Source organism: Rattus rattus, chromosome 11 (assembly GCF_011064425.1).
Source record: "Rattus rattus isolate New Zealand chromosome 11, Rrattus_CSIRO_v1, whole genome shotgun sequence".
Lineage (NCBI taxonomy): Eukaryota > Metazoa > Chordata > Mammalia > Rodentia > Muridae > Rattus > Rattus rattus.
This window is the reverse complement of record NC_046164.1, coordinates 61,449,787-61,521,875: the sequence shown is the minus strand read 5'-3', so window position 1 is coordinate 61,521,875 and position 72,089 is coordinate 61,449,787.

Genomic DNA, 72,089 nt, shown 5'->3' with positions numbered 1-72,089 from the left:
TTCCCCTCTAGCTAAAACCTTGGTTTTACGTATGGAAATAATGGGATAGATCTGTAATCCCAGCACTCAGGAAATGAAGACAGGAGGATCAGGAACTCAAGGTCATCCTTAGCTATAGAAAGAATTCAAGAGATGGCTCAGTGGTTAGGGGAAGGGGCATGGGGGCTTATGGACAGGAAACCGGGAAAGGGAGTAACATTTGAAATGTAAGTGAAGAAACATATTTAAAAACAAACAAACAAACAAACAAAACAAAACAAAACAAAACAAAACAACAAAAAAAGCATCGTCTCTACTTCCAGAGGACCTGGGTTCAATTCCCAGCACCCACATGGTAGATCACAGCCATATGCAACTCCAGTTCCAGGGGATCTGACACCTTCACACAGACAGACAGACATGCAGGCAAAACACCAATGCATAGAAATACAAATAAATACATTTTTAAAAAGGAATTCAAGGCCAACTGTGATACTCATGAGAGTTTATCTCAGACCCCCCCCCCCCACAACACGGACAAGACTAATTTTCTTTTTAAGTGAAAGCAAAGAAAGGCTGAATCTCCTTTGATTGTGTCAGCACCTCCGACAGGTTGCCATTGTTGTTGGAGCTTTGGACTGCCGAGATGGCCAGTGTCCTTATACGCTGTCGCATGCTGCCATCTAGTGATAGTCATGGGCTTGGTGGGAAGGAGAGCTATGCTGCCTTGGGAGTCTGTGTCTGAATTATGCTAAAATCTGAGTCCTTCAAATAAAGTGTAAAAACACAGACATATGTAAGAGTTTCTGGGCAATAGAAGACATAAGACATATAGTATATGTATTCTTAGTGTTATCAGCACATAGAAAGCTCTGTTTTTAGGTTTTTGGAAAATTCTAATGCACGTTAGGTTTTAAAGGTATTGCCTCCCTATAACTTGCTCCATTTTCAAGCTTGTTACCATTCTTTTCTCTGAAGAGGTGGACATTCAGAAAAACAGGGGACTTTTTCTGGAAAAATAGTCATCATTTATTCTTTTCCCCCAGGTCCTCAGTGAGGATTTACTGCTACCCATGTCATCTCTGGCTACCCACATTCTCCCTATCTCGGTGTGTCTAATTCTGGAGGTTTATTTAATTTCTCAGCAATGTCTGTAGGGTTTGAAATTCCCACTCATGAAAAATAGAGTCACAAGCAGGACAGGTCATGGATTCCTGGCATTCCTCAGCTAGGCATGACTCCAGAATTAAAAAAAGATATACTTCCTTCACATCATAGAAGCAACACGCACACACACACACACACACACACACACACACACACAAACACATACACACACAAACCACACCACACACACACACACATACACACACTCACACACACAAACAACACACACACACATAGATACACACAAAACCACACACCACACACACACACACACACACAAACATCACACACACACACACACACACTCACACACACAAACACACATAGATACACACAAAACCACACACCACACACACTCACACACACACATACATAGATACACACAAAACCATACCACACACGCACGCACGCACACACGCACACAAATACACACAGACACACATAGTTACACACAAAACCACACAACACACACACACACACACACATCTAACCAGGCCTTGTGGTGGTCTCTATTTGAGAGTTGAGATTAAGCTCAAGTGTCTCTGTGGTTGTAGAGGCCCCAGGCACTAGACTATGTCCTTATCCTGGTTAGGAGAGCTTGAGAAGGATGAACTGAGGGTGGACAGGAGCTGCAATTCATTAGGAGAGAAATGCAGTGAACGAGATCTCTCAGGAGCACCTAGAGTGGTCCATAGCCAATGAAGACATGTCCATCAACAAAGCCTTGTCAGGGAGTGAAGGTGATGTATTTGGCCAGAGTGTGTAGTCAAGGATTAAAATTATAGGTCAGAATCTACTTCTGAAGGGAGCTTCACATAAATTGAGATGCCCAACTCATGGGCCCCCACAGCCTAGCCACCCACCTGGATTCTAGAAACAAGGGATTTTCCTTGCAAGCCTTCATTAGTAACTTTTATACTATGGCAACAAAACATGACTAAAGAAAGTTGAGGAAGAAAGGTCTTGTTTTGGCTTACTGTTTTGGGGATCATTTTTTTGTGTCTGGGAAGGCATGGTGATGTGAGCTAGAGGCTGGTTGGTCACATTGCATTTGCACTCTATGAACTGGAGTTAGGATTGTACTATAAGACCTTAAGGCCTCCCTCCTAGTGACCCATTACTTCTAGAAAGGATCCATCTTCCAAAGGTTCCAGAACTTTCTCAGTGTCCTCAGCTGGAGGACAAGTGTCCAAACACGAGACCCTATAGAGGATATTCAACATTCAAATCAGAACTAAGCCCTGTGAGCCAGAACCATGATAGCAATTTTCCTGTCAGCTTAATTATTACTGTTAGTAATGAATTATTAGTATCAGTTAAACATTAGCTTTTTATAGCAGTACAAGCAATGTTGGGTGTGAAAGGAGTTACTATGTAAAATTAATAAGAAACTAAAATAGCTCTGGGTTTGTACTGGTATCTAGTATTTGTGTAAACAAACACTTAAAGAATTTCAAGGAGACATTGAAACATTCTTTTCAAAAATGGTAAATTTTGATGAAGTGAATATTTTAAAGAAATTAGAAAATGTGTTTTTTTACCACAATATTTTTATTATTGAGAACTTTATATAATGTATTTGGTCATATTTATTTGGTCATTATCCCTTACCTCACTCTTCTCTTTATCCCCTCTGGACACACCCCCTTCTCCATTTTAATAATTTACAGTAGGCATAATGGAACCCTGATTTACTCTTTAGAGAAAAATCAATGTCTTAGAGAAAAGACAATGAGCACAGAACAGGTGGGAGCAATAGTCTGAAAACAAACACGCTGTTGACCAAGTTGTCTGACAAACTAAATTGAGATGCTAAAAAGAATCTCTCCAGTTTCACAACTTAAGAAATTAACAGCTTTAATTACCAATGTATGTCCCAAGAGGATATTGAAATGAAATTTAAGAAGTATCACGCTGAGTAACACCACAAATAATTGCTAATAGAATTCAGCTATCACAGTACTTTTTAAATTCATGATCTTAATACAAAAACATCTAAGATTCCAAAACCAAAACAACAACCCCTGCATTGTCTACGAGGTTAAGGAAAGACTGGTGGAGTAAGCTTAAAATAAAAGAAGGCAGTGAGAAAAAGCAGAAATGAACTAAAGAGGAAACAAAAAAGAAACAAACGTTAAAACAAGCCTTTGTGAAGACCAATAAAAGCTTCTAGCAGTGGTTATTAGTATTACTAATAATGGCAAGTGAGAATTAATAGTAGTAGGATAAAAGGAATCCCAGCAGCAGAGACAAAGGATACTATTTAGAGATATCATGAAATATTCTGTGTCCCTAAATTTGGAAGCAGTTTGTTAAGTTTCCGTAAATATGTAGAGAACAAAATGATTTATGAGAACATAGGAAAAAATCTAAAAAGTCCTATGAGCATGAAAGAAGTGGAATCCCAGCATGCTAGTTACCATATAGCATTTTCTCCTAATCAAAACCTTCTATCCTAGAAGGAGATTCTTAAAACTCAAAAAAGGGAGGCTTATCAGAAACAGTCCCCATTCACCAGATACCCAGGGTGCTTTCCACATAAAGCTAGAGCTAGCTTTCATTCCTTAGGGGAAATGCCTGGGTTTGGGTTATTCTTTGGATAGCCAATAAAGTGAGTTGTTTTGAAGTCAGAGAAAGGGGAATTTGTTGGAGGGACGCTGAGTGGATGGATGATTGAATGGAGAAGCTGATGAAAACTTGGCTTAAAAAAGGATGGGGAAAATCAGTACAGAAATGGTCCAGGCTGTGCTCCTGCTGTGGTCAACTCCAGTCCGGGGTTGAATCCGAATGGCCTGTTTGCCCTGAGGCTGCACAGAAGGCTGAGGAGGAGGCAGGTTCTGGTGGAGGAGCTCTTGGGAATTCTACCTAGAGGGGAGAAGGAGAGGAAAGTTGGCAGTGTATGGGAAGAGCCACCAGTCTACTTCTGGTGTGGCAGAATGGGGAGGGGTGGGTATGAACAGGGAAAAGGAAGGAAAAAGAAGGACACTGACTTGCTCGATGCTAAAGCAGATCAAGTAGGTGGTGATGGAGATTCAAGCTGGGGTAAGGGAGGAGAATGAGGAGGGAAGTGGGACCAAAGAGGAAACGCATCAGCAATTTCCTTTCTCTTGGCTCCCCTGTATCTCTTAGGTTTTTAGCATTATTTCATGCTCAGGGTCATTTGGGCTGCTCTGGGAATCAAAGCTGTCTATTTCCAATCTGTCTTCAACCACTGACTCTGCTCTCAAGACCTAAATTGTATCTTTATATCATATAGTTTCCATCATTTTCTTTTTTTTTTAGGAATTTTTTTTATTCATGTATTTTATGTAAATGAATGCTCTGTCTTCATGCACACCAGAAAAGATCATCAGATCCCATTACGAATGGTTGCAAGTCATCATATGGTTGCTAAGAATTGAACTCAGGGGCCCAGCACACAGGAAGCAGAGGCAGGTGGATCTTTGTGAGTTCAAGGCCAGTCTGGTCTACAAAAAGAGTTCCAGGACAACCAGGGACCTCTGAAAAAGCAGTCAAGTGCTCTTAACCACTGAGCTATCTCTCCAACTCCCTTGTTCTCAGTATTTTTAATCTAAATCATTTTATTTCTGATAGAGATTGAGGCAAGTATGATTTGTAATTTATAATGGGAGCGTAATTTCAGAAGCAGACCATTCTTTTTGACTCTAAGCAAAACCAAATCTCATATTAACTTGAATTCATTATCATGTTCATATGATTTACTCTTTGAAAATGGACTAATCATAATTAAAATTGTGATTTCTTTCTGCTCTAGAATGACCAGATATTGCATCCATTACATTATTAAAATCATTTGCATGGTAATTATGGCTTAGCTGTACTGGTAATTGGCATTGTTTGCTTTCTGGTAATGTTGTACAGTGGTTGTTCATTAACCACCGGAAAACTCTGCCAGATGACAGCGTTGAGAAGGTAGGGTATGCACTCTATTAAATGTATTTTCATTGTAGTTCTGAGTGGGTGTATGGATAGTTTTATGTCAAGTTGGCACAAGCAAGCATCATCAAGAGGAGGGAGCCTCAATTGAGAAAATACTTGTATCAGATCAAGCTGTAGGCAAGACTCTAGGGCATTTTCTTAATTAGTGATTAATGCAGGAGGATCCACCCTATTGTGGGTGGTAGCCCTGGGCTGTTGGTTCTGGGTTGCATAAGAAAGCTGACTGAACAAGTGTCTTAGGGTTTCTGTTGTTGAAATGAAAAAAAAAAAAATCATGATCAAAAAGCAAGCGAGGAACCAAAAGGTTTATTCAATTTACACTTCCACACATCACTGTTCATCACCAAAGGAAGTCAGGACAGGAACTCAAGCAGGGCAAAAATCTGGAGGCAGGAGCTGATGCAGAGGCCATGGAGAAGTGCTGCTTACTGAGTTGCCTTATGTGACATGTTCAGCCTGCTTTCTTATAGAACCCAAGACCACCAGGCCAGGGATGACACCATTTACAATGGGGCTGGGTCCTCCCCATTAATCACTAATCAAGAAAATGCCTTATATCTAGATCTTATGGAGGCATTTCTTCAATTGAGGCTCCTTCTTGTCTGATGACTCTAGCTTGTGTCACGTTGACATAAAGCCAACCAGTACAACTGACCCCTTGTCAACTTGACACACAGACACACAGCTATTAAGCCATAACCTTTATTTTCTTATTCATCCCCCAGATCTCATATTAAAACAGCTTTAAACATCTTAGCCTTTACAAGTTCAAACACATTAAAATTTCAGTTCCTTACCAACCCACCCACAGAACTTTTGACTCAAAATGTATCCTGTCTACAAGAAATGCAGGGACAGGTGATAGAGCAGAGACTAAGGAATGGCCACCAATAACTGGCCCATCTTGAGACCCATCCCATGGGCAAGTACCAATTCCTGACATTATTAATGATACTGTTATATTTGCAGACCGGAGTGTAATGTGGCTGTCCCCAAGGGAGTCTACCCATCAGCTGACTCAGACAGAAGCAGACCCACAGTCAAACAGTGGATGGAGCTTGGAGACTCTTATGGAAGAATAGGAGGAAGGATTGCAGCCCCTAAGGGGGTAAAAACTCCACAAGAAGACCAACAGAATCAACTTACCTGGACCCTTGGGGTTCCCATCAACCAAAGAACATATATTGGCTGGACATAGCCTCCCTGCACATATGTAGCAGATGTGCAGCTTGGTCTTCAAGTTGGTCCCAAACAACTGAAGCGGGGGTTATCCCAAAAACTGTTGCTTGTATGTGATAGATGTTTTTCTAGCTGGGCTGCCTTGTCTGGCCTCAGTGGGGAGGATTCGCCTAGCTTCACAGAGACTTGATGTGCCATGGTTGGGGGATACCCAGGGGAGCACTCACTCCCTCAGAGGAGAAGGGGAGGTGGGATGGGCACAGGATTGTGGGAGCGGGGTGACCAGGAGTAGGGCAATGAGCAGAATGTAAAGTAAATAAGTAAAATAATGATTAATAATAATAATTTCAGCCCCTTTAATATAGCCAATCTCTCTCTCTTTTTAAGATTATTTTTATATATGTGAGTAATCTGTTGCTGTCTTCAGACACACCAGAAGAGGGCATCAGATACCATTTCAGATGACTGTGCTCTGCCATTCGATTGCTGGGAATTGAACTTAGGACCTCTGGAAAAGCATTCAGTGCTTTGAATGACTGAGTCATCTCTCCAGCCCTGCCAATCTCTTTAAAAATTCAAAGTCTCTCAACTGTGGGCATGAGTAAATTAATAATAATAAAAAACAAATCAAATACTTTCTTATTTTAAGAGGGAAAATCAGGCACAGTCAAAGCAAAACCAAACTCCAACTGTCCAATGTTGGGGATCTACTCACAATCTAGACTCCTCCAAAGGGCTTGGGTCCCTTCTCCATCTCCACCCTGTGCTCTACACACAGCTCATCCTCTAGGCTCCACCTGCAGGCTGCACTGCGCTGTTGCTGCTCTTGGTGGTCGTCCTGTGGTACTGGCATCTCCTCATGCTGCCAAGACTCAAGTCCTCTGCACGACCCTTCAATCCTGGGTGTTCCACTGCCACTGAGGCTGCACCTTTACCAGTTTCCTCCCCTGACCTCTCCCAGAGTCAAGCCTTAGCTACTCTCCATGACGCCTTTATAGCTTCAGAACTGGTATCACTTGGGTGACTCTTAAACTACTAAGTTCGACTTCTAGGACAGCTTGTGTGTGCTGACCCTGAGGAAACATTTCTCAAATTTTACCTCAGAGATGCTAGTCTCTTCTTGATCATTGCCGATTTCTAAGCTCTAGCTAACCAGCATCAGTTGTCCCAGTAACGCAACAAAGGTTTCACTTGAATGTTGCCCATCTCTAATTAATTATGGCTGACTCTCCTGACCCAGCTGACTAGACCAACAGAATCTCAATTCAAAACAGCAAATGGCCCAGATAAGGGTCTTTAAACATCCCTCTGAAACATCACAATCCTCCACCCACTGAGTTCTCAACACTCAATGGCTTTTCTAGCCCAAAGCTCCTAAGGCCTCCCCCGGACATGGTAGGTCTGCTATAGTAATACTCTACTATGATGACCACCTTGTCTGAGCTAGAGTTTCTACTGATGGAATAAAACACCACGACTGAAAAGCAAGCAGGGAACAGGAGGATTTATTTAGCTTATACTTCCCTATCTTGCTGTTCATCAAAGGAAGTCAGGACAAGAACGCAAGCGGGGCAGGAATCTGGAGGCAAGACCTGATGCAGAGGCCATGGAGGAGCACTTCACATCGCTTGCTCAGCCTGCTTTCTTCTAGAACCCAGGATGGCCCCACCATCCATGGGCTGGGCCCTCTGGCATTCATTGATCACTAATTAAGAAGATTCTGTACAGCTGGATCTTATGGTGGTATTTCCTCAACTGAAGCTCCATCCTGTCTGATGACTCTGGCTGTGTCAAAGTTGACATAAAACCGGCCAACAAGCCAGTGCATTCCCTGTTTGAGTTCCTGTCCTGACTTTCTTTGACGATAACCAGTGATATTGAAGCATGCACCAAGTAAACTCTGGCCCCTGGGAGTTGTTTTGGTTACAGGGTTTCATCACAGCAATCGTAGCCTTAGCTAAGACAACGGGCATGAGGCCCCGTCTGTAATTCTACCTAGAAAGCCAGAGACAGCAAGAGGGTTATTTAGACTTTGTCATCAAACTCTGGGTTCAATTGAGAGGCACTGCCTCAGTGAATAAGGTGAAAAGCAACTAAGGAAAGAGCCCATTAATGTCGATGTCTGGTCTCCACATACATGCACACATAGTTGAAATCACAGCCATGCATACCTGTATGTGAATAAAAAACTTAAACAGAATAAATTACTCCCTTTGTTCTTCTCATTACTTCCATTTCTTTTCCTCCTCCAAGGTGACAAACCTGAAAGCAATCCCAGGCTTTCAGAGAAATTGAGACACAAGTGTTTGCATGTGTAGTCTGTTGTTACATACAACGCATACAGTATAGGGAAGTCTGTTGAGAAGAAAACCGAAGGAAATAGTTGCATACCTTTATTTTACAAGATATTTTTTTATCTTTGACATGCTCCAGTGCAATAAAAATATTTAGTGTTTACGATATCCATCAGCAAGGCCGATTCAGCAAAATCAACAAATTAAAATAGGATAGTCCTGGGGTTGGAGGGTCGCCTCAGCAGTTATGCACACGTGTCACTCTTGCAGAGGACCTGGGTCTAATTCTCAACACTCATGTGGTGGCTTATCTGTAACTCCAGTCCCACTGGATAGGATTTCCTATTCTGACTCTGTGGGCACCAGTCATGCTTGTAGTGCACATACAGACGTGCTGGCAAAGCTCTCATACTCGTAAGAAGTACGATAGCCTTGTTCTCTGGTGTCTTGAGTTGGTGCTTTTCATAACAAGGCACGTAGAAATGATTTCTGTAGATGCAGTGGAAGGACATCTGAAAGGTGATTGTCTCTCAGATCCCCAAATGTAAATGACACAGTTATTTTTCTACCTGAGACTCCCTGGTTTTCAACATACATCTTTCCCCATCCCAGCCAAAGCCTGATTGTCTGCCTCACTTCTCCCTGGGTTGTATGGGTACTGTAATAAGAATGATTTCTTATTCTTCCTCTTTCCTCTCTCCCAGAACTCCCAGTGACATGACCCATTTAGAAGACGCAGGTAGTGGACCTCTGAATCACATTTTCTTTCCCCTTTAATTCAGACTCACATCTAAGACCCAGTGATGAGAAGAATAGATTCTGGGTTATTCATGCATACAGATTTTCAGGTATTAACTTGAACACATATTACTTTAAACTGTAATGCTTAGAGTATTACAGTGAAGACAAGCATTGGAAAGAATAAAATAATTTTCTCTGGTTATCTGAATCTAGCAGCAAGCCAATCTATTCACTAGTGCTTTTATAGTATATTTATTTTAGTTATTTTAGACAGTGTATTTGAAGAACAAATATTGGAACAACCAAAATATAGAATTATAGTTATATTACTGGAACATTCTAATTTGCCCATGTGTGTAAAGTTGAGAATTATAGGACTTTCCTCCAGAGAAGTTGGGTATTTGATAAAGCAAGACACATAAGATCACATTTTTGAAAAAGATACTTTTTCTTTGGCACTATAACGACCGTAAACATCTTGATTCTTGAGATGTCTTTCAATACAGCATAAATAAAAGATTTTCCCGCTGACATAATGGTGTGGATGTTTTGGGGGAAATTGTTTTCAATAGAATTGAAGATGGACAGGAGGAGAGATATGACTGGGATGGCAAATATGGCCCAACAGTGTGTGGTGGAGAAGCTTACAGGTCCTGGGGGTGAACCTACTACTATTATTCTACTAAATGGATGCAGAATCAAATTGCACCCAAATGAACATCTCTCTACCTATAGATTTATATAACTCTCAGATCTCACCATAGAAGAAGTTTCTTTGTGCAGTGGATACTGGCTGATGAAGAAAGTCACACTTGTTGAGGTGTCACAGAGAAGTGCTCAGCCCCAGGGAGACGTCTGTATCATAGCCCCTCTTAAGGTGCAGGCTCAGCCATAATGAGACATCTGTATCAAAGACCCTCCCAAAGGTGTAGGGACTATCACTGAAGACGTGTGTGTGTGTGTGTGTGTGTGTGTGTGTGTGTGTGTGTGTGTGTGTGTGTGTCTAGTGAACTGGAACAAACTAAAATACTGCTTTCTGGACATGCCAGGGCTGCTGCACTCACACTGTGTACGGCCACCTTCACTGAATCAAGGCGGTCAGCATTCTAGCATGCAAGTGGGAAGTAGGAAAGGGTTCATGAGCCCTCAGCCCTAACTGAGGAGCTACAGGCTTCTGGGGAAGGAAGAGCCAGTTTTCTCGAAGGGTGTAACTCCTTGTAGGTCCACTGTGCTCCAGTGGATGTCCCCACACTCAGAATTATGTGGAAAGCACAAATTGGTGTGAACAGATTATTTAAAACAAACCAAAACTCCCCAACCCCAAACAAGAGGCCATAAAATTTGGGGGGTAGGGAGGTGGAGGTAGATCTGTGAAGAGTTAAAGGGAGGATTTGGGAGTGAATTGCAATCAAAATATATTTTATGAAATTCTCAAATAATTAATAAACACATTTTAAAATATAAATATTTGCAATAAGTTTTTAAATATAAAATATATCCAGAGAAATTCATCATTTTTGTGAATACTTAAATGACTGATGTTAAACCTTTTATATAAAAAATCTTCTGATTGACTATCCAATGACATTTTAGAGCTCCTGTAATTCGATAGGGAAGAATATTTGATATTATCCTCGAGTGTACAGAGCACAATGTCAATATGTTTCTGCACGGATGCTGTTGCTAGAATCCTGTTTAAATATCAAACTGCCTTTCCTTCCTATGAAATTCTGTGACATTCACCATAAATCGATGTAAACATTTATTCTTTGCATCTCTAAACTATACATCCCACCATAAAGTAACTTAGAACATTTCTGAAATTTCTTATTGCACAATTGATATTGCAGTGTTGAATATCTAGGCATTTATAGTTCAAGTCTTTCTTCCCAGTACCATATTCTTATTCTTTTAATAGAACTATCAACTGGCATTCTTCCCCCACAAATGAACACATTTTGACATTGAACAAGGCATTTGAAACAGAACAAATGCAATTTAAAAAGTAAAAGTTTAAATAACCAAGGAGTCATAATTATAAAAGCTTTACATCATAAGACCTTTGAAGGCCATCAAAACACAAACCACATTACACAAAATGTCATTATCTGCATGGATTTCATCTACATCACAAGGCCACCTTCTCAAATGTGATTATTTCTATATGAATTGTAGGTGAGAATCAACAAAACCCAATAACATTTTCAAACCCACTAGAAAAGTAAAATATAAATCATTGTTCCTAATTAAATTCTTTAGGGAGCGTACAAAAGAACAATATAGCAACTCTACTAGGTTGTAGTTTGAAAACACAATGTTCCCTTAATGCTTTAGTGTTTGAACCCTTGCTTCGCAGCTGGAGATGGGCCTGGAAGTGGGGTCTAGCTGCAGGAGGCGGGACACTGGGCATAGCTGCACCATCATGTTTCTTGGCTTAGCCCGGTTTCATGTTTTCTCTCTTTCTGACTACAGACATAATGTATCCATCTTCCCATGGTCCCATTGGCACACCTTCTCCACCTTGATGAGCTGTAGCCCTTTGAACCATGACCTGAAATTTAACCTTTTCCCTTAAGTTGTTTCTTGTTCATATTAGGTATTTGAACACAGCAGTGAGAACGTAATGCCCACACACCTCAACTCTCAATAATGCCATTCAGGCTACAGTGTACTTCTGGACCAAGTATTTTGTCAGGAGAGTGATTTCTGTGAGGAAGATTGGCAGTGTCAAGCCAGCACAACATACACATACATACACATGCTCATGCACACACAGGAGGGGGGCATAGGAGAAACTTAGCTAGAATGTGAAGAATGGAAATATTCCTTGATTTCTGATCCCTGATAGCACAGAGCCTCAGAAGTTTGCCTGAACACAGGCTTCCATGGAAATTTTCTTCTTATCTTAATTAACTGAAGTTCGAAGCCTCACTTTGTGATAGGACCTAAACAGACTAAGTGATACAACTTCTACAAGATACAACTACTGCAATTGCAGACTACCTGTGTAATTCAAGACACCACCTTCTTCTGATGTCCTGCCTTTCTCCTTCCACTCCCTCTTTCTTGGTTCCCTTTACCTTTTGCTTTCCTGTTGAGAGTCCTCACCTCATCTTACTCAGAACCTAGGCTGATGACATCTTCTCTCCCTCGGCATTAATGACTGCTATATTTCTAAGCTACACCATTCTTCTGATCCACGTACCCAGCTGTGCTATGGTCCTCTTTATTCAGGCAAGTTCCCAACCTTAAAGAGTACTGTCTTCTTCTAAACCGGTTCCCCTTTCGATGTTCCTTACTTCTGTAACTGACTCAGTTCCCAAGGCCAAAAATATGCAATCATCTTTCCTTCTTTATCCTTCTCCAAACTTGAAAACATCAAACTGAATACGGGTTTAAAAAGTAAAGGGGGTCATTCTCATTCAAACCACCATACATATGGACATACTGACTCAAGTCTAGGACCTATGTCTCTGTCATTTACTGATGTTGGAACTGTTAATGAGAAATAACAAAAAGAGTAGACAATTAGCAAGGCTGAGGCTATTGTTGGGTAAGATACAGTTCAACAAATTCAAATGGTTCACAGAATTGAATAGAAAGATCAATTTATCTTTCTCGTGGGTCTAAAATTTATTAGATAGTTTTTAGCTTTAAAGGTTTTAAGTTTTAAGGTTTGAATAAAAATGTCCCCCGTAGGTTCATAAGGAGAGGTACTATTAGGAGGGATGACCTTGTTAAAGTGGGTGTGGCCTTGTTGGAGGAAGTATGTCACTGAGGGTGGGCTTTGAGGTCACAGAAGCTCACTCTCTCTTCCTACTGCTTGCAGATCCAGATGTAGAACTCTCAGCTCCTCAGCTCCATGTCTGCCATCACGCCACCATGCTTCCTGTCACGGTGACAATGAACTAAACCTCTGAACTGTAAGCTAGACCCAATTAAATGTTTCCTTTATAAAAGTTGCTATGGACATGTTGTCTTTCATAGGAATAAAGCCAAATTAAGGCATACTGTATCTTATTAAAGGTTCTTTCTTTCAATACCCCTATGAATTGTACTCTAATTTTGCAAATAGGCAATTGGTTATTTCACTTATTTGTTCTCATATCTACCAAACCTTGAAAAACCGTGGATAAACTAGTAGAGATTAGAATTTTATCACACGACTGGGTATTTGTTGACCGAGATCTTCCACAGCATCAGAGCTGACATCTGTGAAGTTATTTTTGGAGTTTTCTTCATAGTAGAAGAAGAGCTACTGCAGCTGCTTCTGCACCATGTCTGAATCAGGAAGAAAGAGGGCATGAGTGGAAAACTGTTTGTCTTTTTAAAGAGATTGTCCCTGAGGGAAGAAAAGCATTGGCCAGAACCCCCTTTCAAGTCTAGAAGACTCCAGCCCACATGCCTGAACATTGTCACGTGACTGGACCACACTGCAACAGACATTAGAAACATGTTTGTTGTCCCTCAGTTGCAATGGGTGTGAAGTGAGATAGATGAAAATAGAATGGCGGCAGGAGAGACAGCCTGCGAGCTCGCTCCTTGCTGGGGTATCACGGAACCTACAGGTGTCTGATACCGCACTAGGGTAGAGAGCACAGAGGTTGGAAGAACATTCTATGTCTCTGGAGGTACACATCCGAGACCACATAAACTCCCAGTGTCTTGGTCTCTACCTTTCTGGAGGCGAGAGGTCCCCTGGAGCCTTTCGTGCCAGCAGGAAAAGTCTGTTCTGCAGTTCTCTACATCTTTGAGGAGACGATGAAGGAACCTATCTTTCTAAGATTCAGAAAAGGGCTCTGTAGCCCATGAGGAAGCAGAAGGGAGAGGAGGCGGCGGCAGTGGAAGGGCTTCACTAAGTGTCTGCTGAAGTCAGAGACAGCCTTCTCCGAAAGTGGGGTGATGAGAAGTCCACTGACAGGGCCCAAAGGAACTATGGGTGCTCACTAATGATTCCCTCCTTGGTGGAGAATGTCAAGATGGAATCCTTAGAAAAATCAGCCCCGTACAAGCAGGATATCCCCATCTTGCCACACGGTGAAAGGAAAGCATCCCTCATGGGCCACCTTCCCCAGAAAGTTTCCCTATTCCCACTTCGGCAGCCCCAGGAGACTCAAGGGACCACAGAGATCAAAAGTGGTCATTTCTGGAAGACTACACCTCTCCTGCCAAACGGAAAGGTCAGAGGGAAGTGGCTCAGGAGGAACTCACGTGCTGAACCTCCACCCCAATCCTTAATGTAACCAGTTGGGCAGGGTCAAAGAGGTGTGGCCCGTAGATGAGTATTTGTATTTTACATTCAGGTTTTGAATGGATCAGGACTTTTGCTAAAATGTTTGGAAAGTCATGAGACCTGCCCGAGATGACGATCAAAGGCTTCCTAAAGAGCCCAAGCTAAGGCAGTGGTTACTGAAAAGCAAATGCATCAGATTGTTACGTTAACATACACCATCAGCATCGCACTGCCTGCTTAGCTGTAGGTGGTACTGAGCTGTTGCAAAACCGAGAGCCGCGTCTAGGTGGCACCAGAACCCTTTCTAGAAGTGGATTTTCTGCGTTGTGAGGGATGTTGGTACAACTGCAGTCAAAATTGGGTACTTCTTAGTTCAAGAGCTGAGGCTCTTAAAATATGGATTTGGAGGCAACAGGATCTTAGAGTTGCCAACTCAGGAGATCTTCAGCGGGTCCTGGTGTCAGAGATGCAGGTATATGCTGTTTTGGAAAATCACAACATCAGAACGCTTTATATTTACTCTGAAGCCCCGCCCACCCCTTCACAGCCACACATCAATCTGCCAGGTGAACTTGCAGAAGATCCTCTTCCTGGAGAAGCTGCATCTGTTACTAGTTTCTGCTCATGACACCAGCCACTGCTCTTAAAAGCCCGATGGGTCAGTTTTAAGGTTCTAGTAATCAGAGCTCTTTTGGTAGAACCACAATGTTGGTGTTTCCAATGACGACGATGATGACGATGACAACGACGACAAGGATAATGCCGCCGCTGCCAACAACAACAACAACAACAACAACAACAACAACAACAAACTGCAGAGACTAGTAGAGCCAAATATATTTCTTAATTAATTCTTGTTGAGTCAATCTTTAGGTTATTAATTTGACCCATTCTTACCTTCACCTAGAGGGAAGTGTGTTAGCATTCTAAGTTCCGCCCCCACAGTTACCTGGCAACAGCCAGGTATGCCCTGCCCTACAATTATCTGGCAACAGCCACTATAAAAGGGGCTGCTTGCCCCCTCCTCACTCTCTAGTTTTCTCTTGCCCTCTTGTTCCTCTCTTACTTTTGCCTTCCTGCCCCCACTCTCTCCCCATTTCCTTCCTCCCTGCCTCTCCAGGTGCTCATGGCTGGTCTCTACTCATCTACTCTTCTCTCTCTTTGCCTTTCTCTGCTCCTACTACCCTCTCACTCCCCTCCCCATGCCGTAAAAAAACCTCTATTATATACTATACCATCGTGTAGCTGGTTCCTCAGGGGGAAGGGATGCTTCAACTTGGGCCAGCAGAAGCATCCCTTTCCCCCCATACCTCACCACACCTCCATAGAATATAACCCCCCTCTCTTTATCTTTTTATAAACACATCAGAGTGTGAGTCAAGAAATACAACAGTTTTATATTTCTGCATGGTTAAGGCTTTCGGAGCAAAGATCAGCTCCCACTACTGGACAAGTGTGGAAGCTAAAGGGAGGTTTAAAGCTGGGAGACCTCACTGGGTTGCTGCAGCTATGTTACAAAGGCAGGGATAGAACCCTAGGTTATCAGCTCCAGTTTATCTTGAGAAAGGAGATATTCATCTGCACTCCAAAGGAGAAGAATCTAGAACCCTTTCTGTTTCTTCCCAAATTCAGGCATCCATAGCAGGTTATATTTCCCTCCCTGACTTGAAGAAGAGGAGTGGAAGAAGCAACATGGACTTAAGGCCCCAGATTCATATTTTGGGGATCCTCTAGTGGCACCAGAAATCTCTGTATGCGCAGGTGTGGCTCTTATACCACCCACAGAGAGGGAGCATTGGGACATAGCAGTGAGGTGCATTCATTTCAATAACAAGGGATAACCATTTCTTTGAACTCAAAACCTAATGCAACTGTTGCGGTCACATGAAGTACGGACACTGAAGATGTCTCAGCTGAGAGTTTAAAGAGTTAGGGTAATAGATGTAGTATGTTTGATTCATTGGTGGAGGCAAAAACTACCCAGGCTGTCTAGACTCAGTGTAATCTGACAAAGATGTGACTCAAAACCAGGGAATACAGTTGCTGGAAGAGTTCCAGAGATCTGGAAGACTTAAGGGCCCAGAGTCCCAACACCCAAGGATCAGGAGCTGTAATACTGCTCACTGTTGAAAAGGGTAAGGATTCTATTACTCAGGACTTGGAAGCCATGATGTTAGCTAGCACTGACTGAAGCAGTCACTAATTCCATGTAAGAGCAGAGGGATGCAGATCTGTAATTCCAGCACCCTGGAGGCAGATGCAGAGAGGAAGAGGCAAAGGCAAAGGGAAAGGCAAAGAAAGGCAGAGGCAGAGGCAGGCAGGGAACAGGCAGAGCAGAACTGGCAGGAGGAGACCAGGATGGTCTAGGGGAGGCAAGGCAGGACAGGAGGCCAGGGATGCAGGGAGGCAACCCTGTCTTGGGGGGGCAGTTGGGAATTGGGACCAGCATGAACTGAGAATTCCAGGACAGCAATGCAGTTCAGGTGCTGGGCCTCTGGCAACCAAGGCCCAGACAATAAACTACCACATCGTACACCTAGGGGTGCATGTCCATGGCTTCTAGAGCCTCTTGTTCTCAGGAATTGGAGCTATAAGCCTCTGTCTGTCATTCTAAGCCCCTAAGCCTTTGGTGTCTGAGGCTCCAGGATTGCTAAGACTGGAAGAGATACTTTCCACCTTCTCTCAAAGATCCCAGTCTCCTACTTGGTAACACATGCTTTACTTGTTGGGTATGCTGTACTCATGAGAGCACAAGAGCTGCCTGGATCCACAGCTGAGCACAGATACATGTCTGATTTAGCGGTGAGACAGTGGAGCAGGGAAAGAGATCTTATTTTCATTCTAATAAAAAAAAGAAATAGAGGCCATGCTAACAATCTCATCACTACATTCCTTTGCCTTTTTGTAACACTTTGTGTTTATCTAATATGTAGACGATATAGGGTGTTTGTTTGACAAGGAGGTCTCTGGTATGTGCGTATTCGTGTGTGTGTGTGTGTGTGTGTGTGTGTGTGTGTGTGTGTGTGTGTGTGTGTGTTTACAGGTGGTGGAATGAAGTGTGAGAGAGCTTTGAAGGTGTATTGGTCACCAGTGTTCATTGAAGTATTATTTCAATAGGAAACCCAAACTTTTACTGACCCAAAGAAAATGGTTTCTGTATTTCTGCATCATGAAATCCTAAATACATTCTGCTGATCAGGCATTCTCCCTCCCCTGGAGGGAAAGCAGTCACGGGAATGAGAACAGTTTCCCGGGGATCCAGTATTTCCTCCTCCTTCTATTCTGGGGCAGTGACTTAATTCCACTATACCAATCTGAATCTTGGCAACCTCTGTTAGTGATCATTCTTTAAAGGGATGGCCATATGCCTGGGGCAGGTCAGGCTTGAAGCCCCAAGGTCCCTTGGCATGGCTGGTTCTGTGTTTCATCCCTGGATACCCCAGAAGCTGACATTTTCATTGGAAACCTCATCATTTTTATAGTGCAAGAGCATGGCCAAGGTGCTGTCTCCATCTCAGAAGGCATTGATTTCTCTTAATCCAATTAAAACCTTAGGCAACAGGGTGAAATCTCATATCATCATCATCATCTTTTCCTTAGATCCAGTCCAGATATATCATCCTTTCCAACTATAATCGAAATAGACACAGAAATAAATACAATGAAAGTTCAAGGATACTTAGCTCTTTTTAAACAAAGACAAAAGCAAGATGCACTCATCTTTAGTCTGTAACACGCAAATGCAATTTTGTGGCATATTAGATTTGACACGGATTTGGACCGCATGTGGGGGGGTTTGTCTCTTTCGACAGAGCAAAAGTTAAGCACAGTGGCCTATTCAAGGTCATCCTGCTGAATGGTCAAGGCAACACAAGCTCTTAGAGTCCTTGACTGTCACCTAGGAGAGGTCTGCCATGCTGTGCACATATTAAAAATACCTGTTATACAAGAAAGAGCCGTCACAGAGAAGTCATTGAAATCACTGACATGAAAAAATGAACGGATTCATGGCCTTTTAACCAGCATCCTTTTGTTTTGAGCAATAATCCACATCTAGAAACCATCATTTATCAATGTCCTCACTTTTTCTACAGATGCTTAGTTTTCTTGAGCAAAAATCTTTAACTTTAAAACATATCGTAAAACTTTGCTTTTAGCTTTCATTGCCTATGTTGGTACCTTCATCGTGGGGGCTGTGAGCCTCCTTTGTTTTCTTTCTAAATGAGAAATGGCTGATGAACTCCAGGTTGGCTGAAGACCAATGTGTTTAGAAAATAACTCTGAGGCAAAGGATAAGTCCAACCAGATACTGAATTAACAAAGACTAGGTCAGTGCAAGCTACTTTTGAAATGCCACAGAAGCAAGAAGGAAAGTAGCTGGTCTGAGAATGTGAATAGAAAACAAACAAACAAAGAAACAAAAACAAAACAAAAAAAACCAAAAAAACTGAACAAACTTTTCTAAGGCGAAGACACGTCAGGTAGCGATGTGGAGGAGAAACTGAGGAAGGCTGATGCATGGTACAGCAGACAGGAGGCTACCCTTCTCTTTCTCCCCACTCTCCCTTTTCCTCCTCCTCCTTGTTTTCCTCTACCTCATGTCTTCTAAAAACACACACTAGAAAAGAATATCAGAATCTCAGGCTGCTGACCTCAGAGACATCCTGATCATGTGTGGGAGGTTGAGATGGGAAACTAAAAGAAGTCATCCCTCCATTCCTCCCTGTGGGGAAAGAGCTGCTTGGGTTATAAAGTGGTAGGAGGTACAAGAAGATATTCAGAAGGCTGTTATAACTTCAATTATGTCTTTGAAAGTTTTTGTCTTTTTTCCACCATTTTATTAAAAATAGATTTATTTTTTTTTAAGCTAGGTATGGTAGTGCTGGCAGGTAACCTTAATCCCAGTATTTGGGAGTCAAAGGCAGGAGACTTTCTGGATACGAGACCATCTTGGTCTACAGAGTGAGTCCCAGGACACCCAGGGCTACACAGAGAAACCCTGTCTCAAAAACCCAAAAAGAAAACAACAGCAAAACAAAATTGATTTCTTTTTCTCACATAAAGTATCCTGATTACAGTTTCCTCTCCCCCTACTCCTCCCAGTTCCTCCCCACCTCCTCTCCTATGCAAATCCACCCCTTTCTGTCTCCCATTAGAAAACAAACAGGCAAATCAGGCTGCAGACGTTCTGGGAGAGCATGCCTACGTGTCCTATATATCTTATTGCGAAAATTATGAAACAAACAAAAAAGAAAGCAAACAGGCTTCTATGAGATAACAAAAGATAAAGTATAATATGGTAAAATAAAAACTAACCCATCAGAACAGAGCAAAACCAACAAGCAGAAGGAAAGCCCAAGAGAAGATTCAAGAAACAGAGACCAACTTATTTGCAAGCTCAGGAATCCCACAAGAACACTAAATTAGAAACCATAATACACAAGCAGAGAATCAGTAGGGTAAAAAAGAGAGAACGAGATACAAATAAAGTAAAAAACAATTAGATAACATTTTTTAAGAAGGAAAAATGCCAGATAGAAATTGTGACAATGAACTTCCAAAGATGCTGTTGAGGTCATTTTCTGTTGACCATCTACAGCTGGACAAGCAGTCTACGTCTGAGTGAGATAACCCAATCACAAGACCAAAAAACCAAAGACCAAAAAGAAACATGCACGTGGTATGCACTCTAATAAGCGGATATTAGACCAAAAGTTCGGATTACCCAATGATACCATCCACAGACCACATGAAGCTCAAGAAGGACGACCAAAGTGCTGATGCTTCAGTCCTTCTTAGAAGGGGGAACAAAAATATTCATAGGAGGAAATACAGAGACATCATGTAGAGCAGAGGCTGAAAGAAAGGCCATGAACAGCCTGCCCCACCTGGGGGTCCAGCCCACATACATACAGTCGCCAAACCCAGACAATGTGGCTGACGCCAAGAAGTGCATGCTGACAGGAGCTTGATATGGCCGTCACCTAAGAGGCTATACCAGAACATGACAAATACAGAAGTGAACTCTTGTAGCCAACTATTGAATGGAGAATGGGGTCCCCACTGGAGGAGTTAGAGAAAGGATTGAGGGAACTGAAGGGGTTTGCAACCCTGCAAGGACAACAATACCAACCAACCAGAGCTCCCAGGGACTACACAACCATCCGAAGAATACACGTGGACAGACCAATAGCTCCAAGTGCATATGTAGCAGAGAATGGCCTTGCTGGGCACCAATGGAAGGAAAAATCCTTGGCCCTGCGAAGGCTCGACCACCCAGTGTAAGGGGATGTCAGGGCGGGGAGGCGGGAAGGGGTGGGTGGATGGGTGGTGGAACACCCTCATAGAAGAAGGGGGAGGAAGTATGTGATAGGGGGTTTATGGATGGGAAACTGGGAAAGGGTATAACATTTGAAATATAAATAAAAAAATCCAATAAAAAAAGGAAACACACCACCACCACCACCACCACCACCAACAACAACAACAATAACAAAAGTAGTTTGTTTCCCCAATGAGGCCCCTTCGAGGAAACTACATTTTCATTTTCAAGTGTTTTTGTTTTTTTCATTTTTATTTTTTCACTTTACATCCTATGCTCACTGCCATTCCTCCTGGTCATCCCTCCCACATCCTTCTCCCCACCCCTTCTCTGAGAGTGGAGCTCCTCCTCCTGGAAATCCCCCCATCCTGGCACATTAAGTCTCTTTGGGACTAGATCCATCCTCTCCCACTGAGGCCAGACAAGGCAGCTCAGCTAGAAGAACATATCCCACAGACAGGTAACAGCTTTGGAACAGCCCCCACTCTAGTTGTTCAGGACCCACATGAAGACCGAGCTGCACATCTGCTACATATGTGTGGGGATGAGGTCTAGGTCCAACCCATGTCCTTTGGTTGGTGGTTCAATCTCTGAGATCCCCAAAGGTCCAGGTTAGTTGACTCTGTTGGTCTTCTTGTGGAGTTCTTATTTCCTTCAGGGCTGAAATCCTTTCTCAACTCTTCCAGAAGAGTCTCCAAGTTCCATCCACTGTTTGGCTCTGGTTCTCTGCATCCCTCTGAGTCAGCTGCTGGGTAGGGCCTTTCAGAGGCAGCCACGATAGACTCCTGTCTACCAGCATAACAGAGTGTTATGAATAGTGTCAGGGATTGGTGTTTGACTACGGGATGGGTCTCAAGTTAGACTGGTTATTGGTTGACCATTACCCCAGTCTCCGCATTTCTCGTAGACAGGATAAATTTGGGGTTGAAAGTTTTGTAGGTGGGTTGATGTCCTTAATTCTCCACTGCGGTTCCTGCCTGGCTATAGGAGGTGGCTTCTTTAGGTTCCATATCCTCAATGCTGTGAGTAGCAGCTAAGTTATCCCCATTGATTCTTGGGAGACTCCACTATCTCAAGTCTCTGTAATGTTCTCAAGATACCCCTACCTTCTCACCCCTTAAGCTGCAAATTTCCATTCATTCTCCTGACCATCTGGTCATCTCCCTTGTACCTTTTTATCCTGAACACCCCCTCCCCATTCCTTTTCCCATACCCTTTCCCACCAGGTTCCCTCCATCCATCTGCCTCTATGACTATTTTATTTCCCCTTCTAAATGCTTTTCAAGCATCCTCACTTGGGTCTTCCTTATTGTTTAGCTTCTTTGGGTCTGTGTAGTCTTGCATGGGAATCCTGTATTTTATGGCTAATATCCACTTAAAAAGTAAGTACATACCATGCATGTCTTTTTCGGTCTGAGTTACCTTATTCAGGATGATATTCTCAAGTTCCATCCATTTGCCTGCAAATTTCATTATGTCTTTGTTTTTAACAGTCAAATAGATTTCCATTGTGTAGATGTACCACATTTTCTTCATCCATTCTTCAGTTGAGGGACATCTAGGCTGTCTCTAGTTTCTAGCTATTATGAATAAAGTTGCTGTGAACATAGTGTCCTTGTGGGATAAAGGATCACCTTTTGAGTATATGCCCAGGAGTGGTATAGCTGGATCTTGAGGTAGAACTATTTCTTGTTTTCTGAGAAACCAGTGAATTGATTTCCAGAGGGGTTGTATAAGTTTGCAATCCCACCAGCAACAGAGGAGTGTTCCTCTTGCTCCACATCCTTTCCACCATCTGCTATCTCTTGAGTTTTTGATCTTAGCCACTACGACAGCTGTGAGATGAAATCTCAGAGTTGTCTTATTTACATTTCCCAGATGATTAAGGATTTTGAACGTATCTTTAAGTGCTTCTTGGCCATTCCAGATTCCTCTCTTGAGAACTCTATCTTTAACTCTGTACTCCATTTTTAATTGGATTATTTGGGTTGGTGCCTAAGTTCTTGAGTTCATTATAAATTTTGGATATTAGTCCTTTGTCAGACATAGGATTGCTGAAGATCCTTTCCCAATCTGTAGGCTGCCATTATATTCTATTGACAGTGTCTTTTGCTTTACGGAAGCTTTTCAGTTTCATAAGGTCCCATTTATCAATTGTTGATCTTGGAGCCTGAGGAAGTTGTCTCTTGTACCAAGAAGTTCCAGGCTATTCCCCACTTTCTCTTCTATTAGATTTAGTGTACTTGGTTTTATGTTGAGGTCTTTGTTCCTCTTGGACATGAGCTTTGGGCAGGCTGAGAGATATGGATCTATTTGCATTTTTCTACATGCAGACATTTAGTTAGACCAGCATCATTTGTTGAAGATGTTTTCTTTTTTTTCCATTGTATGGTCTTGCCTTCTTTGTCAAAAACCAAGTATTCATAGGTGTGTAGGTTTATTTCTGGGTCTTTGATTCCATTCCATTTACCAATCTATCTGTTCCTATACCAATACCATGCAGTTTTAGTTGCTATTTAGAAGTATAGCTTGAGCTCAGGGATGGTGTACTGGCTAGTTTTGTGTGTGAACTTGACACAAACTGGTGTTATCACAGAAAAGGAGCCTCAGTTGTGGAAATGCCTTCACGAGACCCAGTTGTAAGGCATTTTCTCAACTAGTGGTCAAGGTGGGAGGACCCAGCCCATTGTGGGTGGTGCCGTCCCTGGGCTGGTGGTCTTGGGTTCTACAAGAGAGCAAACTGAGCAAGTCAGGGGAAGCAAGCCAGTAAGAAACATCCCTCCATGGCCTCTGCATCAGCTCCTGCTTCTTGACCTGCTTGAGTTCCATTCCTGACTTCCTTTGGTGATACAACAGCAATGTGGAAGTAAGCTGAATAAACCCGTTTCTCCCCAACTTGCTTCTTAGTCATGATGTTTGTGCAGGAATAGAAACCCTGATGAAGATAGATGGTGATATTTCAAGAAGTTCTTTTACTGTTCAGGATTTCTTTAGCTATCCTGAGATTATATTTTTCTATATGAAGTTGAGAATTGCTCTTTCAAGATCTGTAAAGAATTGTGTTGGGATTTTGATGAGAACTGCATTGAATCTGTAAATTACTTTTGGTAAGATGGCCATTTTCACTATGTTAATCCTACCTATCCATGAGCATTTGAGATCTTTCCATCTTCTGATACCTTCTTCAATTTCTTTCTTCAGCAACTTGAAGTTCTTGTCATATAGGTCTTTCACTTGCTAGGCTAGAGTTAAACTAGGATATTTTATACTATTTTTGGCTATTGTAAAGGGCCCTGTTTCCCCACTTTCTTTCTCGACTCTTTCATCATTTGTATAAAGGAGGGCTACTGATTTCTTTGAGTTAATTTTGTATCCAGACACTTTGCTGAAGGTGTTTATCAATGGTAGTAGTTCTCTGATAGAAGTTCTGAGGTTGCTTTTGTATACTATCCTATTATCTGCAAATAGTGGTGCTTTGACTATTTATATGCCTGTGATCTCTTATTACTTATTACTCTTATTATTGTCTTATTACTCTGGTTAGAATTTCAAGTACTATATTGACTAGATAGTGAGAGAATGGGCAACAATGTCTTGTCCCTGATGTTAGTGGAATTGTTTTAAGTTTCTCTCATTTAGTTGAATGTTGATTATTGGCTTGCTGTCTATTGCTTTGATTATGATCAGGTATGTGTCTTGTATCCTGATCTTTCTAATACTTTTAACATGAGGGGAAGTTGGATTTTGTCAAAGACTTTTTCAGCATCTAATGAAATGTTCATGTGATTTTTAAAAAAATTGTTTATATGGTGAATTATGTTCATGGATTTTTGTATATTGAACTATCTCTACATCCCTGGAATGAAGCCTACTTGATCCTGGATTAAGTTTGCAAGTATTTTATTGAGTAATTTTGCATCAATCTTCATAAGAGAAATTGGTCTGAGTTTCTCTTTCTTCATTGAGACTTTATGGCTTAGGTATCAGGATGACTGTGGCTTTATAGAATGAGTTTGGCAGTGTCCTTTCTGTTTCTATTTTGTGGAATAGTTTGAGGAGTATTAGTTGTTAGCATTTTGTCTAAGCTCTGCTCCTCAGTTACCTAGCAACAGCCAGGTGGGCCTGATTTCACTAAAAAAGGGGCTGCTTGCCCCTTCCACCCTCTCCTGCTCTCTTGCCTTCTTACTTTTGCTCTGTTCTCTCATCCCTCTCTCTCCACATGCTCATGGCTAGCCTCTACTTCCCTCCTCCTCCTCCTCTTCCTCCTCCTCTTCCTCCTCCTCTTCCTCCTCCTCCTCCTCTTCCTCCTCCTTCTCCTCCTCCTTTCTCTCTCTCTCTCTCTCTCTTTCTCTCTCTCTCTTTCTCTCTCTCTCTGCCTTTCTCCGTGTCTACTACATTTTCAACTCCCCTCCCCAATTCCCCTCCCCATGCCCTGAATAAACTCTGTTCTATACTATTTTGTCTGGTCCTGCAGGGGGAAGCGATGCCTCAGCATGGGTCAGGGGAGGCACCCCTTTTCCCCACACCTTACCACACATCCACCCAACACATTCCTTCTCTCCTTATCTTTTTTCCACCTTTTTAAACATTTATTTTTATGTGAGTACAGTGAATGAAACTAGAAAAATATTATCCTAGGTAAGATAACCAAGACCCAGAAAGACAAATATGTATTTGTTTTCACTTCTAAGCTGTTAAGTCAGTGATAACCTAACTACAATCTATAGAAGGCACAGAGGTTAGGTATGAAGTAAGGGGGAGAGGGAGAAGATGCATCTCCCTAAGGGGGTAAATAGTGCAGTTAGGTATGCATGTATGTGGTAACGAGAATGTGAGGATCAAGTGGAGAATGGGAAGGAATATGTGGAAAGACAGCTAAAATTTAAGATCATTACTTCTAATTAAATTATTAACCAAACAACCCAGGGTGATGCCAAGATTATAGGTTGTTCTCCAAACACTGTTAGCTAGTCCCCATTGCTGAAGACAACCTTGGCACAACTCGTTGAACATGGGAAAGTCAAACTGGTACCTACCAAGAGCCTTTACTCCAACATGCTAGTATCTTTGAGACAGTAAGCTACTCTACACACTACTAACAAAGAAACTACATTACATTCTGCTATACTCACAGGCCAGTGCCTTACTCTACCCTCATCAGAGAAGCTCTGTCCTGCCGCAAATGGGAACAAATACAGAGAGAGACCCACAGCCAGACATTATGCAGAGAGTAGGAGACCTTGTACTACTCAGCCCTAAACAGGATGCCTTCAACAAATGCTTCTCAGGATTCAGGGAGCCCATGGGGAAGAGAAGGTGGAAAGAACCAGTGGGGAAGAAAACAAGGTCCTTTATATCAATATGGTGGTTGTACATATGTACTCACAGACAGAGGCAGCAAGCTCAGGACCCTCATGAGTCTGAACCAGATAGAATCCTATAGCTAAAAGGAGAAGTGTACACATGCCCCTATCCCTAGCCCAGAAACTATCTGCACTTGATAACGGATAAACCAGCCTGCCTCTGTTTTAGGAATAAAAGCCATTTTATAATAAAGACAAACTAGGCCCTTTCCTTTTCATGATTAAACTTCTGTTTCTCAAGGATTGAGCTATGCTCCACCTGCAATCTTAACTACAAATGGCCCTGTAGTGGCTATTCCAGGAGGCAATAAAGTTTCAAAAGTTTGTTTTAAAATGTTTCCAAAAGTTGCTTATACTTTCTTTCAATACTTCTTCATTTCCAGTTTGTATTCACTTGATCTCCTTCAGTTGTATTATTGCTCTCACTAGGACTTCAAGTACTATACTGAGTAGATATGGAGAGAGTGGACAACCTTGTCTTGTTCCTGGTTTTAGTGAAATTGCTTTGAGTTTCTCTCTATTTAAGTTAATGTTGACCATGGACTTACTATAAACTACCTTATTATGTTGAGGTATGTTCCTTGTACCCCTACTCTCTTTAAGACTTTTATCATGAAGGGATGTTGGATTTTGTCAAAGGCTTTTTCTGCATCTAATGAGATGATCCTGTATTCTTTTTGTCTTTCAATTTTTTTTATATTGGTGGATAACAATGTACATATGTTGAACGATCCTTGTATCTCTGGGATGAAGCTTGCTTGATCATGATGGATTATCTTTTTTGATGTGTTCTTGAATTCATTTTGCATGTATTTTATTTTATGTACATCTATGTTAATAAGGGAAATTGGTCTATGGTTGTTTTTCTTTGTTGGGTCTTTATGTGGTTTGGATATCAGGGTAACAACTGTGGCCTTGTAAAACAAATTGGGTAGCAGTGTTCCTTGTGTTTTTATTTTGTGGAATAATTCATGGTGTATTGGCATCAACTCTACTCTTCTTTGAAAATCTGGTAGAATTCTGCATTGATACCATCTGGTTCTGGGCAATTTTTTATTGGGAGACTTTCAATGACTGCTTCTATTTCACTAGGGGTTATAGTTGCATTTAAACTGTGTATCTGATTTTGATTTAACTTTGGCTAATGGTATGTATAGAGAAAGTTATTCATTTCTTTTAGATTTTTAGATTTTCAATTTGGCAGTGTTGTTATTGTTGTTTGTTTGTTTTAACTTTATTTGGTTCCTGGTCATGGGCCAGATATAGCACTAGCTCTACTTGACCCTCTTATTGGGGTGGTCACACTTCCTGCAGCAGGTGACTGCAGGGAATGCAAGTGTGCCTAGCATTTGTAACAGATCATCTTGTCACAGCTGTACTTCTGGGCAAGCTGCAAAGGGATGGTTCCACCATGCAGGTACAGCACCCGGTGCTGTTGGATGTTGTAGTCAGACAGGTTGTGGCCATCCACTAGATGCTTGCTGGGCAATATCAGCTTCTGCTGGGAAGGTGGGATGCGTTCCTTGTCTTGGATGGTAGCCTTCACATTCTTCATGGTGTCATTGGGCTTGGCCTCAGGGGTGGTGATGATCTTACCAGTTAGGGTCTTTTCAAAGATCTACCTGTTGGCATCTGCTACTTGCTGCTCTGTTAAAGAGTAGAGAATATGTTTAAAGTATGTCCTTAAGATTCTCTGAATTTGTTCAGTGTCTGTTGTTATGTCTCCTTTTTGATTTCTGATTTTGTTAATTTGGATATTTTATATAAGGGTTCATCAATCTTATTAAGTTTCCCAAATAGCCAACACTTTGTTTTATTGATTATTATATTTTTATTTGTATTTTATTGATTTCAGCCCTTGATAATTCCTTGACTTCTGCTTCCTTTGGGTGTGTATTCTTCTTTTTGTTCTAGAGCTTTCAGATATGCTGATAAGTTACTAGTATGAGATCTCTTCAATCTTTTTTATGTAGGCAGTTAGTGTTATGAACTTGTCTCTTAGAAAAGCCTTCATTGTATCCCATAAGTTTGGGAGTATGTTATATTCATTTTCATTCAATTCTTAAAAGTCTTTAATTTTTTCTTTATTTCTTCTTTGACCCTGTTTTCATTCAGTAGTGAGTTCTATGAATTTGCAAACTTTCTATTGTTGTTGATATACAGCTTTATCCTCATTTGGTCAACTAGAATTCTGTCTGCTATTTCAATTTTTTTTTTTTTTTGGTATCTGTTGAGACTTGCTTTGTGTCCAAGATTGTGGTTTACTTTGGAGACAGTTCCATGAGGTGCTTAGGTGAAAGTATATTCTTTGGGGTTTTCGTGCAGTTTTCTATAAATATCTGTTAACCCTTTTGGCTTATGATACCAGCTCTTTTCTCTTTAGTTATTGTCTTGATGGCCTTCCTATTGCTGTGAGTACAGGTGTGATGGTTTGTATATGCTTGGCCTAGGGGATGGCACTATTAGGAGGTGTGGCCTTGTTGGAGTAGGTGTGTCACTGTGGACATGGGATTTAATAGTTTAGTCCTAGCTGCTTGGAAGTCAGTCTTCTGCTAGCAGCCTCCAGATGAAGATTTAGAAGTCTCAGCTCCTCCTGCACCACGCTTCCCTGGATTCTGCCATGCTTCTGCCTTGATAATAATAAGCTGAGCCTTGAACCTGTAACCCAGCCCCAATTAAATGTTGTCCTTATGAGATTTATCTTGGTCATGGTGTCTGTTCATAGCAGTAAAACCCTAAGACAAGGGTATATCAGTGTGTAAGGGTCAATATGTATTTAACCTGAAGGAGTAGTTTAAAACAGCTTTGGTAACTTTGTGTTTGGCACATAGATGTTAAGAATTTAAATGTCATTTTGCTTTTGATGAATATATAGTGTAATTTCCTATTTTGATTAATTTTGGTTTAAAGTGTATTTTGTCAGATTTTAAAATGGTCACACTAGCTTGCTTCTTTGATCCTTCTACTTGGAATATTTTTTTCTACACTTTTACCTTGAGGTGGTGTCAATCTTTGATGTCTAGGTGTGCTTCTTGGATGCAGCAGAAAATGGATTCTGCTCTTGTATCCTCTTTCTTAGTCTCTGTCAGTGGGAGAACTGAGATACTGATACCAATAAACAGTGTTTGCTGATTCCTCTTTTTTTTTGTGGTGTGTGTGTGTGTGTGTGTGTGTGTTTCCCATCTTTAGATTTTCTAGTCTGTTATTTATTCTTTGTGTTTTCTTGGGTATGGTTAACCTCTTTAGGTTGGAATTTTCCTTCTACTGCCTTCTGCAGGACTGGGTTTGTACATAGAGAGTGCTTAAATTTGTTTTTATCATGGAGTGTCTTATTTTCTCCATTTTGGTAACTGAAAGTTTCACTTGGTATAGTAACCTGGGCAGGATCTGTGATCTCTTAGAGCCTGTAGAACTTTGTTTCAGACCCTTCTGACTTTTACAGTCTCCACTGAGAAGTCAGATGTTATTCTAATAGGTCTGCCTTTATATGTTACTTGGTCTTTTTCCCTTGAAGCTTGTAATATTCTCTCTTAGTTTTGTATATTTAGTGTTTTGATTATTTTGTGTCAAGAGAACTTTCTTTTCTGTTCCAGTCTATTTGGTGTTCCGTATACTCCTTCTACCTTGATAGGCATCTCTTAGGTTAGGGACATTTTCTTCTACAATTTTTGTTCAAAATATTTTTTGTTCCTTTGACCTCAGTTTTTTCTCATTCTTCTATTTCTATTATTCTTAGATTTGGTCTTTTCACAGTATCCTAGATATCCTGGATATTTTATTCCAGATTTTTTTTTATTTTTAGATTTAACATTTTCATTGACTAAGGTATCCATTTCTTCTTTTGTATGTTCAATCTCTAAGATTCTGTCTTTTGTCTATTGTAGTCTCTTTTTTTTTCATACTTGACTTTTTTATTAGATATATTTCTTTACTTACATTTCAAATGTTATTCCCTTTCCCGTTTCCTGTCCATAAGCCCCCATTCCCCTCCCCTTCCCTCATATGGGTATTCCCCCTATACATCCCCCTTATTGCCCCCCCATATTCCCCTGCACTGGGGTTCCAACCTTGGCAGGACCAAGGCTTTCCCTTCCACTGGTGCCCCAACAAGGCTATTCTCTGCTACATATGCAGTTGAAGCCCTAGTATAGTATATGCAGTCCGTGTATAGTCTTTCAGTAGTCCCTGGAAGCTCTGGTTGGTTGGCATTGTTGTTCTTATGGGGTTGCAAGCGCCTTCAACTCTTTCAATCCTTCCTCTAATTCCCCCCAGGGGGGTCCTGTTTTCAGTTCAGTGGTTGCTGCTAGCATTGACCTCTGTATCTGACATGCTCTGGCTGTGTCTCTCAGGAGAGATCTATATCCGATCCCTTTCAGCATGCACTCTTTAGCTTCATCAATCTTATCTAGTTTTGGTGGCTGTTTATATATGGACCACATGTGGGGCAGGCTCTGAATGGCCATTCCTTGAGTCACTGCTCTAAACTTTGCTTCCATATATCCCCTCCTATGGGTATTTTTCCCCCTTTTAAGAAGAAATGGGAGCATCCGCATTTTGGTCATCCTTCTTCTTGAGCTTCCTGTGGTCTTGGGTAATTTGAGCTTTTTGGCTAATATCCACTTATCAATGAGTGCAAACCACACTCAGGATGATATTTTCTAATTCATTCCATTTGTCTGTGAATTTCATGAAGTCATTGTTTTTGATAGCTGAGTAGCACTCCATTGTGTAGATGTACCACATTTTCTGTATCCAATCCTCTGTTGAAGGGCATCTGGGTTCTTTCCAGCTTCTGGCTATTATAAATAAGGCTGCTATGAACATAGTGGAGCACGTGTCTTTGTTATATGTTGGAGCATATTTTGGGTATATGCCCAGGAAAGGTATAGCTGCGTCCTCAGGTAGTGGCATGTCCAATTTTCTGAGGAACCTCCAGACTGCAGGGTACTGTGGGATGGTATCAGTTCCTCTTGTAGTCTCTTGATGAAGGTTGGCTCTGAAACAACAGATTTTCCTAGTTTGGAATTTCTTTATTAATTCTATTTCCACTTTTAGGTCCTGAATGGTTTTATTTACTGTCTTCCATTGTTCTTATTTTCATAAATTTCTTTTATTTTCTTCATAGATTTCTTCAAGGGATTTACCCACTTCCATTTTAAGAACCTCTATCATGCCCATAAATGCTATCTAAAAGTCTTTGTCTTGTGCTTCAGCTATGTTGCAATGCTCAGGGTTGCTGGCCTTTATTGGAGACACTGTCTTTGCTCTTATTAATTATGTTTTGACTCTAGTATTGGGGTGTCTGGACTTGGGAATATTGTAATTCTAGGAGCTGATATTTTGTCCTGTTTTGTTGTTTTGATCTTTGGTTTCTGTTGTCCTCTCTGGTTCCGAGAAGAGTGTAGATCTGTGTATTTATTGCCTGGAAGGAAATTCCAGGGTCATTGGAGGAGGTGTTGTCACTTGGTGTTCTTGGTTAAAACATGTTTCTAGGTATTGGGAGTAGATGCTTAGAGAAGGGAACAGGTTGGGTGTGGTGCCACAAGAGGGAGGAAAGCAAGACATTCTATCAGGTTCTGTTTGGTTCCATGGGAATCAGGGCGAAGAGTGAGGAGATGACACATCGGGTGGTCTGCTACAGAGCTGGGGATGAGACTGGGGGATTAGGAGTGGAGGGGAGGAGGGAGAGTGAAGAACTTAAGCTTGCCCACTTGATTTGACGACCTAATTGCTTCTCTGTCAGGCTTGGCTGGCAGGATCCCAGACAATGCCTGCTGGTGTTGGGGTCTGGAATAACAGGACCAATGGAGAAAGAAGTTAGTGGAGATGATTTTCATGATCTATCAGAGATCTGGGTAGAGAGGAGGCGGGTACTGTAGCAGGAGGTTTGCTGTAGAGATGGAGCTAGACTGAGAAATTGGATTTGAAGGGAGAGAGAGAGTGAGAGAGAGAGAGAGAGAGAGAGAGAGAGAGAGAGAGAGAGAGAGAGATCTTTAGATAGCCTACCTGCTTCCTGACCAGAGTGGCCTTCAGGTTCCCAGGGAACACCTGCTAGAGTTTGGGGGTTGGGATAAAGCATTAAGTGGCAGGCACTTTGGAGAGGAAGTTCTGTGTGATATACTGGAGGCAGGAGCGGGAGGGGCAGGGGAGAAGGGAGGCTGCAACCGAGCTATAGATGAGACAGAAGAGTTGGATTTGGAGGAGTGGAGGCAGAGGGAAGATCAGCAGTAGTTCCTTGTTTTCAAATCCTAACCCCAATCTCTCTAAACTTGACTTTTGTTGGATACTAGGATCGTGCAGATGTAATCATTAAAGATGAGGTTGTATTGGAGGAATGTGCTACTGTCACATGGAGTCCTGGTACTTCAATGAGAGAAGAAATAGGCTGCAGTACCTGGTGGTGGCATAGTCCTCTAACCTGAGCACTTACATGGCTGAGACTAGGGCCAGCCTGGGCTACCTAGTGAAGCTGTCTTTTAAAAAGAAACCACAGACAAGGGTTTAGATTTTATGAATGAAAGGGAAAGGAAAAGTGAAATTAATAAAAGATGTTTTGATAGGTACAAAATCTCAGTCACCAGTTTTTAGAATAAGATCCATCAGTAATATTACAAACTGCATATAATCTGAAGTGTTTTTTATATCAGCAATAATAAACTTGATTATGAAATGGAAGATAAAGAACACCCTAGTCATAGTAAGTCTAGAGCATTTGTAAGATCTACTTAAGAACTTCAGTACCTGGATGTGGGGATGGAACCTGGGCCCTCACACATGTTAAACTCTATCTCCGATCTATACCAGAGCTTTACAGAGAGTACCCTACAGCTTTAGGAAGGAAATAGACAAAGACTTGGAAATGTGAATATGGAGAGATAGCTCAGCAGTTAAGAGCACTGACTGCTCTTCCAGAGGTCCTGAGTTCAATTCCCAGCAACCACATGGTGGCTCACAACCATCTGTAATGGGATCTGGTGCCCTCTTCAGGTGTGTCTGAAGACAACTACAATAGCTGCAGTGTACTCACACATACATTTAATAAATAACTTAATTAAAAAAGAAGATGTGAATATGATATTGCTGTCATGAGTAGAATATGAAAACTATAATGGCTTCAATCTAATAAAATTTGTAAGTTAATTCGTATTAAAAAAAGTTCAGACTGATTTGTTTATAGTTAACACACATTTTCCAATTAGTGGCTAATGTTAAAAGTCCATGGATAGTTAAATTAACTTTTAAAAAGAAAAGCAAATAAGGGGGTATTCTTGATTAGATTTAAAGGGTCTTTATGGAGACCTGAACACTAAGCCCATGCTGTCACAGCACAGTTCATCCATAGCAACAAAAGGAGGAGGAGCTTTGAGAGAGAATCCACGTAAGCTAATGGGCTCAATATCTGATATAAGTGACAAGACTCATAAGTGGGTACAGATAGATTTTAAGAAGTGGATACTGGGAAAAGGGCTCATACAAAAAGTGGGGCAAGAATGCTACCTCCAACCACAAGCAAAGGGAGGATTGTTTACAATATCAGAAACCATACTGTGAATCATAAAAGTAGGAGGTAATGAAAAAAATTAGACTTTTAAAAATGGAATTTAAAACGCAGTATACAAATGCTAATAATGCACAATGAACTACTGTTCACCAACAATTAAAAACTAAGAAAATAGACTCAATCAAAAATGCAAGGAAGAGACCTGAAATATAAGAGCAGACCATCATTTAATATTTATTTATTTATTTATTTATTTATTTATTTATTTATTTATTATGGCATCTCAAGGTATAGCCTTGCTAGCATGGAACTTGCTATATAGACCAGGCTTGTCCCATAAGCACTAAGATCTTCCTGCTTCTGTTTCCTGAGTTCTGTGACTAAAGGTATGTGCCACTATGGCCAGTTTTTTTTTTAAATGTGTGTGTGTGTGTGTGTGTGTGTGTGTGTGTGTGTGTGTGTGTTTCTGGATATGCATCCAGATATGCAATGCCCAAAGAAGCTGGAAGAGGTGGACCACCTTTTCTCTTTGGAATATAAAAATCTGTAGGAAGGAGAAGAAACAGGAAGCATGGAATGATAGAGCGAAGAACCATCTCAGGGGTTACATAGGAAAAGCAGATTTGGTAATGGAAGCTAGAAAGAAACAGTTAAAAAGAAAGACAGAAAACACGAATCTATTTAAAGCAAAGAGAAGACGATTATTCAACAAGTGGGGTGACTGGCCAGCCATGCTTAATGAAGATGAGGACTCCATGAGCTTGTGTACTTTCCCAAGTGTGCTCACCCATCCAGGATCGGAGGGGACTTAAGTTAGAATTATCAGAATGATAATGATATCAGATGAAAACCGGGTCTGTTTAAGGACAGTGCACAAGATGGCGCTGTGAGCCAGTAATAATGCTCATCCATTCCAGGAGCCCCCCAGTGTTTACCTTTTCAAGGTTTTCTTTATTCTTTGCTAATATACTGCAGCCGGATCGCAGGCAATGTTTGTCTATTAAAAATGTTGGCATTTAGAAATAACATTCCCAATCTTCATGATTCCTGCTTACTTTTCATATAATCCTCAGGAGACGTTGGAAAAACCTTCGTTCTAATCCCCGTTCTAACACAGGAAGCTGGATCTAATTCCTAATTTACTAAAAGCACTCATAAAACTGTGCAGAGTCACTGCTGGCATTTGCTAGTCCTTGTGGACTTCGAGGTGGGGGAAGACAGGGGGAAATAAAGAGAAGGAGAGGAAAAGGGTCTAAGTTTGGTCAGGAAAGCAAAGAATACAAGCTTTAGCCATGATCCCAGAGCACGGGAACGAAGGAGTGGGGATATCCACATAGGGGCTGTGTTGCTTGCAGGGTGAAAAATACCTTCTTACCCTGAAGTCTGAGCTTTTCACAGAAACCTGCATTATGTACTGTTGTCATGCATGAAGAACATCAAATGGTTTAAAGGAGTAACCAAAAATGATGATTGAAAACACCTATTTTGATCACAGGAGGTCAGATACAGTTTAAAGGGCATTTAGTGTCTAAGATGCTTTCCTTTCTCTCTCATCCCTTTCGATTTCCTGAAGTCTCCTTTAAGCAAGCCCACAGCACACCAGGACAGAGAGACACAGACAGGTTCAGAGAAACATTGAAGGCTACAAAGCAAGTCACAAGTAGAACGGCATGTGAATAGGGTCTTATCTGTAAAACAGGGTCAAGACACCCACCACAGTAGAGGTGTGCTAAATGTTACCACACAGCCAAACTCTAGACAGAGTAAATTCTGGCAAGCCTAATTATTTGGTAAAAGTGGGTTACAATAACTTCTTCTAATAATGTATATGTTAAGTCTTTGGTTGCAACAACAGAAGTTAATTTTTAATATAACCAATAACAATCTGATAAATTACTTTCCTGATCCCAATGAATGTCCACTGTCTTTGTTGAGAAATCAATTGGAAGAGCACAGAGTAGCTGCAGTATCAGAGAAAAGCAGAATATGGCTTGGGAAATGCTGGAGAGTCTTGGTTCCATGCAGCCAGGGAAAATGGGTACCCTTGGCTGATAATCCTTGTCAGGGAAGATAAAGTTATTTTAGAATTTTATTACCAACCCTAAAAAGATTCAAATGCTCTTTCATAAGTTGTGTCTGGGGAAGAGGAAGTTCCTAGGCTGAAGGAAGCCTGGAACAGCACTTGAGGCAGAGCAGACGATTTTGGTTGGCTGTACTTTAGGATACTATATGGCAGACACTGTTACATTTCTTCATTTAGCTCTCCTTAGAGCCATAGCTTGTTAGAGTCTTTCTTTCTTTTTAAAAAATATTATCATGATCATCACGACCATTATCATCATCATATCATCATCATCACCACCACACCACCACCACCACCATCATTTATCATATTGATGTGACCAATTGGCTATGACCAGTATTTAAGAGAACAATTTAGAAGAAGCAAAGACTTTTGTCTCAAAGTTTCAGTGAGTTCATTCCATGGTGACCTGGCTCCTTTGGATTTAGGCCGTGACGGTACAGAGAATCAGAGTGAAGAGAGTGGAGAAGCAGAGCTGTTCAGGTGGTCAGAAAGGGGAGCAGATGGGGGGAATGGTACAGGGGGAGACACAGAGAGAGATAATGCAGAAAGGTGCTAGAGGGCTTCTTCTCCCCTATCCACTTTGTGTATGCTGGGGGTCAAACCCAAGATCTCATGCATGCCAGGCGGGAATTTTATCACTGAGCAATCTCCCAGCCCTTTGTTCTCTTTCATTCCATCAGGCCTTCAGCCCAGTGGATGGTGCTATCTACACTTCGGGCTGATACTCCCTCCTTGGTTAATCATCTTTGGAAATGCCCTTATCCCACTCCATGCCTCCTTCTCAACAGCAGAGATGTGTCATTGTACTTCTCAATACAATCACATTGAAGATCAAGGATAACCATCACCTCTTTGAAGCAAGGAGAACCACTGACTAAGGTAAGGAAGCAGGTGACTGAGGCATGCTGGCCCGGAGTACCAGGGACGAATAGAAATCCTTTCCTAGAACCACTAAAAATCAACAGTGCTTGGAGGATCGATATATATATGTGTATATGATATATATGATGCATATATACATGATGTATATGTATGCATATATACACACACATATATACATATATACACACATGTATATGTATATGTATATACACACAATAAATCAGTTAATCTCAGAGTGGTGGTATTTTGGGAAAAATGGTAGTTGCAGGTGACTCCACCTGATAGAATCGGGAACTTAGTCACATGTCCTAACAGTATGTGTGCTCTCATTATCTGATAACCTTCCTGCAGTGCACTTCAGGATTTGTAAACGTGAGCAGGTCATTACTACCTCTGTCATTTGACCTTGAGCTGGCTCATTCTAGGAGGGCATTTTTTTCGAGTGTTTTGTGTCAGTTTTCCAAGGAGCAATCCGGTTTCCACGAGCCTGAACCATTTCTTTCTCTTCTTTTTCCTTAGATATCAGCTCATAGCATGTTCTTTGGGACTCCAGCACCACACAAAGTCGTTGTCGAGGCACAAAGGTTGGGTCCTACTTCCCTCCTCCCTGTGCTTCCTGTCTTTCGTGCTCAGCCTCTGAAACTGCCTGGAAGAGATTGGCTACAGGCCCCAGACGTCATGTCTGAGCTATTTATCAGTGAGAAGGTGAGGGCAGCTAATCAAACCGCTACCAAAGAAGTTGGGAGATGCCCCATGCCTACAAAAGGTCCTTTAGTACCAATCAGCACCAGCTTGGGACCCCTCAGAGCCTTAGATTCAGTTCTGTAATCAAAGCCTCCTCAATTCCCTACAGGCCCCAGCACATAGCCCCCCACACCTCCCCTGAAAGGAAAAACCAGCCCTGAAGGCAGACTCAGTCTCCTCTCCCCACCCCCCACTCCAATGTCCCGCCTTGTCTCCTTCAAGGCCACACACAGCAGACACAGGTTATCTTATCTTCTGGGAGGATAAATGAAAACCCGTTTTCAGCAAGCTGCTTTCCAAGAGGGCAGAGTCTTCCTAAGCACTCACGGAGTTCTGGATGTGTCCAGGCTCTGATGATTCCAGAATATCACTAGGGCACTTCCTCCACTGCGCGCTCCTCCTTGGAATATACATTGTCTTTACAAGGCACAAATAGTTGAACTGCATAATGTAACCCGATGTTCTGACAACCTCACTTATACTCAGGCTAAATTTAAAGGTCACCACGCAGCGAAAAATGGCAAGGGAATGAAAGGGCCTTAAATATGAATCGCACAGATAGTTCCTCATTTTGAGAGTTTTATACCATAAAACAGAGGCACAATTGCGTGTGAGCTTAAAAAAATATTTATAACAGGAGAATCCATTTCTTGGGACTACAGCAGCTTTTGATAAAATGCCATAATAGGTAGTCACAGTATGAAGTGGCCGGGCTGTGCCTTAGATGATTTCCACTAGACTGGGAGTGTTCATGGTTTTTCTTCAGTGTTTAAACCGCATCTACTATGAATAAGAACAGGTTTTAAGGACTATGACCAAATGGTATAGGGGAGAGATAATTCCCACTTATCCAAGATTACAGTTTAGTAGGGAAGAAAGACATAGAAACAAACAAACCAAAAACTTGAGAGGGTGTGAGGTGACACAGGAAACAGATCTGTGAGTGTGCACATAGAGGGGGAACCTGAAAAAATCCTGAAGACCTGTGAGTGTGTTCATAGAGGGAGAGCCTGAAGTAATCCCGAAGGGTGGATGACACTTCCCTCACAGAAGATATTCTGCTGAGTGTTAATAGGTCAGCAAGAAGAAGGCATTTTCAGGGCTAAGTATGGCACAGAGAAAGAACAATGAATGCACCTAGGAGTTCTGCAAGCCAGCAGGGATATCATGGCTGCCCTTAGACACACTCTAGACCAGGGTGGAGTCACGGTTTCAAGAATTAAATTGGGGGCATTGCACTAGTGGAGGGATGCAGGGATGGGCGGTATATGGGTTAAACTGTTGAAAAGAACAAAAACCAAACCAAAACAAAAGACCCTTAAAACGGTGTGTATGGCATCTCAGCGCCAAGACCATATATATGGTAAAAAGCCTAGTGTTCCTGGAAGCGTAGCAGATGCCCCTTCCCACTGATGCTGTTTTCCAACACACCAATAAGGACCACAGTCCGACACACAGCGGCTCAGAGCGAACGAACCCAGAAGGGAGGCAGGGAGGCTTCAGTAGCTTCACCAGGCTGAGGGGCAACGAAGGCATGAGTTCATGTGCTGGAAAGGGAAAGAGGAAAGATGTACCAGAAAATGTATTTAAATAACGAGGGCCCAAACTTCCCCAAATTATTAGAGACATCAAATTAGAGCTCCAAAACTCAGAGCCTAGCTTTGAGTGGATCCCAAAGAGCATACGCCTAAGCACACCATTCTCAGACTCAGAAAAGCAAGAGGTGGAGAAGAATCCTCGGAGATACACTAGCATGGGGATACCAGATGGTAACTACCAATGAGTACTATTTCCTATCAATTAAAACCAAATATACCCAACCTAGAAGAGGAAAAGAGTGAGAATCACACCGGCCTCCTCATATTAGAGCTGTGCAAGGAGAGAGAGAACAGGAAGATGGTGTTGTGAGCAGTGACAGTGGGGTGTTTGTGAGGATTGCATTGGTCTGTACATACTTTGGGGAAGATCTGAGTCATTTTCACAATATTAATTGGGTCAACCCTTGGCTTGTGAAGTCTTTGGTTGTCAACTGTCTTCCTCAGTTTCTTCTCTTATTATCTCAAAGTTTGTATTTCACAGGTTTTTCATTTCCTTGGTGAGGTTTATTTCTAGTTATTTTGTGTTTTTTAAGCATAGGGTCATATATCATGAACAAATAGTGTTAATTTGAGTTTTTCCTTTCTTATGTGTGTCCCCCCTCCCTTTTTTCTTTTTCTTGCCTTATTGCTGTAGCTAAGAATTTGAGGACAATATTGGGTGGGAGTACAGAGACTGGGCACCCATGTCTCCTCTGAGCCATGTGCTGACTTATACTGACTGACTTTTTTTTTAATTTTTATTTTTTTTATTTTTTATTTTTTTGCTTTTTTTTTCTTTATTAACTTGAGTATTTCTTATTTACATTTCGATTGTTATTCCCTTTCCTGGTTTTCGGGCCAACATCCTCCTAATCCCTCCCCTCCCCTTCTATATGGGTGTTCCCCTCCCCATCCTGCCCCCCTACCCCCCCCCCAACAATCTAGTTCACTGGGAGTTCAGGCTTAGCAGGACCAAGGGCCTCCCCTTCCACTGGTGCTCTTACTAGGATATTCATTGCTACCTATGAGGTTGGAGCCCAGGGTCAGTCCATGTATAGTCTTTGGTAGTGGCTTAGTCCCTGGAAGCTCTGATTGGTTGGCATTGTTGTTCATATGGGGTCTCGAGCCCCTTCAAGCTCTTCTAGTCCTTTCTCTGATTCCTTCAATGGGAGTCCCAGTCTCAGTTCAGTGGTTTGCTGCTGGCATTCGCCTCTGTATTTGCTGTATTCTGGCTGTGTCTCTCAGGAGAGATCTACATCCAGTTCCTGTCGGCCTGCACTTCTTTGCTTCATCCATCTCATCTAATTGGGTGGCTGTATATGTATGGGCCACATGTGGGGCAGGCTCTGAATGGGTGTTCCTTTGCCTCTGTTTTAATCTTTGCCTCCCTATTCCCTGCCAAGGGTATTCTTGTTCCCCTTTTAAAGAAGGAGTGAAGCATTCACATTTTGATCATCCTTCTTGAGTTTCATGTGTTCTGTGCATCTAGGGCAATTCAAGCATTTGGGCTAATAGCCACTTATCAATGAGTGCATACCATGTATGTCTTTCTGTGATTGGGTTAGCTCACTCAGGATGATATTTTCCAGTTCCAACCATTTGCCTACGAATTTCATAAACTCGTTGTTTTTGATAGCTGAGTAATATTCCATTGTGTAGATGTACCACATTTTCTGTATCCATTCCTCTGTTGAAGGGCATCTGGGTTCTTTCCAGCTTCTGGCTATTATAAATAAGGCTGCTGTGAACATAGTGGAACATGTATCTTTTTTATGTGTTGGGGCATCTTTTGGGTATATGCCCAAGAGAGGTATAGCTGGGTCCTCAGGCAGTTCAATGTCCAATTTTCTGAGGAACCTCCAGACTGATTTCCAGAATGGTTGTACCAGTCTGCAATCCCACCAACAGTGGAGGAGTGTTCCTCTTTCTCCACATCCTTGCCAGCATGTGCTGTCACCTGAGTTTTTGATCTTAGCCATTCTCACTGGTGTGAGGTGAAATCTCAGGGTTGTTTTGATTTGCATTTCCCTTATGACTAAAGATGTTGAGCATTTCTTTAGGTGTTTCTCAGCCATTCGGCATTCCTCAGCTGTGAATTCTTTGTTTAGCTCTGAACCCTATTTTTTAATAGGGTTATTTGTCTCCCTGCGGTCTAACTTCTTGAGTTCTTTGTATGTTTTGGATATAAGCCCTCTATCTGTTGTAGGATTGGTAAATATCTTTTCCCAATCTGTTGGCTGTCGTTTTGTCCTAACCACTACACTGACTGACTTACATATGTTAAACCAGCCTTATATCACTCTAATGAAACCAAGCTGTTCATGGTGTAGGTGTTCAGGAGTTGGGTTGGCAAGAATTCTATTGAGATTTTTTTTTTTTTGGTCTATGTCCATTAGGGAAATTGGTCTATATTTTTATTTCTTTGTTGGGTCCTTCTCTGATTTTGTTGTCAGGAATTTGCTGGTTTTATAGATAGAAGATATTGTTAGTCCTTCTATAAGTCTTCAGTAGATCCATCCAGTTCTGTTTTTTGAGTTGGAAGATTTATTATTATTAACCCAATCATAATGATTGTTATGTTTCTATTAAGTTGTTTATATATTTCAGATTTAATTCTTTTAGGTTATACATGTCTAGGAATTTATCAATTTCTTTTAGATATCTCAGTTTTTTAAAATATAAGTTCTCAAAGTACTCCTAAATGGTTCCCTGTAACTTATTAAAACCTATAGTAACATTTTAATCCCTAATTTTGTTAATTTGGATCCTTTTTAAAAATTTAGTTTGCCTCGGTGTTTGTCAATCATATATACTGTTTCAAAGATCCAACTCTTTGATCCGTTCTTTTAGTCTCCATTTCATTAATTTATGCCTTATCTCTGTTATTTGTGATCATTTTCTGGACTTGGGTTGTTTTTGATTTCTAAGGTCTTCAGATAGATTCTAATCTTTATTTAAGGTATTCATGACTTTTGAATAAGATTTAGTTTTATTATTTTTAGGTATGTGTGGCACGTGCATACATGTTGTGTGTGTGTGTGTGTATGTGTGTGTGTGTATGTGTGTGTGTGTGTATGTGTGTGTGTGTGTGTGTGTGTGTGTGTGTGTGTGTACATATTTAGGTACTCAAAAAACCTAGAGCTATCAGAGCCCTGTAGAACTAAAGTTACAAGTGGTTGTGAGACACTTTAATTATCTAGGAAACAGGCCTCTGAGGGATTAATTAATTAGATTAGATTAGATTAATCTCTGTAACTGTGAGTGGCCCCATACCACAGGCTGAAGATCAGGATTGAGTGGAATGGGGGAGAGTTCTCTGAGCACCAGAGTGCATCTCTCTAGGCTTCCTCACTGCAGGCACAGTATGACCAGCCACTGCAAGCTCTGGCTGCTGTGACTTCCCTGTCACAATGGATTGTGTCACCCAGCTGTGAACCCAAACAAGCCTGCTCCTCCTTGTTACTTTTGTCACAGTATGGATCACAGCAACAGATGAAGAAACTAATGTAGAAGTCAACATTGAAAGACACACACATGTGAATGGCATGTGGCCTTGGAATGATGCAATTCCATTTTTTTCCTTTCCTCCATGAAGCTTCATTCCGAGAGTCAGCGAGTCTTAATTGAAGGGCATTTTCTGAATAGCTCATCAGCATTCCTCAAAAGTGTTGGGTTCATAATAAAAAAAAATCTAAAACATCTCAACCGAGGGGAATCCAGGGATAGAAGAAGACCAGATGGTATGTCAGATTCTAGCTAGGTTCATGGAACAGAAAATAGAGTATTGCTAAAGATTAAGGAAGATAGAATAAATTTATAACATTCAATTAATAGTGGCATATCAATATTGGTTTGTTAATTATGACAAAATATCATACCTTTATCTACATGAGATATTAATAACAGGGAAATTAGATGTGGGGCATATGGGTGATTTCTGAATCATCTCTATAGATTTCTGTAACTAGCACTTTAATTCCCTTACAACAACTACCAAGAAGATTAGGTTAAAAGTAACTTGGGAGGCTGGAAAGACAACTTGGTAAAGGGTTTCTTTTGAAACCTAACTTTAATCTCCAAAATCAACTGGAGAAAAGCTGGGCACACTTGTAATCCTAGTACTTGGGAGAAAGAAAGAGGGAGTTCCTTGAACTTCTGGCTAGTCAGTCAGTCTATTTGATGTGGGGAGTTCTGGGCCAGTGAAAACATAGGGTGAGTAATGCATCTGAGGAGGGACATAAGTGATGCTCTCTGGTTTTTTCATGAGTGTGTTTACAAGTAAACCCATCATAGGTGCGTTCACATATGTGGGCTTACACACTTGTGTGCGCGCACACACACACACACACACACAGAGACAGAGACAGAGACAGAGATATGCAGGAGAGAGAGGAGAGAGGCAGAGAGACATACACAGAGAGGAGAGAGAGAGAGAGGAAGAGGCAGAGAGGTAGAGATAGAGAGAGGGGAGAGGGATAGGGAGAGGGAGGCAGGGAGAGAGGGAGGAGGAGGAGGAGGAGGAGGAGGAGGAGGAGGAGGAGGAAACTAAGACAAGGTTTTAATGGAGATCATGAAGTGATGCTAAATAAGTTGTGTAGAACTCTCTGCTCTTCATTATGCTGTCTTCACCCATAAGAAGTCTCTAACACATGGCAGAAGATGGCTGGAGTTCGAGGACCTTATGAAACAGGCAAAATCCCCAGGAACAGCATCAGAATGGGGACAAGTGCCAAGAAGAAAAGACTTTCATAACTGAGACATCATAGAAGGGCACAAGAACGCTGTACAAACAAAAGGACCAGGAGGAACAAATGGATGTAGTTGGGATCCTTCCATGTTTAAAGGATTTATGATTAATTTTTCAATTTGTGTATATGAATGTTTGCCTACATGTGCACCATACCATAGATCAGAAGAGGGTTCTGGGTCCCTGGAAAAGGAATTACAGGTGGTTTTCAGTCTTCCTAAGAATGCTGGGATTTGATCTCAGCTCCTCAGCAAGAATGAACAAGTGATTTTAACCAGGAGATGTCTTTGAAGTCCCATTGGTTTTTTTCCTTCAAATGTGTATGTGAATATATGCTGCATTTGTGTATGGCCTGTGTATGCCGTGTGAGTGTGTGCGTGTGCGTGTGTGTGTGTGTGTGTGTGTGTGTGTATGCGTGCGTGAGTGTGCATGCAGAGATTAGAGGGGGGCTTCAGGGTTTCTGGAATAGGAGTTAGAGGTGCCGGGTCATAAGCTACTTCATGTGGGTGCTGGGAAGTGTACAAGGGAATGTTCCTGGAAATGCAGGAAGAGCTCCTTATGAGATATCTCTCCAGCTCTTCTCTCATTTTTTTAACCAGAGAAGCTAACTAGAAATCCAGTAGCTGCCTTTGGTTCTATCATTTCTTTTCCACTCCTGTGCTGACTATTGGGTTAGTGCGTTTCCTTGAGCCTCCTCCAGACTACTTGGTAAAGACCTCTTTCTTCACTCACACTACATACTAGCAGCTTACTAACTCAGGCAGTGAAACTTAAATTCCTTGTGTCTTCAATTTCTCCTCTATGAAATAGGGATAAAATGAGGCACTAGCATGGGATTTTTCATGACTAAATTTGTTACCGTGAGGACAGAGTTTGAGAGGGAGCCTGGCACATAGCACTGTGCAAGTAGCAACCATTAACTTGGTAATAGTGTCTTTGTCTAATAGTGACTGTGTCTAGAATTACTTATAAAATTCTAAGGAGCAAAAGCTATGCATTTCTTATGCTTCCTTTAGCGTCAGTCCCTGCTGGTTTGATCCTGCCCATTGGAACTGCACTGTTACCAAGTGAGTGTTTGCTGACATCAGCTCCTTTTGTCAGCTTCGAGCATCCCATGATGGTGGATACAGGTAATATGGTGGGAAGAAGGCTATTTGAAAAATAAAATTACCTCAAAGCCTATCATTAAGAAAACACATAGCTGGGGGGTCTCAATGTCCATGCAGAGGAAGGAAGGGGTGTTAAAATTAACCAACGGCTAGCAGACGAGACTGATTTATCAGTGAATAGCTCTCAGTGAGGAGGGTAGAGAAGTCATGTAGAGGAGCTGCGGGAAAGACAGCTACCATCCCAAGAATGGTATTAGGCGGCAGAGTGCTGCAGAGTTTGAGAAGGTAGGTAGTGGTGATGGGCAGCCAAGGTTTCCTTCCCTGACACTTGCCAGGGCTCTTCTGTGCCTCAGCCTCGTCATCTGAAAGGATGGGATAGAAACATCAATTTCTTCACCATGGGGCCACAAGCCAGCCCCAGTGAGCTAAGACCGGTGAGTTGATAAAGTGAAAGCATTTGCAGCAGTCCTGGCAATCAGGAAATTCCTAAGATGCCAGAGACTCCAGAGAGGTGAACTTTCCCATCCTCATCCTCTCCTGCAGTCCATTTCTCAAACTCCTCCAGCATGGCAAACCAGCGCGCACCCCATCTGCACTTACAGGGAACTCTTCCTACTTCCCTGTCAGCGGTGCGTATATCTCTTAGCTATCTTTAGCAACAACTCCATCATGCCACTGGGACCTGGATCGTTGTAGCATCAGCAGCCCTAATGACTTGAAGAGGTGCCCATATAGTTGCAAGATTTCCCTTCTTTCCTTCCTCCACATCTTACCTCTGCCTGCTACTCAGAATGAACCAAGGGCTTCTTCTACCCAACGGCCCACCAGGATGCTGTAGTTAGCACTTCCCAATTTCAGCCTGACTCTAGAACCCCTGAGAATGTATTGAGGCTGGGCTAGGAGACTGACTTCACAGATGCGAAATGAATGCAGACTGTTTCCTCCACCCCCAAAGCTGTGGGCTCTGGAGCGTGTGTGTACCTGTCCCAGCCTGAAGCTATGTGTTCAGGTAGAATAACAACCTTGGAGACATCTTCTGTTTCGCTTGGTTGCTGAAAGGCCTGTGCAGTGTGCACAGCTTCTCCTCTCCCAGAGATCAACAGAATCGCTCACATGAACCTTCAGATTTTATGCAAGGACCCACACACAATTTCTTTTGAGTCTTGTTTTTGTCACTGGAAAAGGCCTGTGGGTTAGGCCTCTCAGAAGAAAGGGAAAGGCCGCTTTCGAACTAGGCTCTCTTGGCTGCTCTGCCATGGATCAGTCTTCATGCTGGCAGCACGTTTACTAAGCAAATGGTTTCCTTTCAAGGTCAGGGTTTTAGAGCCCGAGGCCACCATTGAAACGATAAGGATAGAGCTGGGATATTTAAGCATCTAAAAAAAATGAGAAGTTTTGTTCCTAAATCGTAGGATGTGGCTTTAAACAGACTCTACCACTTCTGACCACAGCTTGTATCTCTTTTTGCTTTTTTCCTTTTTTTGAACATTTCTTATGTGGAGAAAAAGACCAGTTCCATACAAAATGGGGGTACCAAATTCTGAGAATTGCCTGAGGTTAGCCATCTTGAATTCTTTGGCACAGTCTCAACATTTCTCCCAAGGCCAGGTAACAAGCTGATCCATGGTAGCTGAATCCTGAACATGAGGTCTCCATCAGATACACAGGCTGAAAGAAAATTCTGGAAAGAAACCAAAGTTGCAGCAATGGATGGAGCAGAAGAATAAAGGCCTCAGGGTGCAGCTTCCCATTGTCCCCTCAGAGGGTAGGATGGGCACGAGGCAGGCTGGGGGCGGTTTGTCACTTCTATCTAAGCATTCCTTGTTTTTAAGCTGTCACCATATGAGAGGAGAGAATGCCTTCTAACAGAACAACACATTCAAGATATTTCGTGGAGGATTAGAATATAAATAGACCCAAATGTGTCTTGATCTTCTTCAAAAAGATGCTCCAAGAGCTCTGGGTGATCCTATGAGTCATGCCACTGCCTCTGGACAGCAGGGCTTTGCTCTAACCACTCTTGACTCAGTGTGAGCCTGGGCTCTGAGGAATGAATTGATTAGGTTGAGGAGAGAAAAGACCTTGAGTCTGGGAAAGCAAGTCCCAAGGTAAAAGTCCTTTGGTCGATGTGCCTGAACCTTGAGGATAGAAAAATCTACCTGTCAGGGTCCAGCCTCGACACAGGATTGGAGTTGTCAACTGGAAGCAGGGATATCTGTTAGGCGCATAATAAATAAACACAAACTACTTTTCAGGTACAAACTGACAGGCAATGTTCAAGGCTTAGAGTTCCTCTGTCTTCTCTCTGCTCTCTTTCCCTCTCTTGCTCTCTCTCAGCTTGAGGCTTCACATGCTCTGCATTCTCTTGCGCACTCTGCTCTTCTCCTGTGCTCCTTTCTTTTCTCGAACTTCCACACTCCTACACACCTCTGTGCATTTCCCTTTCACTCACACACACATTCTTCACACACCTCACGCACAAACTACACGCACTCTTCTTTCGCGCGCACACACACACACACACACACACACACACTCTATTCACACCTCGCATTCTCTCTTCACTCACTCTTCCCATGCTCTTCCCATGCTCTCACATTCTCTCCACTTGCTCTCTCACCTTTTTTTTTTTTTTTTTTTTTTTTTAGTTCTTTTTTTTTGAGCTGGGGACCGAACCCAGGGCCTTGCGCTTCCTAGGCAAGCGCCTACCACTGAGCTAAATCCCCAACCCCGCCTCTCACCTTTTTTGCTCCAGTCTTTTATTGAAACTCCAATAGCAGGTAGAAAAAAGACATTGTATAATCATTGCTAAATCAAATTCCAAAGAATAACCACATCCTACAAAGAATGAAGAATTACAATTGTTCCCCAAAGTTTCAAGCTTTCCCTATTCCCAGACCTGTGGACAAAATAATAATAATGGCAAACATTATCTAAACTTTAACTTTTGACTTATTATACTTCAGAGCTCAGAGCTCCGAGGTCAGCTACTTGCATTTTCCTGTGAAGCTCAAAGGATAAATGACATGGGTTAAGCTGCCAGGCAATGGCCAGAAAGAATCAAGTTAACCCTTAACTCAGTGGTTCCGCTAGCTTTCTGTTCCTTTACATTGCATACATGGCTCTCCTAAGAGTCCCAGTGTTTTGACTTAGTTTTACTAGTATATAATTTTATTTATTCTATACTTGCTTATTCAGAAACCACCCTCAAATGTTGTGCAAAACTCATTTCATAACGTCAATAGTTTTTTTCCTTTCTCGGGGCCCCAATGTTGGCTCTAATTCATTTTCTAATAATTTCTTCAAACTTTCATTGCAAGTCAAGCATTAATCTGGAACTACCGTTGTGCAGTTATTACATTGTTTCTAAGATGAGAACACACAGCATGTACCTGGGCCATTAGGGCTGTGCTGTGCTGTGCCCGTATGCCTCAAGTTTTAATTGTTTAAGAATCATTACATCAAGGAACATCTAGTTTCACAGAATTCACCAGAGCAGAAGGAGAAAGAAATAGGAAAGTCAGATACAATAGAATAATTATGCACACCAATGCCAACTGAAAGGCAGTCACACACAAATGAAATCTATACAGCTGTTGTCCAGGGCTAAGGTTAGGAGAAACGGGAACAACTGTTTTTTTTTTTTTTTCTTTTCTTTTAAAAAAAGAGCTGCCATGGGCTACTGAGATGCCTCCATCCTGGCCTACTACAGACAGTCCCTGTCATGCTATGCTGTTCCCAGCATCACCTACCAGAAACAACAAGCTCATGCCACAGCTGACTACACAGCTGGCTTCTCTCCAGCTGCCAGTGAGTCTTGTACTTTTTGTTAATGGACCACACCAGCTGGTCATTCTGATTGTTCTGGGCATTGGAGTAGCCTTCCACTTATTTTTCATTATATAAATATGCAGCCTCTCTTGAAATCCAACCTGCTTTTGATAAAGTTCAATCAACCATTCATTCTACACCCATCATATATTACCTACCATTCCTTTTTTTTCTACCAGTCATTTGGGACTTTTTAAAAAAATGGAACTTGAACTTTTTGTTTTTGAGACTTGTTTTTATGATGTTAAGATCTTTGACTCCCTCATTATTTCTCCAAAGGAAAAGGTTTAATGTGTATTTGAGTGTTTTTTTCTCTTTCTAGTAACCTTTAGCCCTATAAATAAATCATTTACTCAACCCCCATATTGAATTAATTGCACAGATTTTAAACATCTACGGAAGTTTCATGTTGGACACATGGGAACTTATAAAAGATGCCATGGTGTATGTAAACTGGCTAAATTATGTTTATGGAGGCCATCTTTAATCATGGTGGTGAAGCCAGGTGCGCTTGCAAAATGTTTCCAACTTTCCCTTGCCTCAGTCTTCACATCTGCACAAGGGAATAGTTAGGTTGGCTCAATGGTGCTAACATTTCTTATAATGAAATATCTCCTTCATTCTTTGGCCCTCTCATTGAATCTATTCATGTGAAGGATTTGCTCCCAAAGTCCTTTGTCCTATAATGTTGCACCCTGAGCTTTAAAATGTCTGGCTCATTTTCAGTCTGTAAAAGCTACCTCCCCAGAGAGGCCTTTCTACATCATCTGTCTGAGTCACCTTGCCTTCCTGATTGACTCGAATATTTACTCCCCACATCCCCAGCAGTGTCTCAGTCACTGCCAGGGCTCACAAACCTGAACGATGCCTGTTTCTGGATGTACTAAATGAATACTTAAAAACGTCTTAAAACTTTATTTTTGTTTTCAGTGGATGGGTATTTTGCCTGCACAGATGTCCGCACCCAATCTGATACAGTGACTGTGGGAGCTGGAAGAGAGCGTCTGATCTTCTAGGACTAGAGTTACAGACAGTTGCGAGCCACCACGTAGGTGCTGGGAATCAAATGGGTTGCACTGGAAGAGCAACTGGTGGCTCTTACCCATTGAGCCATCTTTCCATCAAAAGTGTTTTTGTCGTGCAAAGTTAACTGTACTCACACATACTTGGATATAGTAGGGCTTAAGGTCTTAATCACACAGTCTTTAGAAATGTGAGAGTTGAATGGGTGATATGACATTTTTGCTTCTTGTTAATCTGGCATCAGTCTTCCTGACTTGAGACCCAGGAGAAGGGCTGGTGTGCAGGCAGCTTACTCTGCTGCCTTTGAGCCTTTGGTATGCAGGGCTCAGGGACCATATCTGAAGGAGAAGTTACTGGAAGAGCTCATGGGTTCCTTATGGCAAGTGATCAGTTGGGTTGACTTTCTGTCCATTCCATTCCATCAGGGCACGAGGAGAAGAAACTAGAATTATGCAAGGGAAAGTCTCACGGCAATACTTTAGGCCAGAAATTAGCTATTTTCTTTACTTGCAGAGAAAATTTTCACAACTTAGAAATTATCAATGCATAGCAAAGCACAACAATCCTTATTGCAAAGTGTCCTGGCCAATCAGTGAGCATTTCCTACATATTCACCATGAGGCCTGCAGTGCCACAGAAAAGTTTCTGCTCACAACTTCCTTCCTACAACTTCAAAGCACCCATGGGTGATCTCCATAAACAGATTTTTAGAATGACGCACTACAATCCTAAGCCAGGGTGTATTGGATTTATCCAAATTATCTGCCGTTCTCAATAAACACCTCAGAGTTGTCATTATACACTTAGATTTTCAAGTCATGCCTGCAGGAAGTTATTAACCCTTTAAAGGTTGGATCTTGAAATGTAAGCCACATGGTTTAACCATCATGCACACATCATAGGCAAACTTTATGAAATAATGATTAAAATCATCAATAGTAAAGAAGACTATGTACCAACATTAGGAAAAGCATTAAACTTGAGAGAAAGTCATTTTCTCAAGGCAAATTTTTATTTTCAATGGACAAAAACTAACACATAATTGAGTGGGTCTTATTTGTAGTACATGGTCTGGAGAAATGAAGGGGCTTTCCTGGTAAAATCCTGAGCTCTAATCAGTGTTTACCCAGAGTTTGGCAGTGTTAGCAATAGTTTACTTACCTCTGTGCCCTTTGTACACAGAGAAAGTGCAAAGGAAGTTGCTAAGCAACCCCAGAAGCACACGATATTTTTTTGTTGTGGTAATCTAGAACTTCACGTGTTCCAGGCAAGCACAGAACACACTGGTAAAGAAACATTTACAACTCACGTTGTAGACAAATGGCTAATTAAAAAAGTAATGTCTAATGTAATGGATAACATCAATCAATAAAATATAAGTTTTTATGATAAAATATGCCCATACATGGCAATCACAAATGGTGGGGATGCTGATCTATTTTGAACAAGTTTACAGTTTAATGAGGAACTTAGGTATCTTTGTCAGCTACATTCTCACTTCATTCCCATCTCTCAGAGAACAGCATTATTTACCAGTGTTCCACTTAAAAAGGAATGTATTACTTACTTCATTAATTTGGATGTGTGTAAGAAACGTACCCGTGTGCCGTTCCTTTGATGAATTTGACCTATAATTTGATTATATAAGAAAACATCTCTGCAGGGGCTCCCTGAAGAAGCAGGAAGGATCATGGGAGACCAGGAACACAAATAGCTAATGGTGAAGCTCTCTGCAGGGATGGGGGCTGGAGGGAAGGGGTTGTTAATAAAAAAAAAAAGAGAAGGGAGAAGAGTTTCCTCTAAAATGAGAAATGAGAAGAGAGAAAACAGCTGCATTTATATATGATGGCACGATTTGCTTCCATTTATGGGTATAATGGGAAAAATAACTTGAACACTGGGGTTAAAATTGGGTTGAACTAAAAAGAATCCAGCTGGATAAAATAGCATCTCTGAACTGAAATATAAGGCAGTCTGGAAACGACATTAAAAATGAAGAAAATGGTCATACTTCAGGATGGGTGATTGCTCTGTGACCGGAAGAGCCTGGAGTATCTGTTCATTTAAACTTCACCCGTTTCTAGCCTTTCAGAGTTCACAGTGGCTTCAGTTTAGGGGTCTCGCTGTGCACCAAGTGTGGGGCTGAGCTGCCTCCATTGGCTTCTGCCACAGCTTTCCTAAGTCCCAGCTGTGCAGTGGCTCTGTGTGAGTTGGAGCCCAGGGTCTTCTTCCCCTCCTTCTCCAGCACTCAATCAAATGTAGCCTCACAGTTTCAGCGAGCCCAACCAAAACCTAAGCACCAGCCACTGTCCTTCTTTTTCTTCAAATTTCTTACCCATCCTGTCTTTAAAAATGTCTCTAACCTGAGTGCATCTTCCCTTCTCTACTCCCAACCTGCTACTCGAAGCCATAGACATTGGTCTTCTTCCTTTAATGCCCCGATCATAAGCTTCCTTTAATGTTCCTTCCACATCCAATGTTCTACTAGCAACTCAAGGCGTTCCTACAACAAGACTTCATCGACTTGAAAACCAAGCCTGTTGAGATGCTAAAGCCAGCCTTGCAAAATATCCTGCTCACACTCTACCCAGGAACCCTGTTCTATACTCCCTCTCTCAGTAAGTCATGGTCTGTCACTCAGTCATATGACTTCCCCACAGAACATGTATACAATATTTAACCATGGGCATCATGAGTTCCAAGGCTCCTTTAGGCAAGATCACTAGTCTTCCCAAATTGTATATTACATACTTGTGGATTATACAACTTTGGTCACCTATCTCCCTTTCAATATCCACATACCTGTTCTTAAAACATTGTCCGGCCTCTTTCATCACCCGCTCTGCTGAACTGAAATACAAAGAGAAACATAGAGCATCTTGGTACTCTGCCTCTTGTCTTTTCAGAAGCAAGGCAGCTATGGGGTGGATGTGCACTCCTCCTTCCAGTGGATTCAGTCTAACCTCACCTATGGGGTACCAGTGCTGGGGAGATTAGGTGCCCTGTGCTATACGTCAATTTTCCCCTACAGAGTCTATTTCATATATTGTGCAGTACACAGCAGTAGTATGCCTCTGTCCCCTCTTCTATGTTTAACTAGTAACTAGTTTCCTCTTACTGCACCTTCTTTTTATTCTTTGAGAAACTGGGCAAAGACAGTATGCTTTATGGGTCTGGGTGAATGAAATGAATTACTGTTCATTAAGCAACTGAAATGGTGCATAGAGCTTGGTCCTGCATCAGTGTGGATTTTGTTGTTGCTGTTGGTACATGATGAATGCTCATTAAATACACATTGAAAGAAAGGACAAGCATGCTTTGCTGGTGTTAGCTTAAACACCATTTCTTCCAGTGAAAGCCAGGCTCAACTAGATTCTTTTCTATTAGCTCAACTGTTATCTTACTCTCTGGAGTCTCTTTCCCTGACCAGCGAATACTCTGCAAGCCACTTCTGTTTGCTACCCAGGAAAATGTCTTTACCCAATGAGCAGCATGTGAAGCCAACCAAGGTGAAGGACCAGATGAAAGAACTTCAGAAAGACTGAAGGGCCTTGTGGACTGTGCCCAAGAAGTCATGTGTCCCAGGAATGCAGAACACTAGAGTTCAAGCTTCAAGTTAAATGTTTGTGGACCGCAGAGGTTTGGTAAACCAGGTACAGCCACATGAGAGAGCTAATAATAAACCAGAGCAATTAAATTAGTTTGAATGTCTCCACAACTTTTAAGTTAGCCACTAATCTTTGGTTCTGCTACTTAATGACCAAATGATCTTAGGGATCACACTTAGCATCTTTGAATATCACTTTCCCTATCTGTAAGATGGGCACATTATCAACTATCTTTGAATTGTGGTAAACACCATATGAGAAAATGTGTGTAGTGCATTTTTTTATAAAGATATAGTGTGGAATTCTTAAATCTATTTCTATCATCTTTGCCTCTGCTCAAGTGACAAAGAAAGAAAGAAGAGGAGGAAGAGGAGGAGAAGGAGAAAAGGAAAATGGGAAAGGAAAGGTATATGAGAGAAAAAAGAGGTTACAGATGAAATAGCAACACACAACAGAAATCAAAGTGACTTGGAGTACTGAATGAGTCACAAGATCAAGGGGTAGAGTCAGAGAACGCTGAGGGGAGCAAGCCTGAGACGCTCGACCAGACTCCAGACATGGGCTGTGCTTTGCAACGATCCAAACTGCCAGAGGATGAGATGGTGGTCCCACCCAAAACATAAGATTTGCTGGAAACCGAGCTGCACATCTACTATATATGTGTGGGGGACTAGGTTCAGCCCATGTACATTCTTTGGTTGGTGGTTCAGACTCTCCAGGTTAGTTGACCATGTTGGTCTTCCTGTGAAGTTTCTATCCCTTCAGCACTTGATCCTTCCCCCAACTCCTCCCCTAGTTCCACCCACTGTTTGGCTATAGGTCTCAGCAGCCCTCTGAGTCAGCGGCTGGGTGGAGCCTCTTAGAGAACAGCCTTGTAGAGTCCCGTACTGGAGCAGGGGATATCCCCAAAACTATTGCCTCTCTGTGGATTGTTTTTCTAGATGGACTGCTTTATCTGACCTCAATGGGAGAGAATGAACCTAGCCCCACAGAGACTTGATGTGCCAAGGTGGGAGGGAAGCTGTATCGGCTTCCACTTTCTCAGAGGAGAAGGGTATGGGGGATGAGGTGAACAGGAGGGGGCAACAATCAGGATGTAAAGTGAATTATAAATAAGTAAATAAATAAATAAATAAATAAATAAATAAATAAATAAATTTTGTTTGAAAGTCCAAAAAAACAAGGCCTGGCATGTTTCTCAGTGCTAGAAGATAGCCCTTGCCTACTGGCTGAGCCATCTTTCCAGCCCTAGCTTTCATGGCTATTTTGTCTTCTTTCGGCCAACATGTACAGGAAATTGGAATATTTATCTTTCTAGAAAAGGAATTGCCCAGGGAACGACTATAGATACAGACACTGGACTATATAGAAGTTTTCACAATGAAAAATCTGTGGTGTCTAAAGACTCCTCCAGCGAGGCATCCAGATTTCACTCATGAGGAGGGCTTCCACTCTGTTGCAGGATCAGACATGAAGGATCACTTGATACTTGAAAAAAAAAAAAAACCCTGAAACATAGACCAGTTTGGGAAAAAAAAAAGGATCATAAGAAAAAAACCGGAAGGAACAAGACAATAGAGGAGGCAAGAGATTTTAAAATGTTACTGGCAATCTTGTTAGGGATATAAGTCAACATGAACCAATAAAAAGAAGAGGAAGAATCTAACAAAGGAGTACAAAGAAAAAAAATAATTAGTGGGTTTGGAGAGATGGTTCAGTGGTTAAGAGCACTGGCTGCTCTTCTAGAGGGCCCAGGGCTCAATTCCCAGCCCCCACGTGGTGGCTCAAAACAGTCTATAACTCAAATTCTATGGTACTAATGCCCTCTTCTGGCCTCCAAGAGCACTTGGGCATTGGTTCACAGACACAAATGCAGATAGAACACCCACAGACATAAAGAATTTATATAAAAAATTAATGACTGAAATAAAACTTAATTAGAAAGATGGGTGACAATGTAAAGAAAATCTAGGACAAAAATTTAAACAAGGGTGAACATTATGATAGAAGAGGTGAAACGAGAGAATGGAAGCCACGAAGAAGTCACCCAAGGAATTTCTCCAGAGAGACATTTCTCTCTGGCTTGAGTCCTTTTTCTTATCTCCACTACGATGATTCAAACTGACCTATAGAACTTTTAGGCTGTTCTTGAAAATGAGATGCACCCTGAGTATCTACAAAGAAATAAGGAGCCCCACTAGACACATTTGATGCCAGAATATTCTGAGGAATGAATGATTGGCAAGATATCAGTCTTTATCGAGCCATCTTGCTGTCAAACTTGAGCATCGATTGAAGCCACTTCCCAAGGGACTTAAGTTTTCTCTCCTACATATCTGTTCTTACAATGCTTTTAGAAGGTATATTTCAGCAAAACAAGAGAGTAAGTAAGATATGGCAGAGGGACTGGATACTGGGTGTCAGGAACACAAAGTCCATCAGAGCTGGTAAGAGATTATGTTTGTGTTTCCAAGCACATGGTGTGTTTCAGAAATCCAAAGCCAGGCAGAGCCCAGTAGATCCTAAGAGCTGAGGAGACAAAGCTGGAGTCAAAGCAGCTAATGAAAGTGCACAGTGTTGCACTGAGAACGGTCTGAGATTTAACGAAGGGTAACGTGCACTTTTGAGAAATCATTGGAAGGCGATCCTACTCCTGCACGAGTGCTGTAAAACCTAGACAGCACGGGTCAATCACTAAATAGGACCTTTCGATGCAATCGTGTCACATGGTTTACACACCAGATGTCTGTGTCTCATGGTGGCATAATGCGATGCAGTGTTTTACAGCAAATTTTGACTTTTTAAGGAAGTTGTACCAAAATAATGATAAAAGTATGATATAGTAAATACATAGACAAGCAACAGTCATTTGTTATTATTATCAAGCTTATGTACCATGCAAAATGGTATATGCTAGGGCTTCCCATGGATTGGCTAAGCAGTATGTTTGTTTATATCAGGATTGTGACAACCATTATTTTATTATGGTGGCTGCAGGGTTATTAGGCCATAGGAACTTTTCAATGCTCCATTATCAGCTTGTGGAACCATGATAGCAGTTGTGGTCCATGACATCATGTTGTTCCATGCAATGTAACTATAGCTGTGTATTGATGCTGGTCTGTGTCAGAATGCATGGCTTGGAGAAAACTTGTCAAGACCAGGGATTAAAGCGAGCCAGAAGAACGAGATGTCTAAAAGTTCCTGGGGAACGGGATTAGTATCTGTTCCTAGCAGCCAAGAAGCAAGAACCCATAAACCACAAGACATTTGCAATTAAAAGTGTTGACTTGAAAGAAGGGATGATTAACTCTCTCTGTTCTCCATTTAATATCGTTTGGCCTGCAAGTAGGTCAGAAGATAACGAGAGTCACAGTCAACCGAAATTGTTCTGGACATAGGAGAGGTGATTGAATGAGTTGAAAAGCTTTTTAAATAAATAATTATATGCATATCCCACCTCTCCAAAAAGCTAAAAGAAAGATGAACATGCTAAACAGAGGCTAAAAGGAGAATTTGAAGCATCAACTCAATGTTCTGGAGATGGATATTGAAACACGGGGCATGAAAGTATAGTGGATGTGATCTGCGGATTAGACACTGTAAATGCTTGCTCAGAGATAACCTGGACTACACGCTAGCTACACGGTGCTTTTAAAATCCCGGAGGAAACAGTTGTTCTGCCTCAACTCTCACGTATAGCAGCTTGGACATTCTAGCCACGCTACTGGTGAGCTAATTAAGAACACATGTGGCGTTGCAGTTGCGAAAGCTGGCACATCCTTCATTAAACTCAAGTCCTTTCAAGGCATACAGATAAATGGTGCCTGTTTAATGATGGTTAGTGGATGCTCATTAACTTGTCATGAATAAATCCCCTCCTGAAATACACACATGCCATAGTTTAACCTTCTTTGTGTTATAGATATGAGAGTCTAATGAGAAAAACTCAGGAGTTGGACGTTCGATTTTCAATATTTCTCAGTCAATATCTATTGACTGAGTTCCAGGCATGCATGAAGTTCTGAGGACCCAGTGGCAAATAAAGACATGGTAACAGTTTTATAGAGCTCAAAATGTGATGGTGGGAGACAGGATATTCAAATTACGATATTATGGAATGTAGAGATTAGGAATGGCAGGTTCTACAGGACTGGGACAGGCCTTATGTCATTCTTGGAGTGAGAAATATTAAATCGCCATTCCCATAGCCACGTGACAAGCTTTGCTTACTGAATGCTTTCTGTCAGCTAGGTATAAAGAACGTCACCATCCATGTGTCTTTTGGTTGTGGGAGTCATTTTGTTTTTTTTAATCTCACTCAGGTCTTCATTGTCCGAGTACTTTCTGATCATCTCTGTACTCTTCTCTGCAGTGTCTCCATCCCTTACTGTCTTAAATTGCTGCCGAATTATCATCTTATTTGGTTCATGGATCTGTCTCCCTGTCTCACTAAGAACAATTGGGGATAACCAAGTAAATTGATGTTTGCTTCCTTCTCACCTCCTTCACGGCAACACGTCTCTGCAGTTTTGCATGTAGGTGTACTGAAGAGAGTCCCCATGTAGAATTGCAAGCATGGCCCCTCTGCACCAGACCCTGTCTATCCACCATCACCTCATGCTATGGTTCTATCAGGTTCTCTTTCCCCAGTTTGGTGTTTTATTTTTTTTATCAAAGGGTCTTGTATGTAATCAGAGTCTTCTAGAATCAGTATTCCCCCTGCCTAAACCCCTTCCAAGTGCTTGTGATTACAGATATCTTTCACCATGCCTGGACTTACTATTTTCCTTAGCTTCTTTTGTCTGCTTCCCTTCAGCATGCAACTTTGTTCAAACTGCTGCCATCATGGAAAACTCTCCTTTGGTTCACCAGAGCTGTCCTTTCCTGTCATCTTTTTTGTCTCTCTAGACCTTCAATATGTATATAGTAAACTAAACCCAATGAAACACAGTTTTCTTTACCATAGTTTCTATACTGTGGCAGCTGTTAACATGGTTGTAATAGACATGTTTTCTCCTTGTCTGTTCCATACAGTCCCCTTGTCTAGTCCTCTTCTATTTTAGGGAGGGCATAAATATTTTAATAATTCTCATGATTTTGTGTTAAAGCTATTTTCTTCTCTATTCAATAGGTTTTTAGCAAATATTTGACTTCTGACTATTCATACAATGAATATGTGAATACATTTGTTTACAGGCCAAAGACCACATTAGACACTGCCTTCAGTAAGTCTTCACACTGCTGAGGTGATAGGGGTCATGTCATTGAGGTCCATGACTGAGTCTTTTTCTTTCTTAGCCTTTACATACATCCCTATATACTAAAGAAAATTTCTGTTTTTGATTTTTTTCCAGATTATACTGGCAGTTAGAGATCTATTTCATTCTCTTAATTATGTAGTTAAAGATTGTGATTTAACTCTACTTTTTTTTATATGTATCACAATCCGAAGATTCTTCTTCTATCCAGAAGCTACTACTGTTGACTCTTGGTAGAAATACTTCTAGACCTTTATGTACATTTATATCCAAGTCTAATACTCTCCTGTTGCTGCGGTGACAGATTGCTTCGAATCTAGTAGCTCAGAATTACATGATTATGTTCTGTGACAGTTCTAGAACCCAGTTCAGTGTGGCATTCTTTGGGCTGAGGTCAAGGCATCCACAGGATGGCATTTCTTCTGGATGTCAGAGGTGAGACTCTGACCCTTACCTGTTCCAGTATCTTGAGTCTACCAGACTTTCTTGACTTCTATCCTTTCTCCTTTCAAAACTTCACCTGATACTTTTAGAATGTCATATGATGTATTTTGATCATATTCCTCCTCTCAAAGACATAATTGTAGAATCTTTAAGTCTTTGTTCAAGCTTAATTCCTTTTCTCCCTTTCAAATTAGAACCCATATCATGGTGCTGGGCCCACACATATACTCCAAATCATCTCCCATCTCAGTATTTTTAATTCATTTACATGCTGTTCCCAGGTTCCAGAGATGCTGCGGTGGACATCTGTGGAGGGTTATTGTTCTTTACATATCTTAGGACCCATAGCTCATGATTACCTTCTTTACATAAAAAAGTGTGTGTGTTGTACTTAATTAACTGTATGGATAGAAGGTGTCAACTCTGTTTCATATTTAGTCACAGTGGTGAGATGCCTAATGTGGGTGATAGGAACCAAACCTGGGTCCTCTGAAATAGCAGCAAGTGTTCCTAACCACTGAGCTAGCTATCTCTCTAGGTCTGTCACCTAACATGTACACACTCCCTGTGATCTTTCTCCCTTCACTGAGCATTAGTCACTCTGCTCTATTTTCATCTCCTGCTAAAATTTTTTTCCTCCATCTTTATTAAATTGGGTATTTCTTATTTGCATTTCGATTGTTCTTCCCTTTCTCGGTTTCCAGGCCAACATCCCCCAACCCCTCCCCCTCCCCTTCTATATGGGTGTTCCCCTCCCCATCCTCCCCCCATTACCACCCCCCCCCAACAATCACGTTCACTGGGAGTTCAGTCTTGGCAGGACCAAGGGCTTCCCCTTCCACTGGTGCTCTTACTAGGCTATTCATTGCTACCTATGAGGTTGGAGCCCAGGGTCAGTCCATGTATAGTCTTTGGGTAGTGGCTTAGTCCCTGGAAGCTCTGGTTGCTTGGCATTGTTGTTCATATGGGATCTCAAGCCCCTTCAAGCTCTTTCAGTCCTTTCTCTGATAACTTCAACGGGGGGTCCCGTTCTCAGTTCAGTGGTTTGCTGCTGGCATTCACCTATGTATTTGCCATATTCTGGTTATGTCTCTCAGGAGAGATCTATATCTGATTCCTGTCGGCCTGCACTTCTTTGCTTCATCCATCTTATCTAGTTTGGTGGCCGTATATGTATGGGCCATATGTGGGGCAGGCTCTGAATGGGTGTTCCTTCTGCCTCTGTTTTAATCTTTGCCTCCCTATTCCCTGCCAAGGGTATTCTTGTTTCACTTTTAAAGAAGGAATGAAGCATTTGCATTTTGGTCATTCTTCTTGAGTTTCATGTGTTCTGTGCATCTAGGGTAATTCAAGCATTTGGGCTAATAGCCACTTATCAATGAGTGCATACCATGTGTGTTTTTCTGTGATTGGGTTACCTCATTCAGGATGATATTTTCCAGTTTCATCCATTTGCCTATGAATTTCATAAAGTCATTGTTTTTGATAGCTGAGTAATATTCCATTGTGTAGATGTACCACATTTTCTGTATCCATTCCTCTGTTGAAGGACATCTGGGTTCTTTCCAGTTTCTGGCTATTATAAATAAGGCTGCTATGAACATAGTGGAGCATGTCTCTTTGTTGTATGTTGGGGGATATTTTAGGTATATGCCCAAGAGATATCTGCTGAAATTTTTAATGGATAGTACCCTACTTTGATGTCTCTCCTTGTTGAACCCATGCTGATTTTTACCTGAAAGACTGCACACATTGCTGACTTGGTTCAAATACATTTTTTCTTTCCTGAAGTTATATTGCCTTCTTTGTCGCTTAAGACGTAAGGCATATACATTAATATCTTGCCCCAAAACTTTTATTTTTCATGTTACACATTTTACACATTCTAGTACTGTGCCTCTTGAATTTTTCATACTGTACCACAAAGTTGCCTGTGTTTCAAAAACTTCAATTTTCTAGTCAAATTTATACCCAGGATACACTCAATGATTTTTTTAAAAAGTAGATTGAGGACAAATAACAGTTTTGAAGGTCAACATTTGCTTATGAATATAATCCCCAAACCCCTTTGCCAGTTTGGGACAAGATGAGCTCCCCTTTCCTGTCACTGGCTCAGGACTCTGGACAAGTCCTTATTGACCCCCATCTTCTACTAATCTTCTGTTTAACTTACCCAATGAGTATGCTGTTTCCTGCCAGTGAGTAGACTGCTGTGGACAGTTGTCACATCCGCTCTGTAGCCAGAGCCTCTAATTTACAACAGAGCACATGTTCTTAGACTGAGTATATTTTAGACAAGGAAACCGAGTTATACATGTAGGCCAATACTGCTATATAGACAGTCTATGGTTTTGATATTTTCTTTTTTCCTCTTTCACTGTTTCTACATTTATTTTTGTCATCACTAAATTCTCTAATTGCAACTCTCACCAAAGACAGAAAAGAGGAAAAGGGAGTTTACTAGAACTCAAATCTCATTCTCCTGCATCCCCTTCCCTCATCCAAGGTCTTTTCTGACAACACTATCCCAGGACAGATCCTCCGTCAAACATCCTACTTGATGAAGCCTCCAATGAGGGCTTCCTTTTGTTGTGAAGGGATAAAGTTTGTGGGTCCTTAGTCCTACTGCAGGAAAGGACACTTTCCTACACTGTCCATTTTCCTCCCCAAGCATTCTGAAGCTTACAAACTCAGACGTAATGAATGGAACCTTTAGAGGGAACAATCACTCAACAGCATAAGTTATTTTAATGGTCCTATCTCTTGAAACTAAACTTCTACCATCTGTTCTACCCTTTAACTGCAAATGTAAAAAGAACACCATTCCCAGTGGTGTCATAAAAAGTTAGATATAAGTGATTTAAATGCATGTTTTGGTTCGGTATCCAGTGCAGTATGCATCCGAAGGCAGGCTTATATTGGATTTATTTTTTTACGACTAAATAAAAATTCAGAATGGGAGAACTTCTGTGTGGAAAAAGTAACTTTTTAGTTGACATAGAATGTTACAACTTGTTATTTGTTCGTTCATTCATTCATTCATTCATTCATTAATTCACTCATTCATGTTTTTCTTCAAATATTTGTTGGTTGTCTCATGTACCAGTAGTGTGCTAGACACTTGGGTACAGAAGTCAGCAATGATAATTGGTAAGACCTCTGACTTCCATAAAGGAAAGCACTACAGGATACTTCCTGTATGTTTGATATACATAAAAGTCACATAAAAGCTGAAACATAAATTTCATGCTTTGCTTCAGGATGCTGATGTTAGGGAGCAGAATGAAGTCAGCAGACAGTCAGATCTTGGTGGAAAACTGACAGTCACTCTACAGTGTCGCCTGTCTGAGATTGTCACTTTACCTGAATATTATTTACCTGCCTGACTTTGTTTCCCTATCCAGAACTTGGGAACACTAAGCACTGGACTGCTGTGATTGGATGGCTTATTTAAAACATCCTCATAGATACATTTAGAGGTTTGTTTCCTAGGCAAGTCTAAATCCTGTCTAATTGACAATCAAGATCGCTGTCATGCGTGGATTCTAATTTCTGGAGCCACACTATGCACCCTTCTAACTCCACAGATTTGCTTTATTTTTGAGGTTTGTACATGGGAAATCGTATGGTATTTATTATTTCATGTCTGCATTTATTTTTGCTTGAGACTTAATCTGTATTATTAAGTACAGTGTTACCTCATTTACTTTTGTTCTACTCAATTATTGTTTGGTCACACTACTGTACCTTTATCTAGTATCAGTCGGTGTTTGGATATTATGATGCTTCAGTTATCAGGGGAAATTGTATGATAGTGTGTGTGACAAAACTTTTCCTGGGGAGGTGCAACATACATGTCTACTCACCCCAGATAGGGATGCCATGATGGACTGCAGTCTAACTTATTGAACCAATGAGTTTCATTAGGATTACTTACTGGAGTATGGGTGAAGGGTTACTTACGGGAAGCAGAAATGACTCAAAGACAGCTGCATCATCAAAGCCCACCCTAGCATGGTTGATGACTTGCAAAACTGGGAACCTGGAGCATACTGCACAGCCTGCAGGCAGCTCAACAGGTTGAGAGTGTCTTCTCCAAGTGCCTCAGTTGGTCTAGACCTCATGCAGGCAGCTGGGTTTGTTTCTTCTTCTTTCAGGCAGCTTGTTTGGTCTCAGAGTCTTCTTTGCAGCTGGCCTCTGCTTAATCTATCAGGGATGGGCTCAGTGAATCTGATCAGTTTCAGGGAGTTCTTGAATGTACTTTGTTGTTGTTGTTGTTGTTGTTGTTGTCGTTTTTCTCCGTGCTTAAAGAGATCCTCTGCAAAATAGAATATTTTAATCTCAGAGGAGACAGTTGTACAATAGTATCTCTCTCTATATGTACATATATATTTTATATACATTTATGAGCCATTTAGATACCCAGGAGAATGGAACAGTTAGTAATTCAACAGTGGTTACAATGATGACATTTACAACCACATCATGATGGGGGAAAGAACAACAGTGAACTTTAATTCAATTACCTGTCTGTGGATTGGCTGAGACTTTGTTAATTTAAGCAGGACTCATCCAGGTTTGAGTTCAAGCTCGGCACTGGGTTTCAGTGTACTCCATGTCTCTCAACTTTGTTGAACCAATGGCTCTTCATGGCACACCCCTCTCACAGTGGATACAGCCAAGATGTTGTGCTTCACTGTAAAAGCACATTTCAAGCTCCCTGTTCACACTGTTCACTAATTTACTGTTGGCATTGTTCAAGTCAGTTGGTCAAACTCAAAGAATGGAAAAATAGTATTTTCTACTGAGTGCTGGGGTAATGGACTGGTGGTTTGCACTGCTTGCTGTTCCCAAGTTTAGTTTCCAAGACTCATGTCACATAGTTAAATCATCTGTAGCTTCAGTTATGGGGCAGGGTGGGGGGAATGCCTCACCATTTTATGGCCTCTTTAGGCACATTCAAATGCATAGTATTCATTTACACATACACACACTTACACACTCACACACACACAGATACACATTAATAAGAATGACTTGTAAAAATAAGTTTTCCACCTACCATGACAAGTTTATTAGTGTGTGAACAATCCAAAATTATAATATTAATACAAATTATAATTATATACTATACAAAAAATAAATTATTCATTTATTTGGTTAGACATATAGTTTTCTGGCCTAATGCTAGCTTCCTAGAATGTACCAGCTTACATGGTTACAGTGGTTTCTTCAAACTCCTGCTCCTTCACATGCCCAGTGTTTGCCATGTTCAGTGTCCCCTCTTCCCTCATTTGGGAACAAGAATGCTTGGTAGATGCTGTGCCTGTAAGTCTCACACCAAACAAAGCAAAGCACCACAGTGACCCCTAACTTGATCACCCACCTGTGGACAGGCTGTGTTGCTTTTGATGTAAGTGTGCTCTCTTTCTGTCTCTTTGATGACAGACATTCAATACCATGATTTTAATTTGCATGCTCCTAGTGACTGATAAGGTTGGGCATCCTTTAATGTATCATGTATATATTCTCTAGGCTGCTCACCCAAAGTTTTTACCCATTAAAATCTTTGCTAGTTGTCTCTGGATTGACCCTTAAGTAAGTTCTGAGCATGAATTCCTTGGTGGTGACATCATTTCCCTGTCTGTCTCACCTTCTCACTCTTTTGATTGTGCAGTTTTTAATTTAAATGTGGCCAGATGCATCAACTTTCTTCTGGATAACCAGTGATGGTTATACATAGTTAAAAAAGATGCAGATACTCACAGCCGACCATCGGACTGAGCCTGGGGATCCTAATGGAGGAGTTAGGGGAAGGACTGAAGGAGCAGAAGGGGTTTGCCCTAGGAAGAGCAACAATATCAACTAATTGGATCACTTAGAGCTACCAGGGATTAAACCACCAACCAAAGAGTACACATGGAGGGACCCATGGCTCCAACTGCTTATGTATGTATAGCAGAGGATGGCCTTATCTAGCATCAATGGGAGGGGAGGTCATTGGTCCTATGGAGGCTTGTTGCCCCAGCCTAGGGGGATGCTATAACAGTGAGGAAGGAATGGGTGAGTGGGTGGAGGAGCACCCTCTTGGAGGCAAAGGGGAGGGGGGATGGTATGGGTGGTTGGCGGAAGGGAGACCAGAAAGGAAGAGAACATTTGAAATGTAAATAAAGTAACCAAAAAACCCTTTGTCTATCTCTAAGTGATAAGAATATTCTCCTATATGTTCTTTTAAAAGCATTCTTCTTCTTCTTCTTCTTCTTCTTCTTCTTCTTCTTCTTCTTCTTCTTCTTCTTCTTCTTCTTCTTCTTCTTCTTCTTCTTCTTCTTCTTCTTCTTCTTCTTCTTCTTCTTCTTCTTCTTCTTCTTCTTCTTCTTCTCCTTCTTCTTCTTCTTCTTCTTCTTCTCCTCCTTCTCCTCCTCCTCCTCCTCCTCCTCCTCCTCCTTTTCTTCTTCTTCTTCTCTATTCATTAGATCCAACATCTACCTGGAATCAACTTTTATGCCTTCTGAGGTAGCGCTTCAGCACCATTTACTGAGAGTTCATCCTTTCTCTACTTTAGTGCAAGAACATGCTCATGTCAAATGTCAAATGTCCATTTATTTCATTTACTTTTTTGTCTTTATGTCAATATGACTTCCTCTTAATTTCTGAAGCTTCATGATACATCTTGGTAATCAGTGTCATACATCTTTTTGATTAATCTAGATTGTCTTCGTTTTTAAAAAAATACAGTATTTATCTTACATTATTTTAAAATTGTGTGTATGTATATATGTATGTATGTGTGCATGTGTACAGTTGCCTGTGGAGGCCAAAGGTTATTAGATGTCTTGGTGCTGGAGTAAAATACAGATAGTTACTAGCTGCCTAATGTGGTTACACAGGACAGAATTTGGGGGCTTTGCACGAGCAATATGTTCTCTTAATCACTGAGTGATCTCTTCAGCACTGTCTTTTCTTGATCTCATGTTTCCATTAAAAATGCCAATAATTGAAATATAAATATATAAAATAACCAAGAAAAATAATATTAAAAAGTAAAAGAATAAAATTGATTAAATTGGACCAGGTATGTCCAGGTGGTGGTGGCACACGTCTTTAATCCCAGCATTCAGAAGGCAGAGGCAGGTGAGTCTCTGAGGTTCAGGTAAACCTGGTCAACAGAGCGAGTTCTACAGGACAGTCATGGCTACAAAAAGAAAACCTGTCTCAAAAAACCAAAAAACAAAAAAATCCAAAAAATCCAAAAACAAAAAAATCCAACAAAACAAAACAAACACACAAAAAAAACCCCAAAAAACAAAACTGAAAAAACAAAAAACAAAACTCAAAAGTTTAAAGGAGCTTGTCAAGTCTCTATGATTAAATTGAGAATTGATCATTATAGCTTCTTTCAATCTATGAGCCTGATATCTCTCTCTCTCTCTCTCTCTCTCTCTCTCTCTCTCTCTCTCTCTCTCTCTCTCTCTCTCGGTTTTAGATCATTAAAAAGCTTTGCTCAATTGATTATTATATTGAGGTTTTACATTTCTCATGACTAGTTGTTTTTTTTAAATATTCCAGTAGAAGGTATTTTAAAAATTTTAATTTTATAGCAGTTTAAAAAATTAAGTATGCAGAAATGTGAGGTGAACAAGGATGAGCAATGGATATGCCATTAGTGGATTGGGAAAAGCACAGGAGGCCTCATCTGTAAATAAAAAACTATGATCAAGTGAGGAAATCGGAGTGGGAGAGTGGTTTCCCCAGGGAAGAGCACACAATTGGTTTTCCAGTGATAAATGATCATCCCTGAAAACACATGAAAGTAACAGTATATGGACTCAACAGGTTATATATATATATTCATTCATTCATTCTATCTGTCTGTCTGTCTGTCTGTCTGTGCACACATATATACATGCCATAGCAGTGAAAAAAAGAGGCTATAAATTTGAAGGACAGAGAGAAGTGGGGTACATGGTAGGATTTGGAGGGTGGAAAGAGGAAGGAGAAGGAAGAAAAGTTGTATGTAATTATAGCATAATCTCGAAGCAAAACAAAACAAAAATAACTTAAAGATTTACGTGTATGAATGTTTGCCCCCATGTATGTCTGGGCACCATGTGTGTACCTGGTGCCTCTGAAGGTCAGAAGACAGCAATGATCCTGGAACTGAAGTAAAAATTAATTGTGAGCTGCCATGTAGGTCTGGGAATTGACTTCAAGGGCATCTAGTGCTCTTAACCACTCAGCAATCTCTCCAGCCCAGTTCTTGTTTACGGATAGAAATAGAAGTGTTTTGCCTTGTGCGTGTTCATTTGGATGCACGTGGGTCTGGAGACCAGAAGGCAACATTCTGTACTGCTCATCAGTTGCCATTTATTTTGTCTTTAGAGACAGGGTTTCTCATCTTTCTGGAATTTCTACAGTTAGCTGGCTAGAGAGTCACAGAAATTCCCCTGTCTCCACCTCCCCAGGTATGGTTTTACAAGTGCATACCATCATGAGAGGTTTTCTATAACACTAACAAAATCCCCCAAACTATTTATTTGTTTATTAGATAAGCATGCATAGATAAGCATGCATCACAGGGCATGTATTTTCTATTGGATTTATTGATGCCATTAACTTTCTGAGTATAAATGTTTAGATTTATTGATGGTCTTTATTGCATATTTCTGATGTAGTCTGTTCACTTAAATTTTATTTCACTATTCACTTCTTTCCCTTTATCTCTGATCACTGGCATTTCTTCTTATATGACGTATTTAATTTATTCTTTACATTTCCCTGTATGCATCCTTTTACCTCACGACCCCAATTTTGACATCTAGCATTCTTATTATCTTTAAGTTGAAATTATTCCATTAATGTTCCAAGCATAAACTTTTAGATTTATTCCATGTGTGTTCAAACCTTGCATTTCCTTAGTGCTTTCCTGATAGTGTATTCTATCAGTTACTGTGAGAAATATATTAAAATCCTCAACTAAGGTTATGGCTTCATATATTTATCCTAGGGGTGCAGTCATCTCTCTCTTTATATATTACAGGGCTCTGTTATTTTGTATTGCAAATTTAGGTTAAGATATTTTTCTGATAGATTGACTCTTTCATTATTAATAAATATTTGTTTTTATCTTTAGGAATATTCCTTGCATTAAAGTCTACATTGCTTCATACTGGTTGCATATTTTACATCTCCATTCTTTTGCCTTCCTATATTCTAATGCTTAACTAGTATTTCATGAAAGTAGCCTAGATTTTTCTTGTTAAAGGACTCTAGCAATCTTTGTCTATTTGAGAGAGTACATTTGTGATCTTATGTCATCACTGATATGTTTGGGTCAAGATCTCTCACCTTACCACTTGATTTAATTTGGTTCACCTTTCTTATACTTAATTCATCTTCTTTCTTGCTTTCTGTTATGTTATTATTGTTGTTGATTTTGCTGTATCACAGTGTCCTCTATTTTCTTGTTAGTTTTATTATCAATACATTTAGAAAGCTTGGTTCCCTAGAAATACCACCAGGATAGAGATCCTTGTTCAAGTAGCTTATTGAAGATGGACTCAGAAGTAAAATGAACAGGACAGGTCAGGGAGAAAGAAACAAAGAAGCTCAAAGATTCCCTGTGATCTGAGAGTAACACAGGGTACATATGACATTAGGAGAGGAGATGGGGATGTGAAGGAGGGGCTATGTGAGAGAGGAAGGGCTGTGATCATGATGTAAAATTAACAACAACAACAACAACAACAATAATAATAATAATAATAATAATTAATAATAATGATAAAGACGAGCCTGGCCTTTGCCCTTCTGTGAGGTATTGTTCAGGCTCAGCCTTATGGGAAAGAAGACATCGCTGGTGTTTTCCTGATTTGCAATGGAGCTGAATAGATTTTCGGGGGGAATTTGTGTTTCCTCCCCCATCAAGTATCTTTTGATGTATTGTGCCCATTTTCAGTGCATTATTGATTTCTTCTCTTTCTTTACATAGGGTGGATATTAATTCTTTGTCAGCATATATGGGGAATGTTTTTTGTCTTTTATCTTCTAATTCTTAGTTTCTCTTTTAAACAGATAGGGATTCTAATTTTAGGATCTGAATGCTCCCAACTTATGAAGAGTTATGCCCCTGCAAGCATACACTAAGTAAAAAACATTGAAAACACATTTGACAGCCAGATACATTGTAAAGTTAAAAAAAAGATGGTTGTAAATCCAGATATTTCTCAAGTTTTGATGGGGTTAAATATGGAAAAATTCACATATCAAAGATTTTTGGTAGTTGGATTCATTAGTTTCTTTCATTAGGGTTTGGGAATTTCGTGTTTTAAGAAATTTTCAAAGTTGTGCACATGTCTTTAACCCCAGCACTCAGAGGCAGAAGCAAGTGGATCTCTGTGAGTTTACGGCCAGCCTGGTCTACAGAGTGAGTTCCAGTACAGCCCAGGGCTACACAGAGATACCCTGTCTCAGAAATAAAAAAGATTTTGTCAAAGTCATGAGATATTCTTTCCAATATTTTACAAGATTTTATAGTTATTATTCAACATGAAAGTCTTTACTTAAGCTGTGATGGATTTATGAACATCGTGATGTTGGGCTCCAAATTTAATTAGCAGTTTTCATTACATCCTTAGCTTTAGTGTCTTTCTGCATGTAATACAAATTCACAGGGTTAGGATGGGAGGAACTCTGCCAGCTGCAGTGCACTGTTTGGTCTAAAAAATTCATATCTACCTCATATGAAAAATCTAATCTCATTTTAGCGTTTCCAAGTCCATAGAGTACACACACACACTCGTGTGTGTACACACAGTCATTCAAATGGTACTTATTAAAAATTTTAAATTCTGTCCTCTAAATTCTGTGTGAATGGAGCTCTTGTTCTCCTCCATCTGGAACCTGTGAAACTTAGGACAGGAGGCACGGCTTCAGGCCATTAGAAACAAATGTGCTTGGTCTCCAAAGCCCCGTGTGTCCCGCCCTCTGCTCTCCTCTCCTCCTGCACCTTTGCCTTCCCTCCCTGTTTGTTCCAGATCTCCTTAGCTTTCCATCTTTTCTTGCTGTCTCCTCTGCCTGCAACTTCCTGCATCCATTACTTGTCATAATTGCCTCTTTCTAAAAATTCATATCACTTTTTATTCAAATATTGTTTCTCAATGAGCATAGTATGCAACAACGAAGGACTCAGAATTGAACTTCTTTGATTAAAATCCAATACATTTCCCAACAGAAATGTATTAGGTACCGTTTCTGCTTCTGTGATAAAATACCCTGACAAAAATCATCCTAAGGGGAAGGGGCTTGTTTTGGTTCACAGTTGGAGGGGATTGTTTCTTCATGTCTAGGAAGGCATGGCTTCAAGCAAGGAAGGCATGGTAACTGCAGAAGAAAGGCATCTGGATGGTCACATTCCATTGACAACCAGAATACAGAGAAGGAACAGGAAATGGGGCTGGGCTATAAGCTCTTAAGGGTTGCCTCAGTGATCCACTCTCACCAGCATGGTGATACCTCCTAAAGGTTCCACAGACTCTTCAAGCTGCATCATCAGTGGGGATCACGGTTTTAAATATGTGAGTCTATGAGGGAAAGTTTACATTCAAAACACATAAGCTACCTTGGCCTCACTTCCCTTATTTATGAATGGTAACATTTATGAAAAGTAATAGAAATGTTTCAACAACTTTAAAGTTTGTCAATACTTGAAGCAAACATTGTACATTGTTGGTCAATATATGGACACTACTCTTCCCTTTCTTAGCTTGACTATCATCCCTTCAGAGAGGCTAGTCTATGATCACACAGCCTATAATGGTAACCCAAGTAATCTGTTTGATTCTATGTAAAATCCGTAGGCTCTTAATATTCTATGTTGATTCTTATTCTAAGCAACAAGTTCAGAAGAACCAAGATTGTGTTCTTGCTGTGCCTTCAGCATTTCAGCTTCTCACGGTAGCTCTCAACGACTGAGTAGGAATAGACATGCCACTATGACAGGATAACACTAGACTATGTTCTCTCACATTATGAACTCTGACTACTGCTTTTCTGCGTCCTCTGTGTCCTAAGGCTTTCTCTATGGTGTAAATTTCTTGTCCCAGGATTCCTTTGATCCTTTTGCAAATAAGCATTTTGGACCTCTTCCTGCTAGACATTACATGTCTGTAATGTTTCAGAACTTTCCCCAGTGTAAGCCTTTCTTTATGGACTCCATTCTTCCAGATGTTACTTCTCCAAGTCCATTCTGCATCTTTACTCAGTCTTTATGGTATACAGTCCTGTACTGTCCTTCCATTCTGTTCTAGAACTCCACTTCAAGGGGAATTGCAGCCAGGATAGTTGGCGATAAGTTTTAGGAGCACATGTCTGAGTCCTGTTGTCTCTTTTATCCTTTCTATGTAGGTCACAGTCAACAACACCATTCTTCTCTTTCAGAAATAAGCACCGTTCTGTTTCTGAGAAAGATCACTAACCTGGGAGGTAAACAACTAGGTCATTGTGATTTCCCATGATTATACATGGAAAGATAAAAGATACAATATAGTCATAAAGAAAAAGTAGTTGTTGCAGTAGTTAATGGCAATGCGAAATCATTTTGAGGTTTCAGTGGAAAAGTGAATGCATGGACTACAGAGAGGGAATGATACTATAAAACATATTTCTGTTACATGTACCTGTAAATATTTATTTCATGTGTATTCATATGTGTGCCAGTGTGCATGTGATTGTGGCATGTGTGTGTGGAGGCTAGGGGTAATTTCAGGTGTCATCCCGTAGGAATTATTAAGCTTATTTTTGAGATAGTCTTTCACTGAGTCTTAGGGCTTATCCATTATACTAGTTTGGCAAACTAGCTAGCCCAAGGGATCTTCCTGCCTCTACCTCTGAGGCTCTAGAAATACAAATGTGTGAAACCTTGTCTGGCATTTTATTTGGATGCTAAAACCAAACTTAGGCCTTCATACTTGCAGGGCAAACATCTTACCAACTCAGCTATCTTTCCAGTTCCATGTTCAGAGTGACGCCCTTTCTCAAGGT